This window comes from Gossypium hirsutum, chromosome A12 (assembly GCF_007990345.1).
Source record: "Gossypium hirsutum isolate 1008001.06 chromosome A12, Gossypium_hirsutum_v2.1, whole genome shotgun sequence".
NCBI lineage: Eukaryota > Viridiplantae > Streptophyta > Magnoliopsida > Malvales > Malvaceae > Gossypium > Gossypium hirsutum.
In genome coordinates this window covers 85,760,624-85,821,004 of record NC_053435.1, presented here as the reverse complement: position 1 = coordinate 85,821,004, position 60,381 = coordinate 85,760,624, and the positions used below count along the sequence as shown (strand labels likewise).

Below are 60,381 nucleotides of genomic sequence, written 5' to 3'. Positions count from 1 at the left end.
TGAAATATCATTAAATAATTAAAAAATGACCATGAATAATATGGTAGGAGAGTCTATAAAATAATTTCTAAGAAAATGTCTAATAACTCAAATATTCTTTTCATAACTTAATAAAATATTTTCAAAGTTTATATTAAAAATATGATCTTAATTTCCATTTTATTGGGAAATGAATATTATTTTAATAGATTAATGCTAAAGTTTTAATTAAAAAATAAAATGAATTTTTTTAAGTATTTTTCCATATCCGTATTATGGTCCATGTTCAAGATTTGTGATTTTACTTCCCAACAACGTATTTTTCAAGATTCGAATCTTTGTTTTTTTTAGGAGTGTAATGTATTTTATCACTACACCTAACACTTGTTGGTATGAAAATACTTTATATGATAAAGCTCAAACAAAATTTGGCACATACTTTATCTGTACTATGTGTAAAATAGATGACCGAATTAATGTCACGAGTCATCTTGACATTAACTTAACTATGAAATTACTAAAATACTCTTATTTTAAGGTGTAATTAATATTATTGTAAGAGTATTTTCATATTTTCATACTTTTACTGAAAACCATTATTTAAGAATTAAACACAAGACCAACAAATTTCATATAAAAAACTATTCTCATTCCATTAATAATCATTTATTAATATATTTTTATGATTTTTAATATAAAATATTTTTGTTTACCATGATATAAAATTAGTAAAAATAATATATTTGAAAAAATTGAGGATTTTTTTTCAAAAAAATATTTAACATATTTCTTTTTCAAAATATATAATTTAAAAGAAAAACATAAAACATAAAATTTACAAACGCTACAGAGAGAAAAGAAAACATAAACATAAACATTATTTTATTTTATTTTTGAATAAGGACACTATCGGAAACATAAAACTTAGAAAGGAAATAAAAACCCTAAACCGAATAACTCTAATAATTATAATTAATTTACTTGATTAAATCCCAAACAATTATTATTTTAATTTTTTTATATTTAGTTTAGATTTTATAATATTTTTAAATTTCTATAACTTTTTAAAATTATAAAATTTTTAAATACTTTGAATTTTAAAAATTATTTTAATTTTTTTTATAATTTTTTTTGTTAAAAAACCAATTCACTCATTTTCAAAATTAACAAAAACCAAATGTATGTTTACACTAATATGTTATTTGAGTTATTTGAATTATTTAAATTGTAAAATTTAACTTGACTTAAACTCGAAAAACCAAATAATTCGATTCGATTAATTTAAAATTCGAAATTTTTTCAAAGTAAAAAAGTTTCGCTCACTCCAATTTAACTTTGCTCCCACAGCCACAGGCAGAAAACAACAATGTCCATTCCAACGAAAGGGAAACCAAAAGGTAATTTAGCAAAGAGTTAAAATACCAATCCCAACATAAATACAACAATCTCCACGCATTATTATTATTGGCAAATTAAAGGATCACAAATTATGACTATGCATGATGATGAACACCATTTTCGCCTTCCTTGTCTTTTCGTGCGGCAGCTCTTAATTTACGTTGCTCCTCCTTATAAATTCGATTCCTTCGTTGAAACTGCCATTGTTATCAAGATTGGCCACAATGAATGTCAGTATATGAAATGGATCCCAGCACCAATTACATAAAACATCCATATGGATCATGGGATTAAAACAAAATATCTACATTCAAATTATAATGCTAAGTAATATGAAATTTTCCTTGCCATGGACCTAAGTTAACATCTAACTTGGTTTTTGGAGTAGAGAATGATAAAATGTAAGATAAACTAAATAACCACAAGCTCATTTATCCTTCGTGATTATGCATTCAGACTAGTTGCTCCAGCAAAAACCATTAAAATACCATTTGATGGAGAATGTATTAGAGTTTTCCACAATAAATCACACACTTGAAATCGTTTTCATCTCGTGACTGTTTCGTAGGTTACAGAAAATTCCAGTAAACTCCTAAAATTTACGAATAAAAAGTTCCATTAAATTCCCTAAAACTGCCTCAATGTCACAGCTATATTGATTCAGATGCTTGGCACTGTAGCTTTAATACCTTTTGAATGACACTCTATGTTTCTTGGATACCAGCGGCAGTATGAGTGGAAAAACGTGCATTTATCAATTTACAACAACATTCATACGTTAGCAATTCAACAATCCATAATTTATCATTCTACCATGTGCCACATCTTTGTATTAATCAAATTTTATTGAATGAAACAGTAATAAATAAGAATTCATTTATATAGAAAATTATGAAGTACGAACCAAATCTTGATGAGTACAATTCAAAATGGTTATCAACATGTTGACATTTAAATATCACATAAGTTTTCTTGCATAAAACAATTAAAATGGAATATTTGCTTATAAACAATAAAACTTTAGCCAGAAACATATCTGGTGGGTAAATGTTTCCTAAATTTCAAAGACCATAACCTCAGTGCAGTGGCTAGGAGATGATAAATTTCCCACTGCTTTCAATGGGATTCAGATCAACCATAAAGCATTGATCTTATCATCTTTGTGACATAAAGCTATCGTCATATAAGATCCTTAAGTTACTAACAAACACAGTGAATAGGTCAACCTTAACTTCAAAGAGATAGCATGATACCAAACAGCACCTAGAGGTAAAAGACTTCACAAACTAATGAAGCTATCTATAACTGGATGATCTGGTCCCAGCAGCAGAACAAAGGGTGTGCTTGGTTGGATGGAAAAGTGGAGGGATGGGAGGAGGAAGTGGAAAAGTGAGGAAAAAAATGAATTTTGCATGTGCTTGATTGGAAAGGAAAGTGAGAGGAAAGAAAATAGAAGAGAGAATGAGAGAGAAAATGAGGAGAAGTGTATGCTAATTCAAAATTATGTATTTTTTAAATGTTTTATTTTCTTTCCTTTTATTTTTTAATTCTACCAAGCAATTGTTGACATTTCTTCCCATTTTTCCATCTTTCCTAACCTATGAAAAGAAAAAGAGGTGGAAAAGTGCCGTGGAAAAAAAGCTTCGTAACAGTACTTTAATGAGGCTAAGAAAGTAATTTCAGTCAAAAAGCACTTTTGCAAAAGCGAAAAGCTAAAATTCTTGACTTTTTAGCTTGACTGAACCAATTCCAACCACTTACGAGCTTGAGGACGACCGTCAAGTCGTGAAATTCAGTGAAGCTTAAGAACAAAGCACGAAATTCAATAAACAAAAAAAGAGAGTTAATCTATCTCGTAAAAACGCGTCAACTCCAGAGTAATTATAGCTAAATGGATCAAGAAACGACCTAAGAAAACTAATTAGACACTTCATTGGTGAGAATACAAAAAGAATTAGGGTTTGGGGAACATTTAAATGGGAAAAATAAAATAAAATCCATAAATCTGGAATCTAATCTAAAGGAAATAAAATTAAAACTTAAAGAATGGGTAATAATTACCTCTTTAGAATGGTGGAGGCACTCGAGATAATCTTCACGGAGAAGACCACAGTCCTTGGGTTCTCTGCAACGGGACATGCACTCGCTGAAGTCGACCCAGAAATCGTAGCACCTGCCTTTGTTACCGTTGATTCCCCACCCGGATGCCATCACACTATTTCTCTACCTCTCTTGTCCCCTCTCTTGTCCGCTCGATCAAAATGGATTGTATACTGTAAAATTTCCAATTTAATTGTGCATAGAAGTGATGAGAAGACTCTTTCGGCAGTTTCAATCTGGTAGCCTGAAATTACCAAAACACCAGACGATTGGGCTTAGGGGGCCACGCATGGACAACCGGGCCTCATCCAGTTTTGCTCGGTCACTATCGATCCAGTTACTCAATGTTGGGTTCGCTCTAATTGGAGATTAAAAATATAATAATTATTTGGGATAAATAGAAAATTTATGCGTGAAATTTGATTTAATGTATAATTTGATATATAAATTTTGTTTTGGTGTCATTATATATAAAAAATTGTGGTTTTGGTTCAAAATGTATGTTTGAAATTTTAATTTCAATTCAATTGTATATGTTTAAAGAAATATATACATCAATTTATTTTTATTTCAGATAAATATAATTATTTGTGTATGTAATATGTAAAATTAAAATGATGATACACCGATAATTCTGTTAATAATTTTTTTGGATTAAATCAAATTCCATGTATAAAATTACATAAAATCAAGGTTCATGTGTAACATTGCATATTAGACAAAAAATTATGTATAGTTTTGAGATTTGTAGCACCCCAAACCTAACCTGGTTGTAGGGTCTGAATGAAAAACACTACATTCGTTGTCGAAGCAACTAAGATTAACCTTTCTTTTAAATTCAACTCAAACATCGGGCATTTTCCATATCATACAAAATAATTATTTCAAATATAGACAAGTTAAAACATTCAAATGTTTTATAATTTCATGAAAACAAGTTCCTAGATATTAATTAAAACAAATAAAACCATTCAATGTCAACATAGTGTGTACTTTTATCATAATTTACAAAACATTCATATAGATTAAATTAAGTTCAAGTCAAATTAAACACCTTTAAAAGATTTTTAATCGAATTCTAGGTGTTCGGAAATGATCGAGATTGAGTTTAGGTCTTTCGAGGTCAAAATAAGGGAGGGACCCCAATTTGGACCAGTTGTATTGGTACATAGGGTACCTGCAATGATACTTTTGGGTGTTACTATTCATTTTTTTGCTACTAATTTACTTGTATTGATACATTTGACCACTTGTATCGGTAGAAGTTTGCTAAGACCCTAAAATGACCCCAAAATTCACTTAGTTTGATCCAAAACAACACCAATTCATTTCAACATACTATAGAACACTGTAAGCTAGTTTAAAACACCATTTCAAGCATATCAAACACTTAAAAATCACGTATTCACAAACATGTACTCATTATTACTAAATTCATGCATCAAATCCATTTAATTGGCATGCAAACAACTTCTCAAACATGTATAAACATGGCAAATTAAACATGCAGATCATCATATCCCTAATTATAACATATATTCACATCACCATACATGTATGATCACATTCAATATACAAGCCCTTAACATGGTAAGTACCCAAAACATCAAAATAAGTTCAAAGACTAATTATGTTGTTAGGTACATACCATTTTGCTACAAGACATATTAAAAGCGATACAAATTTTGTTGAGTCGAGAATTGAGTTCTAAACGTTGTTGTACTTCTCAGGTCCTCGAGATCTAACATTACCTGTGCACATAAATAAGCAAACCGTACACTAAGCAATAAAGCTCAGTGATGCTATCATGATTCAAACAAGTAATCAATTATAACCAAAATAAACATGTACATTTAATATGAAACTCAACAATAGCTTAAACCATATTTACATTTCTTGTCTCATGCTTTCATGCTTAGTTTCATGTTACATATCAACATTTGAAGTTAACTATAATGCTATCTCAGCTACATATGAATTAAAGCATATCATATGAACAATTTCATTTTCTCATTTCATACTCAAATATATTAATTCGTTTTATGTCTGTGTAACATCCTAAAAACCTTTTTGGTCATACACAACATAACTTCAAAAATCATATGTGTTAAAATTTTCAAAATGAATAAAATATGAATTACCAGTGATAGTAGAGAAGGTGGAGGGATACCGGATAAAATTTAAAAAGACTTGTGTATTAAGAGAAATAAATCCAAATTATTAACTAAATCGCAAGAATGCGAAAAGTATTGGGGAAAAAGTGAGAATTTAAAAGTATAAAAGGATTAAATTGAAATAAGTGGGAAAAAGTCTGCTCATTAATAACACGATTGGTTGATCAAAGTTACTTATGGATCCTTGAAGGAGTGACAGGTACCACTGTTGAGCGGTGTTAAAGAGGATCATGGAAAAAGCTCTGCATTTTATTGCATCGAAGGCTCCAAAGATGTTCATATGGTTGTTGTAGTGGGCAAGGTGGTCTTCTGGTTCACTCACACCTTTGTAGGACGACTTAGGGAACTTAAAAGAGGTAGAAAGATTGTGAGTTAAGACAAATGAGGCTAAGGGTTCATAGGCATAGCTCCAAGAAACTTTATTGGATTTAGAATCCTTGGTCTCTTGCAGCAACTCTAGCCTAAGGTTGCAATTTGCTCCTCAATGAAAGCAACTTTGCTTTAAACCCCTTGATCTAGACAGTAACAAGGTAAGGCTCGTGCATAACTTCGTCATTATGCTCCTTTCAATTTCTATGAACAGTGGATTGAGCTGAGCCTTCTAGATGTAGTGAAAGGGGTAAGTCGGCATCTTTAGTTATACGCAATTCTTCAATCAGCTGTGCATTATGAGTATTTTGCAGGTCCAATAGATGTTGGTGCTCCTGTTATTCCTAGAACTGGTGCTGCTGAGCTAGGAGTTGCTCTTCCATGAGATGCATTTTCTTTTACATCTTGGTGACTTAGGGCCTGTTTAGTAGTGCTTAAAAAAAAGCACTTCTGACTCCAAAAGCACTTTTGAAAGAAAAGCTGTGCTACATAAGCTATCTTTGGATGAAATTTTTGGCTTTTTAGAAGGGCTTCTGAAAAGCACTTCTAAAAAGAATAAGCTAAAATTTTTAGTCTTTCCTCCCCCAAAAGCACTTTTGGTACTTTATTACTTTTTCACCCTTCTAATAACATAGTACTTTCACTTTTTTTTCTTGGTGCTTAATTACAAATGTGTTAAAACCATTAATTAAAAATAAAAAAATATTTATTAAAATACTAATTACAAATATTTAATTGTTATATTTAAATATTTAAAATATATTTTATATATTCTAATTAAATTTTATAAATAATTAATATTTATTGTTTAAAAATATTTAAAATTTATATTTCATATATTAAATATTAACAACAAGTTATAATAATTTTTTATATTCTTACTAAATATAATAATATTAACTAATTTAAATATTATTTAAATGCATATTTGTTACTTGATAATAACATGTCTAAAATGGACATTTTATTTTTCAAAAGCACTTTTTGACAGTAATGCTAAACACTCAAATTTTAAACCAAACTTTTCAAAAGTACTTTTTCACGACACTTTTTAAAAGCATTGCTAAATTAGCCCTTAGTGCTGGGCCAGTGTCACGGGCCAATATGAAAAGCCCGTGACCATCACGCACAATGTATCCCATGGAAGTTTATCATTGAGATGGGGACCATTTAACCCATAAGAACTAGCCCAATTCCAAGAACTAATAGAGAAGCCTAGGTGCCCCAAAAAAACTGGCTTGTTGCTTGGAAAGATTGAAGGCTCATCTACAAAGTATGACTAATTCAAAGATATGCAATCTTAGAGATAACTTGTAATCTTAGAGGTTTGATTTGTAGATAGCTTTTAATCTTAGTCGTTAATGTAACTTAATCTTGACCGTTGGTTTTGGGTGAGCTCAACTATAAATAGAGAACTTCCCCCTTACTTGTAAATCATCCATTATATCTTGAATTCTTAAGAGAAATAGAATTCATGAGAGCATTCTCTCAAACTTTCTCTTGTGTTCTTAGTTTTTTTGTGGTTTTGTTCTTATATTTCTTATTCATTCACATTTGTTATTCGTTGGTACCTTAGAAAATTTCTATTGAATTCTTAATTATTGGGAGTTAGGTTGACTTAGGCGTTTTTTGAGCGAAGAAATTGCCTAAGGCTGTATGGATTGCGTGGGAAAAATCTAAGTCCGAGACACCAGAAGCTTCTTGTTGTTGAGAGGCTTGGTCTGATAGCACAACAACGATAGTTGGCTTAGATGGAGAAACCAAAAAAGAAAAAAATTGCCTGAGAAGGTTATCTCTAGGATCTTGTGGAATGGCTGGAGGAGGTTGGGTACCTGGGACAGCTGGTGGGGAATGACAACAGATTTGGCCAAAGAAGTAGAAAGGGAAATATTGAGCGCAACCATGAACTTAGAAAAAGCCTCAATAGGAGTAATAGTTGTGCAAGTTGGTGTTTGAGTGCTATGATTCAGGGTTTGGTTTTAAGAGAGTTCAATGTTGGTAGTGGTGTTTTTGGTCACCAGAGTAGATGAGTTGGCAGAATTGGTATTGTTGATTGTTTTAGGGGGTTGTTGGTAGCATCATTTTGAATCTGAGACATTGTTGAGTTTACATTCACCACACCAATTATTAATACGATGTCAAACAAAGGAGAAAGGCAGAGAGGAGGTTGCGGTGGGGGTATAAAGGCCGATTCACCTAACGAGGTGGAGAGATGGGATAAGGACAAGAGGACGAGCTATCTATATGAGGAAGCAATTGCCTAAAGTAACTTTAGGTGTTGCAAGACGATCCATTCTTCTTTGTTAATAAGGGTATTTATAAAAGAGATCTTCTTGTCCATTTGTGTGACATAGCAAATCATCATAAAGGAAGCTATCCTCATTTGATACGTGAAAGGCGTGCATTGTAGGGCCCATTCTGTTATGCATTCGATCAGTAGAAGGTTGTTATACTCAAATGGGTCTCATATGAATTCAAAGACGTGTTCAAACATAAGGAATGTTCACACCTGAAAAGGAGGTTCTTGGCTATTCTTAGGAAAACAGAGGGTTGAAAGCCTTCTTAGTATAGTGGGCGATTAAGAACGTGAGGGGACCAATGTGTCATTGTTTCGAGCGGGTGGTCGAGCAAGGTACCTTTTCAAGTGAGGTTAATAGGAGATTAATATTGTCTAATTCTCTAACACGTGTCTAAGAGGCGAAAGGGTATAACCAGGGGTAGATCCAATGGGGTTAGCTAGAGCCCCGACCCCCTTAAAATGGAAAATTTTCTATTTAGGCCATTTATAATTTATAAAATTTTAAATTAGTAATGGTAAAACTGCACTCTACCCTCCAAAATTATAAAATTTTGATTTAATCATCTAAAAATTATAAAGATATAAGCTATTAAAATGATGAAATTACATATTTGCTATCATAAAAATATACAATTTTATCCTATCCCTCCCCCTAAAAAAATTCCTAACTTTACCTTGACAATACTAATATAAATTTACCCCTTAAGTCTTATTTCTAAATCTGCACTGCATATAATAATCTTGGAGTGTATTAGATTTATACAATAATCACAATTACAATCATGAACTTTTTTTCTCCATGAAAATGACAGCACAAATAGTACCATTCACATGAGTTCACTTAAAGAGCTTCGCAAGTTTGTTTCGCAACCTTTAATTAAAATTATATAAGAAATGTCAAACACAAAAAAAAATATGATGGTTACTAGGATTTTAAATTGCATTTTTAGACAATTTCTAATCCAACAATGTAATGAAAAATCATACATACATGACATAAAGTATCTGACATGCTACAAATGGTATCTGAAATAAATCTTCGATTTTCATGTAAGATGTTATATGAAATTGGTCCACTTTTGAGAGGTGTGATTAGAGGTGATCTTGGTGGGGTTAGATTCGGGCTGGGTCTCAATAGAATTTTAGGTTCGTTATCTAGGTTTGGGTTTAACCCGACTTAAAAAATAGGTCTAAAATCTTGTTCAAATTCAGTCTGAATAAAAATGCTAAAACTCAAGTTTGGCCTAACTCGCTCGTATTAAATTTTTTATATTATTTTTTTATACAAAAATAAATTTAAAAAATATAATACATCAAATAAAGTAAAAATATTAAAATAAATGTTTCCCATCAAATTGAAAATAGATTTAAAAAAATATTTATACTTAAATAACACTAGGTGCAACTTGTCAAGCAAATGCATCTAAAATAGTAGCAAAATTAACAATAAAACAAGAATTATAAAAATCTAAACAATAGCAACAAAATAGTAGCAATACAATAGCAAAACGATATCAAAATAGTGACAAATCAACAACAAAAATAGTGAAAGCAACAGCAAAAAGCAACAAATTTTTTTTCAATTTCAGGTTGGGCTGGGTTCGATCCAAAAAAGCTTACCCAAGACCCGAGCTATTTAAAAAAGAGCCTAGTTTTTTATCCAAATTTATTTTTTGAATCTAAAGTTTTGCCTAAACCCTCTCAAACTTTGAGCGAACCTTCAAGCTAGGCAACCATGACCACACCGGTGTGATGTATTCCGCATCTTCATGGTTATAATCAAGGGAAATGCTTTGGGTGTTATTTGTAAAGCAACTAGGCAGGGGCATAAAGACATTAATTATTTGTTAACGCCATTTCTTATTAATTATCACTATTATTAAGAGTAAAGTTTGATATGGGAGCGAAATAAAATAATTGCATTGATGGATGATTATATACTTTGTTCACTCTTATATTTAAGTTAACAATATTTTTTAATTGGTTAAAATAATGTCACATTAGTTGTTGTAATAAAAAAACAAACTACATAAATAGCCATTTAATTATAAAAAAAAATTCATTTTAAGCAGCCAAAAAAATTTCAATTTAAACACCCATGTTATATAATTCGGTCATTTTGGTCACTCCTGTTAAAATCACAAACAATGAGCTGACATGGTAGTTAAAAATTGCTATAATAACAAATTTGACCCTTAACTTTTACATATTATATTGATTTAGTCATAATTTTGAAAAATTAACTTCCAAAATTTACAAATATTCTTAATTTGATCCCAACTTTAAAAAATTCAAAGAAACAAATTAAAATACATAAATATTTTATCTTTAATTCAAACATATATTATTTTTAAATTTTTTATTGAAAACCGATGAATTAAAATAATCTAGTGAATTTGATTCAGGTCGATTTGATTATCTTCAATATAAATTTGAATTTTTAAAAATCATAATATTCTCCTACTTTACAATATGAATTCTAACTAAAGTCTTCACTTACCCAATTACGAAAAATGAGAAACCATCCAAATGCCAAGTATGGATGACATCTAAATCACTCTTCAACACTAGCTCTATCCACCCATCATGGATGGATCCATGATGCTATGAATACTCCATTCACTACTCCAACTTTTGAAGAATTTGAGGGGAATTCGTCCAGCACGTAAACATCATTCCCTCCATTGGCGAAGGCATCAACCAACTTTAATGGAGTTTCCGGTGTAACATAAGATACATTGTTGACGGTATAACGTGGTTCGCTATTAATCTCTGCAACCAAGCTTCGAAGAATAAAGGATTGTGATAATAATTTTGGTAGGGGGGAAAGGGAGAGGGATAGAGTGAGGGTAAAGACGAAGGTGGGGGGGAGGAGGGAGAGAAAAGGATAGGTTGGGAGAGAATTTTTTTTATATTATTTAATATTAATAATACAAAATTTAAATTTATTATTATTATTTTAAAAATATTTATGTAGTTTTATATAGTTCTTTGAATTTTCTAGAATTAGGATCATATTAAGAATATTTGTAACACCCCATACTTGACTCGATTACTAGGTCCAAGCTATGGGATGCCACATTCGTTGTTTGGGCAACTACAATCAAATACAGTTCATTTTAACAGTAAAGACATATTATTATGTTTAGTACATAATGTAACACCCCTAACCCGTATCCGCTGCCAGAACAGGGTTTCGGAGCATTACTACCATTTGCAGATCACTTAAAAAAAATTAAATACTTACCGATTCAATGCATCATATAAATAAATATATTACCATTCAATCAACAGTTTGACACTTGTATAAGTATCAAACAGCAACATTGTTAGTATACTTGCACATATCTCATATAAATTCAACATTGATATATCTATTTTCTCGACATATCGCACTTGAGTTTAATAATAGTCTCAACTTACATAATTTCCTTGTATCAGCATATCAAAGATAATCAAATATGTACATGTCATGAAACATATCATGCTCTTACCGTTTCTTCATAAGCATATATCATTCATTTCATTATATCAATATTTCATGCTCCATCATTTCCATATATTTTATGTATATTTATTCCGGTAATAGCTTATATCTTAACATAAATTATATTCCATGTACTTATACTTATTTCGTTTATCTATCTTCATAATTATTTCATACAACTATTTTGTACATATATTTCCATATGACCAGTTCTTGTAAACATTTCACACAACCATTTCATATAATCATTCGTCATCTAATACATATTACCTGAATATCAATTGTTCAATAGATGTCATAGCGTCTCTCATCCACGGCCTTATTTATCTTTGACATGATGCCATAGTGTCTTTCAACTATGGTCTTACTCATTTTCTGTCATGTTGCCATGGTATCTTTCAACCATGGTCTTGTTCATTTCATATCAGGTTGCCATGGTATCTTTCAACCATGGTCTTACATGTTTCATATCAGGTTGCCATGGTATCTTTCAACCACGGTCTTACACATTTCATATCAGAGAGCACACTCCCGTGAACCTCATCCTTACAGTGGGATTACCAGTCCAGGCTAAATCCCCTGTAATATAAACTCATAGAGTATTGTCGGGATTACAAGTCAAGGCTAAATCCCTCGCAACGACAATTACTCTAATGAGCTTGGATCTGAATTACCAATCTAGGCTAAATTCAGACTCTAATTCGGATTACCTGTTCGGGCTAAATCCATTTTACACATATTCATTGGGAGGGCTATATCAAGATAGGATCACCCGTCCGAGCTAGATCCTTTTTACCGTCAATTCCTTTTCAGATATCCATCGAAATTTCCTTTCATTCAACCGGGATTTCTTCCCCTTTTTATCAAATATATCAATGTTTCATTAATTTTCATACAATGAACATTCAAATCATATTCACGTCAATAACATGCAATCTCAAGCATTTAAGAATATAATTCAAGTTACACAAACTTACCTCATTGCTTGTTTGTGTTTATAATTTCATTAATCCGATATCTTTTCTTTTCCACGATCAAGTCTCATATTTGAGTCGTCCGGATCTTTATAAATAAATTTGATCATCATTTTCATTCATTTCATATTCTAGTGCATTTAATTAATGCTCTAGGCAAAATTACCATTTTGCCCCTAAACTTTTAATTAATGACGATTTCATCCTTAGGGTCAGGAAAATAAAATTCTTGCAATTTAATCCTTATTTCCAGCTATTATTCTCATATATATTGATAATAGTCCATGAATTCTATAAAATATCAGAATTTTCCATATTCAACACTTTTCAATTTAATCCCTAAAACATGTTTTCCCCCGATCTTGAACTAAATTAATAATTTCATTTAAATTTTGTAATTTAAATAATAAAATAACCCATTTCATGGAATTTGGTCATTTCTAACATTCTTACAAAATTTCCCATAAAGTTTTACTTTTATTCAATTTAGTCCCTGAGCCTAAAATATACAAATTAGCCATGCTAGATGAATATTCATACATATTTTTCCTCCTCCTCCTCTCCATTCCACATCCTTAATGTAGATAACACACTTGTAAGTAACATTATCCATAATTTTTATTATTTACTTTTATGAATATTCAAGCTATCTATCTGCGTCATAGTCACTAAATTATTTATATCTAGAGCTATAGAACTCTAAATTAAGATCTGCTAATTTTTCCTGAAACTAGACTTATATATATTTTACCATAAAATTTTCAGAATTTTTGGTTTAGCTAATAAGTACAGTTTATTCTTTAAATTCACCCCTATTCTGCTGTCTGACAGTTCCGACCCTTCTTCACTAAAAATTAATTATCTCACAGTACAGAACTCGGATAATATTCCCGTTGATTTCTCCTGAAAATAGACTCATTAGGGACTCTAAACATGTAAATTTAAGTCTCTAATTATTTTTCTCCAATGTTTGGTGATTTTCCAAAATCAAAACAGGGGAACCCAAATTCATTCTGACCTTGTCTCACAAAATTCATTATATCTCATAATTTACAATTCAATTTCTTACATCGTTTCTTCTATAAGAAACTGGGCTCAATAATCTTTAATTAAATATTTTATTCATCCTCTAATTCAATTTCTATAATTTTTGGTGATTTTTCAAACTTAGACTACTGCTGCTGTCCAAAATAGTCTTAGTGCAAAATGTTGATTTTCTACTTTTAATTTCAATTTAATCCTAACTAAATTCACTTACTTTTCTGTCTTAATTCATACTTTATTTCTACTCAATTTTTAACTAAACTTAGACATAATTATCTGTTTTTCATCATAAAACCATAATTTTGAAATTCTTTCAATTCAGTCCTTAAAGCATAAAACTTATGAATCACTTTACAATTCAATCCTTATTTCATTTCTAACTTGAATTTCTATCAATTTAGCCCTTAATTCATCTTTTTGTTCAACTTAATCAACACATAAAAATTCATTAACTTCCTAACTTTTGATATAATTCATGTAGTACTCTTCTCTAGAATTCCATAAACATCAAAATTTCAAGAAAAGGGATCAAATTGACTTACCTAGTAAAGCTTAAGGCTTCAAAAACCCCAATTTTCCTTTTTTGTTTTACTTTATATATATATATATAATATAATAACAATAATAATGATGACTTTATTAAATATCTATTTAATATCAAATATTTATTTTACACTTGGGCACACATATATTATTACATTTGTATTTCATCCTCACCATACACTTGTCATTTTACATTTATTTATCATATAAATATATTATAATATAATTATTTATTTAATAAATATCTTTCACTAAATAATAAATATCCATTTAATATCAAATACATATATTACAAATGTATGTATTTTTTTATTAATACATTTGTACCAAATCATTACCATACACTTGTCTTTATTTAATCTATTTATCATATAATATCAACTTAGTAATAATAAATACATTAATTATTTACTTAAATAATAAGTAAATACATTCAAGTATTACAAATGTATGTATGATACTTATTACACATGTATTTTATTTTTGCCATACACTTGGCACTCCTTTGGCTTATTTATTTATTTAGTCCTTTCAATTTCTTTATCCTATAATTAAACTTTCACACTTCTTTCAATTTAATCCTTTTATCTAATTATCCTTTATTTAAGCTAAATTGCTTCATTAAACTTTCATTAATCACTCTCTTAACTTCGTAAATATTTTTAATAAATATTTACGAATCTATTTTTCAAAAACGGAGACCCGAAAATACACTTTTTCGATAACTGTAAAAATTTTCAAGGTATTACACATAATTACAACATGATATACAAACATTCTCGAGTCTTTGTACAAGCTACAAAAGCTCTTAAGATGAATCAAGGTTGAATAAGGACCAAAATGTAAAATTTGGAAACTATCGGGTTGACATCGCGACATTATCGTTTGTTTCCAAAAAGGTCTAAATGGTATCAAGTTGTATGACCTAAACACATAAACCAATTCCTCAATTCACAGATACCATTTTTATATGTTCATTTCTAACCTTTAACATCGAATATACATATACATTACACAATATATCATTTCTACTTTCCTACTGCCAATGATAATTTCCACATTTTCAATCATTTGGTACCAATTCATTACATCCAACCTAATATCACATATGCATATCAAGTTCATTTCAACTTCAACAATCTCAAAACATAACATATGCAATACCATTTGGTCATAAAGTTAAACCATCACTAACCTAAATATCAACATGATCATATAATATACAAAACCGACTCAAAACCTAGGTATATGCCTTATATCAAAATGTAAAAGAAACTATAAAACATTGCTAAGTTGAGGGCTACGAATTGGATGCTGAGTTGCTTTTCGAGATTTCGAGATCCATCTAAACCTGCACATGGAATAAACAAACCATACATTGAACGATAAAGCTTACTGATACTTTCATGGTTTAAGCCAATTAAAGATATCTACCATAATTTATAACACTTTCCATGAAACATATAGTTTCAACCAAAACCAATAATATTCATTTATCATATACCGAGATTATGTATAATTACACTTAACCAATCCTATATATTATCACCATTAACCGTCAATATATATATAATACATTATTTTCTATTTGACTTTAATACATTCTATTTCATTTCAATTCAAACCATTTATATGTATCATTTTCCCATTCCCTTATTGAATCTATTGATTTGCTATGTTTCCATATCGACCTTCCGAGCTCGTATAAACCAACTCACATGGTCTTTCACATGTTATCATTATTTGCATTTCACATATAAGCTTCTATAATATCAATTCATATCATCAATTCAATTCAAACATCAAATTTCCAATTTATCCATTATGTTCCTTATTAACTGGGCTTGGACTCGGGACAGATACACAGATTATCCAACCAACATACCAACACGACACCCAGTGCCTCATTAGAAGTCTGAAGTAAATATTGTGCTCCATCCTTATCGATATAACAGAAGTAAAATGTGCTTCGCACCTCATCACATGTCCGAAATAATAATGCGTTTCGCGGCTCATCAGTAAAACCGAAGTATAAACTCGGACACAAATCTAATCCTATTCTGCTCGAACAATTAATAGGGAATAAACAATCCAATTTCATTTTACAAGCAATTCACATATCAATTCATATTCGAATTCATAATCTCATTTCAAATTCATCTTCGCTTCATATATGTTTTATATCACATAACATTGTTCCTACCATATGCATATCACATATCATATATCGATTACGTCACGCTATTTTATATTATATTCAATTCAGTCCTAATTCTCAATATTCAACATCATTCAATATGAATCCATTCATATGACAATATAAGTTTACCTTGATAGTAAATCATGCAATTAACATATATAGATACGTATATATTCAATGATCTCGAATCATAAAGTACAAACCGAAATTGTGTTTACTCATATAGGACTCTCGTCTTTTCTTTCTCTCGCGATGGTCTTTAGGTACATTTGATAATTCAATAGATAAAACAATATTAGATTTCATTCAACTCACATTCAAATATAAAGTCAAATATAATTTTCATTTTATTCAATTTAGTCACTATACTTGGGATGTTCGTATTTTTTTATATAAATCTAATTCTACATTATTTTGTTAGGGACCCTATACTCTCTATTCATAGCATAATTTAGTGACATGTTTTCCATTTATTCAATTTATTCCCTAATATTACAAAGTTATATAACAAGCTTAATTAATTTTACAATTCAATCCTTATCATGATCTAAGCTTAATATTTATCAAATTCAAGCCTAATTCATCAATTTCTCTATAATGACAACTTGTTAAAAACTTAACAATGGAATAAATTGATATATGGGCCAACTAAATCGTGCTCCTATGATAAAAAAATCTATAAAAATTACATGAAAATGTTTTGTTACCTTACAATTTTGCTTGGCCGAATGTATAAAGAAGTTTAAAAGCTTTCTTCTTTTCTAAACAATGGTGGATGGTGAGAAAATGAAGAAGATGATGATATTCTCATTTTTTCCACTTAGTTTGATATTTATACCATGATTAACATTATTCAATCTTGTTTAATTAACTTAATTATGGTTTAGTTATGATATTTTAACTATTAATTAAACAAAACAGGAACATCATCATTATCCACTAACTATAAGAAAATAATGGTTTAATAAATATTTTAGTTCTTTGGATAATTGCTATCTAGGTCCCCAAGCATTTTCTAAATTAAAATTCAATAGCGATTGAACTTTTGTAATTTAGTCCCTAAGTTTTACTTATCTACTTTTTCAGCTAATTTACTTAATCGATCTTTATTATATTTTCATATTAAATCCATATATATTATTATTTTAATTTGCGGGCTCAGTTTATGGAAATGAGGTTCCAAAAATGAATTTCCCGACACTACTGAAATTCGGGTCGATACAATATTTGTAAATTTTGAGAGTTATTTTTTTTAAATTATGACTAAATAAATATAATATGTAAAATTTGAGGATAAATTTCTTATTATATTGATTTTTAACTGCCATGTCAACTTGCCGTTTGTGATTTTAACGGGAGTGAACAAAATGACCGAACTATGTAACATGAGTGCTTAAATTGCAAACTTTCTATTTAGAGTGCCTAAAATGGAAACTTTTGATAGTTGAGTGACTATCTATGTATTTACCCTAACAAAAACAACAACAATCAAGCTAATACTTATTAAATTTATTATTTTATATAAATAAGTTCATAATATTTATTTCAGCTAAACTAATGTCTTGACAACTACTTTGCATTTAAATAAATCCAATTGAAGACTCTATAAATATCAAAATTTTTTTGAACAATCTCATTATAGTTCTAATTATATTTGATCCTTTTTATACAATGCTTAAAATTACCCATAGCACCTCCCCAACCTATAAATAGGAGTACGCTTCAACACACTCGAATCCATGTTCTCTTGAATTAGTAACAATGCCCATACCAATCGAGCTAAAACTTAATCAACAGACCCTGTGAATATCAATTTAAATACATGTTCTATGTATTATAATGGTTTTCAACAAATACCTTTAATAAAAGGTAAAGGTAGAGATTATCCAAATATCAAATTTAATAATATTATTAATTGAAAATTTAAAATAAATCTTTTACTATTCTTGTAATAGTCTTCAACATTTCCAAAAACTTATTCTTATCTAAACATTGCATCAAAATTTACAAATTCATTAGCATTTTCTTTCATAATCCTTATCATTTAATGGTTGATATGTGATATACATGTTTACATTATATGCATTATTAATTAACTTTACATACCATCTTATACAAATTGTTGAATTAAAATAGTAATATATTTATAAATCACTTTAAAATAAATTTAATGGCTCTAGTAATATAATACCAATTGTAAAAGGTATTAAAAGAATTAAATAATTTCTACCAAAAAAATCAAATAATTATATAATAATATTTTAAATTATTTCTTCACTCACATGTAAAATTGTAGTATATAGTCAATTGAGTCTATATTTAATCTGTATGGGCATTGTTGTCAATGTAGGAAGACGTTGGTTCAAATGCGCTGAAATGCATTATACTCCTATTTATGGGTTAGGGAGGGGTTGTGGGTAGTTCTAGGCATTGTGTGAAAAAAAAACATATATGAAAAAAATTGTAGTATATGTGCTGATTGAGTCTTAGTTCAATTGACATAGGCATTATTGCCAATACAGGAGGACGTGAGTTCGAGTGCATTGAATTACATTATCCTCTTATATGATTAGAACCTGTAATGAGGTTCTTAAAAAAATTTAGAAAATTTTCAATTTAGTCTTTAAAATTTTGGATCAAATTGGAAAATATTTTCAAGTTTAGAGATTAAATCTTGCATTATCCCTAACAAATTTTAAAGTCATCAGCTTTAGGTCATCGGTTCGGTCCCACAACCCGTATTTTTTACAAAACCGCGCGACCCCACTTCCATCCTAACTTGAGCGCCAAGGAGTCGAACTTCCTTCCACAACATTTCCCCGCACACTTCTGAACCCTCCAGTGGTCAGATCAAGAACCCCTCAACGATCCAAGGGACAAAACGTTGACTTATAGTCAATGTCCGTACACACGCTCACGATCTCATCTACATACAACCGTCTCTGATCCCCATTCCCGCTTGAAAACAAAGTGGACTGATTTCGCCACAGGGCGGGAGGGAGAGTCGGACTTCGGCCCGAAGGCAAGCTGAGAATCTCTATATATTTTCCACTTTCTATCTTCGTTTAAAAAAAAAAAATAATAACAGGCAAAATAGAAAAAAAAGAAGAAGCAGTAGTACGAGCAGAAGAAGAAGATACAAAACAGAAAAGGAGAGAGGGATTTTCAAAAGCTTGAAACAATGGCGTTACCATCGTCTCCGTCGGCGTATTCTTCATCATTTCCGCCTTCCGAGTTCTCGTCTCTACCTGTAATGGCGCTCAGGGAGAGAATCGTTGGGAAAATTTTCGAGAATCGCGTCACTCTCATCGTCGGCGAGACCGGCTGTGGTATTACCTCCGTTTACTAAGTTTTTACTCTGATTTCGAAGTTTTAGTTACTTAATAGGGTCGCGTTTGGTTGTTGCTGGCCAAGTTGATGGAAAGAGTGAAGTTCTTTCATGTTTATGCAGTGATTGAATAAATTTTTTTATAGCCTTCTTACTTTCTTCATACTGGTTTTATCATGTTTGTGCTTTGATCGGTTTGGGTGTGGTAAAAAACGATTAATCCGAATGCCTTTTTCCTGCTTTGTTTAATGCTTTGTTTGGTCGATGGTGAGTTTAAGATAACTGTCTGTATTAGATTATCATTCTTCATGGCGATCATAAGTAGAAATAGGAAAGTGAAATTCAAGCTCTATTTGGATGTCAATGTTACAGTATTACTCAAAGCAGCGCATGATGATGATAATAAAATGAAAATTGTAAGGGAGCAAGTTACTTCAACTAAGTCAAAGCCCTATCTGTTTGGTTCAGTCTAATGGAGGTTTTAATAGTCTACAATCTTGATTAATTACAATTCTGACTATTTTGTTTAGGCTATCTTTCACTTAGTTTTACTACAGATACAGTTAGGAGTGTCTACAAAATGGAATTACAAGAACTCTGAATGTAACGTACTTGATTTTTAAACTTATACCTCATTATATTGTTTAGTGGTTGATCTGTAATTTACTAATACTAAAGAAAGTAAAGATAGCTTGTCCTTTCCCCAATTGTACTAGTCTATCTCTACAAACTATAATTATAAATGCCTTATGTTTTACTAGGATTTAACTATATTCCTTTTAGTTGCTATTTGCTGATGGCCTTTTTGCTTTTTTCATTTTCTTCTACTATAAGGGAAGAGCTCTCAAGTTCCGCAATTCCTGTTGGAGGAAAACATGGCTCCCATTTTATGCACACAGCCAAGGAGATTTGCTGTTGTAGCAGTGGCCAAAATGGTTGCAAAAGCTCGGGATTGTGAGCTGGGTGATGAGGTTGGATACCATATAGGTCATTCAAAACATCTATCATCTAGGTAATTTGTAATCTGTGAACTGATTATGTGTGCTAACAAACATATTGTGACCATTCATCTAGCAAGAGAACCTTTATTGGTCTTCTTTTTTCTCTAAAGCACACATAGGACTTATTTTTTAACCTTAATCTGCCAAGATGTCATATAAATATGAGAAAGCATTTGCAATGTTGAAAGATATTATCTCCTTTAATGTTACTTCAATGATTTTCATTCTCATCAATGGAAGTAATGGCTTTCAGAGTTAGCATCTGCCAACTTCACTTTATTGTTCTGATAGCATCTATCAACTTCACTTTATCGTTCTGACTAGTATTGATATGAACGTCATGCATTCTCTTGTACCATCCTGTTTACTTTTTTCTTGCTGCATGAAAGCACTAAAGGTTTTTGCCGTACAAGCAACCTGCTTCAATTTCTGCGGCTAATTCTCGGCAATTTCTTTTACTTCTATTAGGATCTATTTTAGATTTTATGTTAAATTTTTTTTTGCAGAACAAAGATTGTTTTCAAAACCGCTGGAGTTTTATTGGATGAAATGCGAGATAAGGGGTTCCAGGCACTTAAATACAAGGTTATTATTCTTGATGAAGTGCATGAAAGATCTATTGAGTCTGATCTTGTTCTTGTTTGTGTGAAGCAATTTCTGCTGAAGAACAAAGACCTGAGGTTAACAATTAACATATCCTTTTAGTTTCATGTGTTATTTCATGTTTTCAAATTCATTTAATTTGTTATTTTTTAAAGCCAGCATGGGGTTGGCGAATGCTTTTCTGTCATTCAACAGCTATCTCAATGATAAATCTGTAAATTCGCCAGGGTAGTATTGATGTCTGCAACTGCTGATATTGGGAGGTACAGGGATTACTTCAGGGACCTTGGTAGAGGTGAAAGAGTTGAGGTTCTGGGAATTCCCAGCTCTAACCGGAAAGAAAATTTCCAGCGACAAGTTTCATACCTTGAACAGGTAAGCTGAACTTTTAAGATTTTTGGGGTACAATAAATCTGTTTATTGAGAGACACATGGCTCATGATGCATCTTTGAGAATCCTACGAAGGAAATTTACTTTTCACGAAGAATTAGAGACAATATGATGTTAATCACGTGTTTAAGGAAAACAACTTTACTGTTAAATAGCTTTAATTTAATCATGAAAAGTTAAGTTTATTGTTATCTTTATTTGGTCTATGATACTACTTGGCCATGTCAAATGTGTGAGTGAGATTTGGAATGTTTAGATAGGTTACAGAGGCATTCAAGGGGTTTCAAGTACATATGAACTTACGAATCATGATATTGGAGCCATAGGCCATTCTTTTCATAGATATCTTGATTGTGCTACCTTTTTTACCAGGTGACTGGTTTTCTTGGAATCAGTTCAGAATTAATAACTTCAAGATATTGTTCTGGTCCATGCCCTTCCATGGCAGATGCTGAAATCAAGCCTGAAGTGCACAAACTTATTCATGAATTAGTGTTGTACATCCATGAAAATGAGCCTGATATTGAGAAGAGCATTTTGGTTTTTCTTCCCACATACTACGCCCTCGAGCAGCAATGGTACCTTTTGAAGCCATTTAGTTCATCCTTTAAGGTTCACATTTTACATCGTAGTGTTGACACCGAACAAGCACTTATGGCTATGAAAATCTGGAAATCTCATCGTAAGGTATACCTTTTAACCCTAATTAAGAGTTTTGACTGCCTGAGTATTATTAAGGTTGAACCTGCAAGACATTATGCATATGCATCTTTTAGCATGACTTTCTGATTAAACTGAGCAGGTTGTCCAAATAATATGATCATTTGCAGTTATATAGCATTGTTAGTTTGATGTAAATTATGCATGAAGTTTTTATGAATTTTTACTTCCATCAATAGCAACCATCATGGTGATTTTCTTCTTCAAGTTTTATATCTTGTGAACAAGTTTAGGAAGAAGAATTATTCTTATTTTTTCTAATCTGACTATAGTCTTTTAAAGAATAGCAGGAAAAATAAAAAGGAAATAATCTCTAGAAATTAGCCTATCCCTAAAAATTAGTAATTTGATTATGGCTAATAGTACAAGGAAATTCCTAGAACTAAGGTAGAAAATCTGTTTAATTTAAGGAATTCCAACACTCCCCCTCAAGTTGGAGTGTAGATGTTAATCAAACCCAGCTTGCCCATAATTTCTTCGAACATTTTTCTGCTTAAGCTTTTGGTTAACACGTCTGCTACTTGTTGTCTTGTAGGTAGATATGAAACACAAACTTCCCCTTTGTTAATTTTCTCCGTAATAAAGTGGCGATCAATTTCCACGTGCTTGGTACGGTCATGGTGTACAGGGTTATGAGCTATGCTAACTGCTGTCTGGTTGTCACAGTATAATGTTATAGGTTTTGTATAGGATAATTTTAGTTCTCCCATTAGCCGTTGTAACCACATTCCTTCACATATACTGTGGGACAAAGCTCGATATTCAAATTCAGCACTGCTGCGTGCCACAACAGATTGCTTTTTACTCCTCCATGTCACGAGATTACCCCAAACATAGCTGCAGTAACCGCTTGTGGAGCGCCTGTCATTAACTGCCCCTGCCCAGTCTGCATTAGTGTAGACTTCTATGCTTCGATTTACATCTTTCTTGAAATGCAACCCCTTACCAGGAGTCCCTTTTAAGTATCTCAATATCCTGTAGGCAGCTTCCAAATGTTTCTCCCTAGGAGCATGCATAAATTGACTTATAACACTTACTCCAAAAGCTATGTCCGGACGATTGTGAGAAAGATAGATAAGTTTTCCCACTAACCGTTGATGTCTCCCCTTGTCTACCTCTTCTCCATCCTTATCAGTTCCTAATTTAAGGTTGGGTTCCATAGGAGTCTCGGCTGGTTTGCAACCCAACAGTCCGACTTCAGAAAGTAGATCAAGAACATACTTTCTTTGGGAGATTGAAATACCTGCCTTTGACCTTGCTATCTCCATTCGTAGAAAATATCGAAGATTCCCCAAATCTTTAAGTCGAAACTCAAGACTTAAGAACTCTTTTAGTCTTTCAATTTCAATAGAATCATCCCCTGTCAATATTATGTCATCTACATAGACAATGAGAATACAGCAGTTCCCATTATCCGAGTGTTTGTAGAGTAAGGTGTGATCAGCTTGACCTTGAGTATAATGTCTACTAGTCATGGCTTTGGCAAAACGATTAAACCAAGCCCTAGGGGATTGCTTTAGTCCATACAAGGACTTCTTCAACTTGCATACTTGGCCCTTGCTTCCTTCGAATCCAGGCGGAAAATCCATGTAGACTTCTTCGTTTAATTCTCCATTAAGAAAAGCGTTCTTTACATCCAATTGGATCAAAGGCCATTCTAAGTTGACAACAATTGAGAGAAGCACTCGAATAGTATTCAATTTGGCCACCGGTGCAAATGTTTCCTCATAGTCCAACCCATATGTTTGAGTGAAACCCCTGGCCACAAGTCTAGCCTTGTATTGATCAATGCTCCCATCTGGTTTAAATTTTGTGGTGAAAATCCACTTACAACCCACGGTCTTCTTCCCAGTAGGTAGTTTAGATATTTCCCAAGTTCCATTGTCTTCAAGAGCCTTTATTTCTTCCAACACAGCTTGCCTCCATTTGGTTGACTTAAGAGCCTCTTCTATGTTTTTTGGAGTTTCTATAGAGTCAACATTAGAATCAAAGGCATTGTAGGATTTAGACAAGTTTCCATAGAATACGAACCGAGAAATGGGATGTTGAGTGCAGCTCCTAGTGCCCTTTCTTACTGCAATTGGAAGATAGATGGAAGATGAAGGAGGTGAAACTTTTTCCTCAAGACAGTCCTCGGGTAAAGATGGCATTGGCACTGCTGTTTCTGTTTCAGGTAGCTGATGTCTCCGAGAGTATACACGAAGCCCCTGAGTTTTTTCTTGTTGTTTTTCAGAATGAGTGGGCTGTTTTTCTTCATTAGTATGGTTAATCACCCTTGTTTCTTGTTGCTGAACAGTGGAGATAGGAAAAATAGGTTCCAAAACAGGAAAAACAGTGGCTGTAGGATTTTCAGCAGGTTTTGTAGTGGTGGTAGGGCTGATAGAGTCTTGAGGTATAATGAGAAGATTGCTCAAGGTCTCATCTTCACTAAGTATCTTCTTCCCTTGAAGATGAGAGGCTGAAAAATATGGCTCGTTTTCGAAGAAAGTAACATTAAGGGACACAAACATCCGGTGTAAGGTTGGAGAGTAGCACTTGTACCTTTTTTGTGTAGGTGAGTAACCAATAAAGACACAAGTGTGGGCTCTAGGATCAAGTTTAGATCGGTTAGGTTTATGGTTGTGGACAAATGCTTTGCAACCAAATGTTTTGGTTGGGAGATTAGGAACACGAAAGAAGAGAATTTTTTTGAAGAGTATGTAAAGGTGTTTGAAAGTTTAATACCTTAGATGGGAGTCGGTTTATAAGATAACAAGCAGTGAGGACAGCTTTTCCCCATAAATACTTTGGTACACCCATAGTAAACATAAGAGCATGAGCCACGGCTACAAGGTGTCTATTTTTCCTCTCGGAAACCCCGTTTTGTTGAGGGGTGTCAGGACAAGAACTTTGATGTATGATTCCTTGCTCAGAAAGATAAGGACTTAGGATAGAATTAAAGTACTCTCTCCCATTATCAGTTCTAAGGGTGTGAATATTTGAATTGAGCTGGGTTCAAATCATTGAATGAAAATTTTTGAAGACTCTAGAGACTTCGGATTTTTCTTTAAGGAGATAGATCCAACAAACTCTAGTGTGGTCATCAATGAAAGTTATGAACCACCTAGCCCCTGTGATGTTTTTTACTCGACTGGCTCCCCATAGATCACTGTGGATTAAAGAGAAAGGTTGAGATTGAACATAAGGTTTCAAAGGATAAGGGACACGAGTGTGTTTAGACAGTTGGCAAACTTCACAGTTCAATGAACTTATTTTCTTATTTAGAAATAGTAGAGGAAACAATTTCTTCAAGTACATGAAATTTGGGTGTCCTAGTCTACGTTGCCATAGCATGATAGAATCTTCTTTTGATGTAGATAAGGCCATCCCTTCTTGTGAACTGTTTTTGTTCCAAACATATAAGCCATCATCAACTTTAACAGTGCCAATCATCTTCCCCGATTCCTGTTCCTGAACCACACAACCTAAAGCAGAAAATTCAACAAGTACTTTTTCATCCTTGGTAAGCTTGCAAATTGAGAGTAATTATAGGAAAGATTTGGAACATGTAAAACTTTATCAAGGGAAAAATTTTCAGTAAGTCTAACTGTCCCAATTCCAGCCACCAGCGAGTAAGATCCATCAGCTATGCGAATCCGAGAGTGATCATGACAAGGTAAATAGGTGTGAAACAAACTTAGATTACCTGTCATGTGGTCGGATGCACCCGAGTCTAGTATCCAGGAAGTTGTGATAGGTTCGTGTGTAGTATTTAAAGCAGTACCTTGAATAGCTAGTGACCCACTAGCTGTAGAAGTCTTGAGTAGTTTATGAAGAGCCTCAAGTTGAATTTTGGTTAGCCGAAGTTTATGAAGAGTCTCAGAGGAATTTTTGAAAGATTTCAAGAGAGCTTTGAATAAAATTGTACTTCTCTTATTAACTAAAGAATTGAACTTAAATAGAGAAAAAAAAATCTTAATCCTAATTGGGAAAATAGTTCCCTTATTCTAATAAACTATTAAAACATAAAAAGAAAATAGTTCCCTTATTCTAGTAAACTACTAAAAGATAAAATAAAAATATTTCTAGAATATGAATAAAACTTATCTATCTAAATAAGATTTATCTACCTAAATAAATTTAAAATATATACATATTTCAACACCCTCCCTCAAGTTGGTGCATATATATCAATCATGCCCAACTTGCTTACAAGAAAATCAAAGCTTGTCTTAGAGAGTCCTTTGGTGAGTATGTCAGCAATCTGTTGTTTTGAAGGAACAAACGACATGCACACTTGGCTTTCTTCAATCTTTTCCTTGATAAAGTGTCTATCAATCTCAACATGTTTAGTTCTGTCATGTTGGACTGGGTTGTGAGCAATGCTAATGGCAGCTTTGCTATCACAGTACAACTTCATTGGTGAAGTTATTGGTTTCCTCAGCTCTTCCATAATTCTTTTTAACCAAATCATTTCACAAATTCCTTGAGCCATTGATCTAAACTCAGTGTCTGCACTACTTGCTACAACAGTTTGTTTTTTGCTTCGCCAAGTCACAAGGTTTTCCCAAACAAATGTACAGTATCCTGATGTAGATATTCTGTCTGTTATTGAGCATGCCCAATCTGCATCTGTATAAGCTTCAATTCCTCTTTGTTCGGATTTCTTGAAGAATAAGCCCTTTCCCGGTGAACTCTTCAAGTATCTTAGAATTTGAAACACTACGTCTTCATGTTCCTCCATTGGGGAGTGCATAAATTGACTCACTAAGCTTACTGCAAAAGCTATGTCTGGCCTTGTATATGATAAGTAAATTAACTTACCAACTAATCTTTGGTACTGCCCTTTATCAACTAATCGACCTTCTTTATTTTCAAATTTTACATTTGGATCAATTGGTGTGTCAGCTGGGCGGCAACCACTCATCCCAGCCTCTTTTAAAAGATCAATCACATATTTTTTCTGAGAGACCACAAGACTCTTTTTTGATCGAACAACTTCCATTCCAAGAAAGTATTTCAAAGGACCCAAGTCTTTGATCTCAAACTCCAATGCTAGATGCTCCTTGAGACGTCTTATTTCATCCACATCATCTCCTGTAAGAATGATATCATCGACATAAACTATAATAACAGCTATTCTACCTTTTTGTGAATGTCGATAGAACATTGTGTGATCAGCTTGCCCTTGTGAGTAACCTTATTTTTTAACAACTTGAGTAATCGTTCAAACCAAGCTCGAGGAGACTGCTTCAGACCGTATAAAGATTTCTTGAGTTTACATACTCAAGTTCCAAATTTTTCTTCAAAACCTGGAGGAGGATCCATGTAAACTTCTTTAAGTTTTCCATTTAGGAAAGCATTCTTCACATCTAGTTGCTGTAAAGACCAATCAAGATTAATAGCAATTGATAAAAGAACTCTGACGAAATTTAATTTGGCCACTGGAGCAAATGTTTCAAGATAATCTATCCCGTATGTTTGAGTGTACCCTTTTGCTACCAACCGGGCTTTGTATCTATCTAAAGATCCATCTGGTTTGAATTTGGTTGTGAACCCCATTTACAGCCCACTGTTTTTTTCCTTACAGATAATTCCATTGTTTCCCATGTACCTGTTTTTTCAAGAGCACGCATCTCCTCTAAAATAGCCTCCTTCCACTCAGGAACCTGTAAAGCATCTTTCACATTTTTTGGTATTTGGACAGTATCGAGACACGAAACAAAGGTTGAGAATGTCGAAGATAAGGCTTTGTAGGATACAAAGTTAGACATGGGATATTTGACAATATTTCTAACACCTTTTCTTTTGGCAATTGGAATATCTAAATCAGAAAATTCATTGGCTGGATTATGAGCTTTACCTGGGCTTTTGACAGGATCTTGCGGGTCGGATTCTTGGTGATGAATCTGGTGGATTCCACTTTCTTAATTTCGATTTCTTCTTGAGTAAACAATTAACTCATTTGTTTGTTCTTTATTTTCATGATCAGACTCTACACTTTCATCCTCCTTTTCATTAGCATTAACATCATTAATTTTTGTGTTAATTATAAATTCGCCTTCCCCATTATTAGAATCCCTATGTTGTATATTCCTAGTCTCTTCTTGATCAATTATAGAATCTTCTTAGTATAATTCTCTCCCTGAAGATTAGAATAAAAATAAGATTTTGTTTCAACAAATGTGACATCCATGGTAACTATAATCTTCCTATCAATTGGATCATAACATTTGTAACCCTTTTTATTAGAAGCATAATGAACAAAGACACATTTTTTTGCTCTAGGATCTAGTTTACCTTGGTTGTGAAGATGAATAAAAACATTACACCCAAAAACTCGGAGGGATAAATCTGTAATCAATTTAGAGTTAGGAAAGTTATCTTTAAAGAGACTAAAAGGAGTTCTATAATTTAGAATTTTACTGGGCATTCTATTAATAAGATATGTAGCTGTTAACAAGGCTTCTCCCCAAAGATAACGTGGTACTTGACTAGTGAACATCAAGGTTCTAGTTACTTCCAAAAGATGTCGATTTTTTCTTTCTGCAATCCCATTTTGTTGTGGTGTATTTGTACAAGAACTTTGGTGGACTATTCCATGTTTGGTTAAGAAAATACCTAATTGGTCGCTAAAAAATTCCCCACCATTGTCAGTTCAAAATACTTCTATTTTCACACCAAATTGTGTTTTCACCATAGCATAAAAAGACTGAAACACATTTTTAACTTCGGACTTATCTTTTAATAAAAGCACCCAACAAAGTCGAGTATGATCATCAATAAATGTGACAAACCAACGTTTTCCTGAAAAAGTCGAGACTCTTGAAGGTCCCCAAACATCACTATGAATTAACGAAAAAGGTTTGGAGGCTTTATATTTTTGAGGTGGAAAGAATGACCGATGATGTTTAGCCAATTCACAAAATTCACAATGATATGAAGGACTTTTATTTTTAAATAGATTAGGTAACAAATATCTTAAATAATAAAAATTAGGATGTCCAAGCCTATAATGCCAAATCATAACCTTATCAAAATCAGAAACAGAATTTAAACATAAAGTAGTTGTTGGTTGACTTAGATGGTCGTCTTCAAGAAAGTAAATTCCACCAAATTCTTTAGCATTGCCAATCATCCTCCCCGAGACCATGTTCTGAAACTTACACATAGAGGAGTCAAATATAACATGACAATTTGAGGACTGGGATAATTTACTGACCGATATGAGATTACAAGCTAGATTTGGCACATGTAAAACATCATGTAAAACCAAGGAAGATGAAATTTTAACAGTGCCTTTCCCGGCTATTGCCGAGAAGGACCCATCTGCTACTTTGATCTTTTTGTTTCCTGCGCAAGGTGTGTAAGTTGAAAAAAGAAAATGACTGCTAGTCATGTGATCACTAGCTCCAGAATCAACGATCCATGTGTTTGTTTTACAAGGCTTGACACTGAAAAAAACAGAAAAATCAGTACCTGATTGGGCAAAAGAGGAAGAAGGATTATTGGATGAGTTAGGAATAGAAGAATTCATCCGAAATTGTGGTGATTGAAAAAACTTGTGTAGATGCTCTAATTGTTCCTTAGTGAATGGAGACCCTTCCAGAGAACTTTGGCTCTCATAATTTCCATTAGTTGTTTGGAAAGCTCTGCTATCCCCTGATTGTGAACCACGACCATTGCCATTCTTTTTCCTTCCATTTGTCGGTTTCCCATGGAGCTTCCAACACTTTTCACGAGTGTGCCAACATTTTTTGCAGTGATCGCACCAAGGTTTTTTCTTTTTTTCACTATCATCATTATTTTTAATAGTTACAAGAGCAGAATTATCATCATTAGCTTCAAACCCTGGCTTTAACATTACTTTTCTCCTTGTCTCCTCTCTTCTAACCTCAGAAAAAAATCTCACGAAGTTTTGGAAGCGGTTTTTTCCCTAGGATCCGAGATCTCACTTCATCAAATTCTTTATTTAAACCAGCCAGAAACAAATAAGCTCTTTCATTCTCTTCTTTTTTCATAGCTTTTACACCATCTCCGGGACACTCTCATTCATCATTATAACACTGATCCAGTTTTTACCAAAGAGACATCATCTCATTATAATAAAGAGTAACTTCTTTTTCCCCTTGCCTAGCTTTCCACAGTTTTATTTTTAACTCAAAAATCTGTGAAGCGTTTTCTAAATCTGAATAGGTGTCTTTCACAGCGTCCCAAACATCTTTAGCAGTTGGGAGAAAAAGAAAAGGTTTACCTATGGAAGCTTCCATGGAATTAATAAGCCACGTAATTACCATAGAATTTTCTGACCTCCACTTGCTTATCTTTGGATCACCCACCTATGGTTGCTCAACTTCTCCATTTAAATGACCTAGCTTGCTGCGCCCATCAATTGCTAATTTTACGGACTGTGACCGTTCCAGATAATTCTTGCCATTCAACTTGTGAGATGTCAGTTGAAAAGAAAGGTGAGACGCCTCTGTTCCCTTGAGTCATTGTACTCTCGGTAGTTGTTTCAACTGTAGAACTTTTTTCCTCAGTTTGATTGCTGGATCTCTTATCTCCAGTGAAGGCTGTTTTAACCATGATGTTACTAGAGATTTTAACCTAGCTCAGATGCCATGAAAGATTTCAAGAGAGCTTTGAATAAAATTGTACTTCTCTTATTAACTAAAGAATTGAACTTAAATAGAGAAAAAAAAAGTCCTAATCTTAATTGGGAAAATAGTTCCCTTATTCTAATAAACTACTAAAACATAAAAAGAAAATAGTTCCCTTATTCTAGTAAACTACTAAAAGATAAAATAAAATTATTTCTAGAATATGAATAAAACTTATCTATCCAAATAAGATTTATCTACCTAAATAAATTTAAAATATATACATATTTCAACAATTTTCGGTGTCACCCATGGGAGTAGGCTTTCTAACAGAAAAAACAGAACAAGAAAAGAGAAGAAAGAGTAGGATCAACTGAATTCCTGATGCTCTTGATACCATGAACAAGTTTAGGAAGAAGAATTATTCTTATTTTTTCTAATCTGACTATAGCCTTTTAAAGAATAGCAGGAAAAATAAAAAGGAAATAATCTCTAGAAATTAGCCTATCCCTAAAAATTAGTAATTTGATTATGGCTAATAGTACAAGGAAATTCCTAGAACTAAGGTAGAAAATCTGCTTAATTTAAGGAATTCCAACATCTTGTGTTGTGGTTATTAATGTTCCGAAGATATATATATTTTACACAGGTAATATTGGCGACAAATATTGCAGAATCATCTGTGACAATACCCAAAGTGGCATTCGTTATTGATTCATGCCGGTCTTTACAAGTCTTTTGGGATTCTGCTCGAAGAAAGGATTCAACAGAGCTTGTTTGGGTTTCTAAGTCTCAGGTATTGAAGGAATCTTTTATGGTTAATGTTTTTTTGTTTATTTAGTTCCTCCTTTTCACCTAAATGTTATAGGCTGAGCAACGGAGAGGTAGAACTGGTCGTACTTGTGATGGTCATGTATATCGGTTGGTTACACAATCATTTTTTAGCAATCTTGAGGATTTCGAGTGTCCAGCTATACTGAAGTTGTCATTGAGGCAGCAAGTGCTTCAGATATGTTGTGCTGAATCCAGAGCCATTAATGATCCCAAAGGTGTGGTTTATGTTTCAGTTGTAAATGAAAGGTTCTTCTATTAATTATGATGTAGGTATAGAAGTCCTTTTGTGATTTTGAATGGTCAAGAGACACATTATATATATTTTAAGTCATAGAGAATGACTTGAGTCTCATAGTTTGGAGACTGCATTGTGAATATTTGTAGCATCGATGTCAACTTCAGTCTACCTAGAAAGTTGAAATGGGATATGCAACGTAACTTGCTTGCAAAAGGCCTATGCTTATGCATGCACTGATTCATATTGCTCATTTACATTTTAAAAGGTCAAATGGGCTCTAATTTCTGGTATATTGGGGGTTAGCTTTGTTGCAGAAGGCTTTGGACCCTCCAGATGCAGAAGTTGTTGAAGATGCATTGAATTTGCTACTTCATGTGAAGGCACTTGAAAAACCATCTTCAAGGGGCCGGTATGAGCCTACATTTTATGGAAGGCTTCTTGCCAGTTTCGCACTTTCTTTTGATGCATCTGTACTTGTTGTCAAATTTGGAGAGGCTGGGATGTTGCGTGAAGGCATTCTTCTGGGCATATTGATGGATACTCAACCCCTGCCTATTCTTCATCCTTTTGGGGATGATCATTTGGTACTGCCCATTAAGTCATAAACTTTTGTGTGTGTTGGGTACCCTTATTTGAAATTTCTCTTTCTGATAATGATTTTCTGATAATGATTTTTCTACTTCAGTTTACAGAATACCTGAACTGCTATTTTTCCACTGATAGTGATAAAATTGTCCTAACTGGTCGAAAGGAAGTTACATTCTTAGGAAATTTATGTGCATTTCAGTTCTGGCAACGTGTTTTTAAGGTACTCTATCTTCTAAATTGGCTGAGGCTTCATCCTTCGGAATTGGTTTTGAAATTATGATGCATATGTGTTGCCTTGAACTGAAGGATAAGCACCGTCTTGAACATTTGAAACAAGTGCTGGAGTTTGAAGAAATGGAACCTGCAACATTATTGTTGCCAAAGCTTGAAGAAGAATGGTGCTTTTTCCATCATCTTCTGCAGTCATCACTGCACCATGTCTCTGAAATGTGTATGAACTGATAAAATATTATTTTTTTTCCAAAACAATCCTGTGTTATTGCGTAATATTATCTTTAGAAGTTTCTTCTCTAACTTGAACATCTTTCTTTTTCAGATGAAGATATATTAAATTCCATGCACCGCTTCCGGCCCAATTTTCTTCCTGCATCTAATGGCATTCCAACTTACTATTCTCCTTATGAGTTTGGACATACTTGCCTTCTTGAATGTCAGCAACAGGGAGAAATAGATGCACTTTCTTCAAGTGATGAACAGCTTGAGCAATCGAATGAGACAAGGAAATGTGTTGCTGTACCATTTGTTGCTTCTGGTCACTTTCAGACCAATGATGTGGCTGAAAATTTTGTGAATACTATTAAGGAGGTACTATTTTTTGCATATCATGTTTGCATCGGCTTTGTTCTTTGGGCACATTAATTATGTGTTGTTGTTTTCAACAGATAAGAGTTCAGTGTGCGGGAGACACTTCTAGTAATTACCCGGCAATTATTAATGACTATGATATTAATGGGGGGGCTCCTCAGTGTGTCTATTTTGTAAATGGATGTTGCAACAGGGGTAGTCTGTGCAGATTTTCTCATTCACTCCAAGCAAAAAAACCAGCCTGCAAGTTCTTTTTCTCTCTGCAGGTATCTTTTGCTCTAGTTCTTGAACATGATAATTTGGGTTCCATACATGTCCAAATATTTTGTTACTTTTTTACCACCACTCCGGCAAAGCTCAAACCTAGTGGATTCCTTTTACCTTGTGGTGCTATGTGTGATTATGTACATCATATTGTGAGGTCATTATGGAACATCAAATATTACAAATTTTAACCCATTTACAACATGGTTACATTTAAATGATTTTAGTCTGATCACTGAATACATGGGATGCAGTAGGGAAGAATTAATCCTTGTCCCATTTCTCAACTGTTTTTGTATTTTCTTATCTTGATAGATGCAGCATCATTAGCTCTTTGATAATTTCTCTAGCTTTGTTTGTTAATGCTGTGTAAATGGGCTTGCAGGGTTGTAGGAATGGAGATTTATGTTCCTTCTCTCATGATTCGTATCAGCCAATCTCATCATATGGCTCAAATGTATGTCAGCCAGAAGCTGATCATGCTGATGCCTCATCACTTCTACGACTATTTGGAACCTCGTCTGTTGGATACATCCTTTTGTTGGATGATGCTAATATGCATTTCACCTCAAATCTTGCTAACCACTGCAAGCCATCTAGGATCATCTCTACAACAAGTTTGACGGAAACATCCATATGTGACCCATTATTGACAGATGTAAGAATCATATGGGGTCTCCATCATCCCTACCAGACCATCATTTCAAACAAAGGGGAGAACCCAATACCATGGAATGAAGTCAAAATCGTGCTGTGGTTTCCTTATCTTGATAGTCATAGTGATAATTTGGACGCGCAGAAAATTCTTGTGCAGAACTTTTTTGAGTATCTGGCCATCCGAATATTAGGTGATACCCTGTTTGAGGTTAAAATAATTCTTGCCATGAACAACATCAAATTTTCACAACTAGAGGTAAATCATCAAAGCCATACCAACCTTATGCTCTTAACATTGGCCTTAGTGATTATGAAGTTAAAAATATCTGAAGATTCTTTATAAAGGTAGCTTTGCACAGTTGTGTATTATCAACTTAAGTTTTTATTCTCTGAGATGTTTAAAGGCGTGGTATTGTTTCAGGTGGAAAAGTTGGCAAGAGAGAGCTTCTTCTTCCTTACAGAGTCATTTCCATTTGATGAAGCAAGCTTTGGGGAGCTACTCGATACGGTAACAGTTAACAAGCCAATGTTGATGCCAAGGTCTGTATCATATGTGTTTGACATGCACCCACCTAGTGATATCCAGTTCGGTGACTACGCTTCTGTGTTTCAGAAACATCTGCATGACCGGAAAATGGCTTGAAAATTCATTAGTTATGTCTGCATTAAGTTAACTAAGCCTTTTTTTTTTTTAAATGCTTGTACATATTGCTAATTGTATATGCTTTTCAAATTGCCTTCATCCTAGAACTAGCATAATATATATATATATGTATTGGCAATTGGTTATTTTCAGATTATTTTTGCAACAGCTACAAGATGCAGCAATGCACCCGCAATTTGCCCTCAAAATACCAGAACTGGAGGTATCACCGAATAAAGGTAAATGCCTTAGCAGACATGATCATCACATTCATGTGAATTGCACCATTGATTTGATAGAATCATGTGAATCGAACTAAATAGGATATTGATCCTCTCCCCTCCTTTTAGGTAAAACAATCAAGTTTTAAATACCCCAAAAGCTTCAATGGCTGCTAAAAAGTAACTGCAATTAACTGAAAACCGCCCTTATTTGGCACGCCATTAACTTTCATTCACACACTGTGCTCAAGTCTTTACCATTATACAACTCAATGATAAGTAATATCTGAAACCTATATATGTGATTAATTTCATGCTGATTTGAACTCTAGAGACCTATTGAATGTGACCTTTTTACAATACCAGAATTTGGTTGAAACCCTAAAAATTAATTGTGATAAAAGGAGTGATGGTTTACAAATGCTGTTATGTTAATTACTTTTGCTGTATGCGCAACGATTTGATCCTCTACAGACATGAACATTTTTCATCATCATCATAAAAAAAATGAAGAAGATAACCTAACAGATCTAATCTGAATCTAAATTCATGAGCAACTCACCTGTCCTTTCACATGTTCTTCACCCTTTATCTTTGACAACCCTATTCTAATCCTTTCTTAAATTTATTGCATTCACCACTCTCTTGCCTTTCCCTTTTCCCTTTTCAAAAGGAGTACCATCAGTCAGTATAAAAAATGCCCTTTATAAACCTATTCTCTGTATATCGAAGTTCATAAAACAAAGGGCTCTCCCAGCCTTTCCATGAAATCTGTTCAGCTTCATTTTTAACCTTCTGCTCTGTTTCTTTTCTTTTCCCGTAAGTAATCCCTAGGTTACTTTAATGCTAATGGCAAACACCAATATTTACCTTACACTTCTGCTTCTCTTAAGCGTCCTAAAATGGGTTCAATCAACACCACACTCATCAACCAACTACGTTCAAGATGCATGCAGTGTAACCCGATACCGTGCCCTTTGCATCAACACACTAGCACCCTTTTCCACCACTGCTAAAACAAGTCCAAGCAAATGGGCACGGGCTGGGGTTTCAATCACCATTGGAGAAACCAAGAAAGTCACTCAATACTTAATGAAAGTGAAGAATTACAGAACGATGAAAGGGAGTTACAAAATCCCACTCTCGGATTGCATCGAGTGTTTACAAGATGCTATCGACCAACTACACGGCTCACTTGGGGTTCTCAGGAAGCTTAATGCCAGAAATTTTTACGCACAAATGGGGGACATAACCACATGGTTGAGTGCAGTTCTTACTGATCAGGAAACTTGCTTGGATGGTTTCGAGAATCCGAGAGGAAAACAAGCCAAAATGGTGCGGAATCGGGTTTTGAGGTCCTCGTATTTTACTAGTAATGCATTGGCTTTGGTTAATAAACTTGCAGCCTCTGGGTTGGACAACACGGTAGCATGATATGTATTCAGTATAGTAATAAGAGCCACCAGGCATCAACTAGTATTTTGTTTCCATGCAGCCATGTATGAATTGAATATTAATAGCTTGTTCATGTGATTCGTAAAGCTCTTGCTTTTAAAGCTTTGTTTTGTTTTAGGGTCACTCTTTGTTTCAGCTAAAATGGCTAAAACGGGGTTTAGTTGAAATCTACCATTTCAAAGCACAAGCAATCTTGTAGGAAATGTAAGTTAGAATTCGAGGGAAATTAGTCACCTTAAGCTTTGTCAGTATTTGTCTGTTTTCTTCTTATTCAGCTGGCTAACTAAAGTACAAATTATTCTTTTATTTAGTGCTTGAAACAATTTGGTTAACTTGCTGTTTTGGTCCTTTTATTATGCATGAATTTGGACTTTAGTTCTTGCACTTAAATTTGGCATAATTTTTATTTTATTTTATTTTATTTTTATGTCAGCCCAAACAGTTACAATTAAGATATTTGACGTGGGTTGTTTAAAAACAAAACAGAAATTCCAACTCATCATGTTGGTATGGATTTTTTAATAATGGAAGTGTTCTTAAGCAAAAGCCACATCAGAATTTTAACAAGAATAATTAGCAATGTTGTCTATTTGGACTAGTCATATAAAGTAAAACATGACTACTTAAAATCACAAATTTTAGTATAATAGATGGCCAAAATCATAAATTAACCAAACAATTCACTTAAAAAGTTGAAATGTAACGTCCCAATTTTCGGGAATTCTGTGAATGTTGGCATAAGTTTAATTATGTTAGTGGGCCTTTAGAAAGCCAAGCTTGAGATAGAACCCGACAATTTTAGTTAATTTTTGTTCCATAAAAAAAAGGAGTGAAATTATGAAATAGAACCTATGTGAAAATGTTTAAAAATGCTATAGGCTAAATTGAAGTGGCCAAATAAATAGGAGTGCAAAATAGGAGGATTTGCATGACAAACCTCCCATTTTACATGAAGTGGCCAGCCATCATGTTGTTGTAGACAATATGAGCACTTGATATCCATAATTTATGGTACAAATTGATACAAATTGATAATGGGTTAGGTAAATGTTCCATGATAATGGATTAGGTAAATATTTCATGATAATGGGTTAGGTAAATGTTCCATGATGGGTATTTCATGTCTTTTGTATTAAAGAATTAAATGGATGAAATATGAAATTTTATTAAAAGAAAAAGGGGTGAAAAGAACAAAGTTTTGTCCATCTTTGTTCATAATAGCCTAAAGTTAGAGAAGAGAAAGGAGAGGAGAAAGCTCTTGAATGTTCGGTCACTTGGGGAAGAAAATTGAAGGTAAGTTCATGGAAGTTTGCTTCTATCTTGATGTTCATGAGTTATTCTTGATTCTACCTTAACTCTTGAAGCATATTTTGGTTTTTGGTTGTGTTGTGAGCATTTGGTCATGAATTAAAATGAAGGAAATGGTTGTTGTTTCATGTTCTTTTGATGAAAAATGGAAGATAGGTGAAGTTGAGCCAAACAAATGAGCATGCATGTGCCTTAGATGCTAAGGGGGAAAATCGGCTAACATGTTGTGCTTTAAAATGATGAAATGGAGACTATACTTAAGTAAACTCATAGATATGTGATGATTGATTGGTGATATACATGTTTAAATAACATGCATGCAAGTTATGTGTGAAAGAGTGATTTGGTAATAAATCTGCTTGGGACAGCAGCAGTAATATGACTTTGGAAAATCACCATAAATTGTGAGAGATGAGTTAGAAGGTGAATAAATTATGCAATTAAAGCGTAATGAGTCTAGTTTCAAATGAAATAAACTAGAACATATTTTGAATTCTGTACAATGAGAAATTTGATTCGTAATGAAGAGTGGTCAGATTAGTCAAACAGTGAAACATGGGAAACTTTAAGAAAATCTGGTATTGATTGGCCAAACCAAAAATTTTGAAAATTTTATGGATAGAAGATATATGAGTCTATTTTCAGGGAAAATTAACAGCACTTGATTTGGAGTTTCGTAGCTCCAATTATAAATGATTTAGTGACTGTTGCTCAGGAAGACAGCTTGCAGTGAAATTATGATTATGTGGTAAACATTGACAAAAATTTGTTAATGAGTTGCTTATTGATTTCTTATAAGCTTACTATGATCTGTAGGTGTGGTTGGCCGAATATTGTAAGGGGTTAATACGTAGTTTGTATTTGAATAGTTAGATTAACGTGTTAGTAATCCAATTGTAGGCGGTTCGTGTGTGGATCTCGTCAGCATATCGTCGCAAACAGGTGTGTAACTAACACCTTCTTTCTTAGTCTAGATCGGCAAAAGTCGAAAAGCCGAAATGCCGAAAACCGATATTTTGTAAATTTGCGAGTGTGCGAATGCTCGTGAGGTAAATCGATTAATGTTTTTGGTAAGCTGCAATGTTTGGACTGCAAAGTGCATGATTTCTGTGCCCTCGATATTTTTGGGCTTAATGGGTCAAAATTGGAATGATGGGCCAACGGGCCCAATTCAGTAAGAACCCTCGGTAGTGATTCTGTTAGTACGTGAAAGGTAGGAATATGCATGAAAAACCTTAAAATAGATAAACTACTGAAATACCTTTAAAAGTGAAAAATTTACAGTTTTACCCCTAGGAGATAAATTACCGAAATACCCATAGGGTTAAATTGACCTAAATGCATGTTTGACTGTTGTTATTTACTGCATGCCATGTTGTTATTATCTGATGCATGGGACTGGGATATTGACGGAGGAAGTACTGAAAGTGGCTTGTCCACGTACTGGAGGCTTTGCCTCAATTTACTGTTAACTGAGCAGCAAGGCTGCAACTGTGGAGTGTTGGGCTGGGTGGGTTGAGCTATTCCCCACATGGAGTGTATGGCTGGTACGGGTGGAGTGTAGTGGTTGGTGGGTTGAGTAGTCTCCCCAAATGGGCTTGCATATGTTTACTGATGTTGCATGTATTTTGAAATGGGCCTATGGGCCATACTGTTATCTGAATAAGGGGCTAAGGCCCAGTTTATTGTAATATTAAAAGGGCTCTGGCCCAGTACCACTGTTACCTAAATGGGCTTAGGCCTAATGGGCTTGAGCTGACTTGGGCTTTGAATGGGTTTTCCTTACACACTGAGTTTCCCCAAACGCACCCCTTCTTTAACCTTGCAGGTGAGCCTTGATGTGGGTGACTTGGAGCCGGAGGGGATTCAGAGTGGCCATGGTGAATACTTTTGGGTTTGAAAAAGAGACTGGTTTTCTTAAGTTATTTTTAATTGCTATTTAATTTTTGGGTTGTAATAAGGCCATTTTAACTTTATTTTCTTCTTTGATTTTTCTGGGATTATATTATTAAAAACAACTTTAAATTGATGGATAATAATTCAAATGGGCTAGACTTAGGGTGTGATTTCAAAACGATATTTTTTTTTAAAATAACACGACGTCACGAATATTCGGTTTACCAAAGATAATCACTCAAAGAAATTTCAACTTGTTATAACCAAGTGTGGCAATGGATGTGGGCATGTCTAGGATTGGATCCAATCGGAGAGCTTGGTACTTAAGCAGCCTTCATGGTTCACCTCCTCTATTATGGATACCTACCTGGTGCCCAGCTTCCATTCACTTGGTTAGTTTGACAAAAGTCGGCTTTTTTTTTAAAACACTAAAAAGGGAACACGGGTTTTTGACTTCAAAGTGGCACGTCGGATTCGGCCTTAACGACTGGGCCGGGTTTAGGGTGCTACATTTAGTGGTATCAGAGCCTAGGTTGCAACAACTCGGCTGTGGATTGGGTCCAAAAAGGGTTTTCGAAACTTTATGCCAAAAAAAAATATTTTTGGAAAAACCCGACTTTTGAAAATTTCCTGTTTAAAGGAGATAATCTCCGAACTTGTTTTTTTTAACACAAATATTTGGAAAATGGATTTGATAAAGTCTAAATCTTTTGAGTTTATCTGAAAATTGATGAGGTGGCACACTGAATCCCTGGCACCAAGGCTGTAAGTACTATTCTGTTTTATATACTAAACTATACTGTAGTTAGTACTAAACCTTAGAGATAGTACTATAGATAATATAGCGTAAAGGCTACGAAACTGAGACTGTAGGGTAAATTAAGCCCTAGGAAACTGAGACAGTAGCTAAACTGTGGTTACGCGAGAACAACTCTGAAACCTTATCTGTTCATAAGATATTCTGTAATAAACAGTGGAAACAGTAAACTAACTGCATAAAATTCGTAATCAGATAAATCGATATGAGTACGAGAGCTACTCGGGGAAGAGGCCGTGGTCGAGGCCGTGGTCGAGGCCGAGGTAGTACTCAAGCTGGATCTTCGTCTTCTGAACACATACCCACTGGAGTAGCACGACCACCACCGGTGAATGAGAATGGGCCGTATGATCGGGCCGCGAGGGATGACGCTCTGTCCCAGGCCATGTTAAGAGTTTTGGAAATGGTGGCCAGAGCTAATATCGGGCCCATAAATAGGGGGTCCATTTCTGAGCGACTCCGGGCCAATGGAACGGAAGTTTTTAGTGGTGTATCTGGAGTAGCCCCAAATGTGGCTGAGTACTGGCTGGAAGCCACGGAGCAGATTATGGATGACTTGGACTGCTCAGTAGAGCAAAAGTTAAAAGGAGCAGTATCCTTACTACGGGACGAGGCGTATCAGTGGTGGATCACTGTGAGAGAGGGTACCCCAGCTGAGAGGGTAACTTGTGAGTTGTTTAAGCAGTCCTTCAAGGCAAAATATGTCGGAGCTAGCTATGTGGATGCACGAAGGAAAGAATTCCTGAACCTGACCCAAGGTGGTAAGACCGTTGCTGAATATGAGGCAGAGTTTCTGCGATTGAGCCGGTATGCTAATGGTATTGTTTCTACCGAATATAAGCGCAGTGTTCACTTTGAGGATGGCCTCAGGATGAGCTAAGGGTGCTCATAGCTCCACAGAGAGCGCGATTTTGCTGCACTGGTAGAAAAGGCTAAGATAGCCGAAGAGGTGAAGCAAGCTGAACGAAAGAACCGCGACAGGGATCAAAATCAGTTCAGGAGAGATGTTGGACCAACTGGTGCTGCAAACCGAAATGTTAAGAGAGCTAGGATGGAGGAACCAGTTCGAGCAGTTGCGGTGAATACTGTTAGACCACAAGCTTGTGGAGATTGTGGTAGAATGCATCTGGGGGAATGTTGGAAACACTTTGGGGCTTGTCTTCATTGTGGATCAAAGAAACATAAGATTAGGGATTGTCCTAAGAGGCTAGCTCAGGCTCAAGTGGTTGAACAAAGGGCTGTGCAACCCGTGCAAACAGCACAAGGTGGACCGTCGCTGTCGAGAGGTCATGGCCGAGGTCGCGGTGGCAATAGCCATGGACGTGGGGCACCTGGCAAGGGTACTGTTAACACTGAGGCTCGTCAGCCAGCTTTGGTATATGCTGCTCGTCACCGCGAGGAGGGTGACGCACCTGACGTCATAACTGGTACGTTTTTTATTTCTAGCATGCCGTATACTGCCTTGGTGGATGTTGGATCTACTCATTCCTATGTTGCATGTGCCATATCTGGGTCGTTGGGTGTGCACTCTGAGGAGATTGTGAGTGGGTTATCTGTACTAAGTCTTTTGGGTCACTCGGTTAGGGTAGACAAACTGTATAGGGATGTACCCTTGGAAACTCAAGGTAAGATTTTCCCTGGAGATCTGATGGAGTTACCGTTCAGAGAGTTTGATCTCATTTTGGGAATGGACTACCTTGTTAAGCATAAAGCGACTCTGGATTGTGCTGCTAAACGAATGGTGTTAAGGACCACAAAGGATGAGGAGGTTCTGGTGATAGGTGAGCGAAGGGATTATTTGTCCAATGTGGTGTGGGTATTAAGAGCCGAAAAGTAGATTCGGAAAAGTTGTGAGGTCTATTTGGCATTTGTAAGTCAGTCAGAAGAGGAGGGACTGACAGTGGATAAGGTTATGACCGTAAAAGAGTTCCAAGATGTTTTTTTGGAGGAGCTTCCAGGATTGCCTCCAAACCGAGAAGTTGAGTTTGGAATAGATTTGTTGCCTGGAACGGCACCTGTGTCCATCGCACCGTATAGGATGGTACCGAAGGAGTTAGTGGAGTTAAAGGTTCAAATTCAAGAGTGATTGGATAGGGGCTTTATTAGGCCAAGCGTGTCTCCATGGGGAGCACCGGTGCTATTTGTGAAGAAAAAGGACGGGACAATGCGCATGTGCATCGATTACCGCCAGTTGAACAAACTGACGATAAAGAACAAATACCCTCTGCCAAGGATTGATGATTTATTTGACCAACTTAGAGAAGCTTCAGTATTTTTCAAGATTGAACTTCGATCTGGATACCATCAGTTAAGGGTAAAGGAAGTGGATATTCATAAGACAGTATTCAGGACTCGATATGGTCATTACGAGTTCCTAGTTATGCCGTTTGGGTTGACGAACGCACCTGCCACTTTCATGGATCTGATGAATCGAGTGTTCCAACCTTACTTGGACCGATTCGTGGTAGTTTTCATCGATGATATTCTGGTATACTCGGAAACCGAGGAGAAACATGAGGAGCATCTACGTATTGTGCTGCAAGTGTTGAGAGAGAAGGAACTGTATGCAAAGTTTAGTAAGTGTGAATTTTGGTTGCGAGAAATGGCTTTTCTAGGTCATGTGGTTTCTGCTGAAGGAATTAAAGTGGATCCTCGAAAAGTTGAGGCAGTTTTGGGATGGAAGCCACCAAAATCAGTATCGAAAATTCAGAGTTTTCTGGGTTTGGCAGGCTATTACCAAAGGTTCGTAGAAGGATTTTCTCTGATTGCTGCACCATTAACGAAACTGTTAAGGAAAGGGGTAGCATTTGTCTGGACTGAGAGTCAGCAAAAAGCTTTTACCATTTGAAAAAGGTATTGACTGAAGCACCAGTGTTGATTCAACCGGAGTCTGGAAAGGACTTCACTGTGTACAGCGATGCATCACATGTGGGGTTAGGATGTGTACTGATGCAAGAGGGTAAGGTGGTCGCTTATGCTTCACGGCAGCTTAAGTCTCATGAAGCGAACTACCCTACGCACGACTTAGAGCTAGCAGCAGTGATCTTCGCGTTGAAAATCTGGAGACATTACTTATATGGAGAAAAGTGTATCATATAAATGGACCATAAGAGCCTAAAGTATCTGTTAACTCAGAAGGAGTTAAACCTTAGGCAACGAAGATGGGTAGAGTTGGTTAAGGATTACGACTGTTCGATTGAGTACCACCTAGGTAAGGCTAACGTGGTGGCTGATGCGTTGAGTCAAAGGGTTGTTTCTGGTTTGAGAGCCTTGTTTGCACGTTTGAGTCTGTTTGATGATGGAAGTCTGTTAGCAGAATTGCAAGTGAGGCCTATTTGGACTGAGCAGATTAAAGAAAAATAGTTGAAGGATAACTCGTTGGTTTTTCGGTTTCAGCAAGTTGAGAAGGGTGAGAATGAGGATTTTAGACTGAATACTGAAGGAGTTTTATGCTTCCGAGGAAGAATTTGTATTCCGAAGGATTCTGACTTGAGACAGTCAATATTGAAGGAAACTCATGGGGGACTTTGTGCCATGCATCCTGGAGGGAATAAGTTGTATCACGACTTGCGAGAACTGTATTGGTGGCCTGGGCTTAAACGAGAAGTAACGGAGTTCGTGGGGAAATGTCTGACATGCTAGCAAGTGAAAGCTGAACATCAATTTCCTTCTGGATTACTGCAACCGGTAAAAATTCCATTGTGGAAGTGGGAGAGAGTCACTATGGACTTTGTGAGTGGGCTACCTTTGACACCCACCAAGAAAGATTCTGTGTGGGTAGTGGTGGATAGGTTAACAAAATCTGCCCATTTCATACCAGTTCGTACTGATTACTCCCTGCAAAAGTTGGCTAGGTTGTATGTGGCAGAGATAGTGCGACTACATGGAGTGTCAGTGTCGATTATTTCCGACCAAGACCCTAGGTTTACATCTCGGTTCTGGAAGAAGTTGCAGGAGGCATTGGGTACACGTTTGGATTTTAGTACTGCATTTCACCCACAGGCAGATGGACAGTCGAAGAGGGTTATTCAGATTTTGGAAGATATGTTAAGGGGTTGTATCATCGATTATCGTAGGAGTTGGGAGGACTACTTGCCTTTGGCGGAGTTTGCATACAATAACAGCTACCAAGCAAGTATTCAGGTCGCTCCATATGAGGCACTTTATGGGCGGAGATGTCGTACGCCTACGTGTTGGATAGAGTTGGGTGAACGACAAGTGCTTGGACCGGAGACGGTGGCAGATACTGAAAGTAAGGTTAAGTTGATAAGAGATCGATTAAAGGAGGCATCTGATAGACAGAAGTCGTATGCGGACCTAAAGCGCAAAGAGATAGAGTTCGCTGTTGGGGATATGGTTTTCTTAAAGGTTTCACCTTGGAAGAAGATCTTGAGATTAGGCAAGAAAGGCAAATTGAGTCCGCGGTTTATAGGGCCTTATCGAGTTCTTAAGCGGGTAGGGCCAGTAGCGTATCAGTTAGAATTACCACCAGAGTTAGACAGAATCCATGACGTTTTTCATGTGTCTATGTTAAGACGATATCGATCGGATCCCTTACATGTTGTGCCAGTGGAGGAGATTGAAGTAAGGACTGATTTGACCTTTGAGGAAGAACCCATACAAATTTTAGATCGAGAGGTTAAAGTTTTAAGAAGGAACTCGGTTCCGTTGGTAAAAGTACTGTGGCTTAATCATGTAAGGGAAGAAGCTACTTGGGAATCAGAAGAGACTATGCGTCAACAATACTCTCAACTATTTGGATCAGGTAAATTTCGAGGCCGAAATTTCTTTAAGGGGGGTAGAGTTGTAACGCCCCAATTTTTGGGAATTCTGTGAATGTTGGCATAAGTTTAATTCTGTTAGTGGGCCTCTAGAAAGCCAAGCTTAAGATAGAACCCGACAATTTTAGTTAATTTTTGTTCCATAAGAAAAAGGGGTGAAATTATGAAATAGAACTTATATGAAAATGTTTGAAAATGCTATAGGCTAAATTGAAGTGGCCAAATAAATAAGAGTGCAAAATAGGAGGATTTGCATGACAAACCTCCCATTTTACATGAAGTGGCCAGCCATCATGTTGTTGTAGACAATATGAGCACTTGATATCCATAATTTATGGTACAAATTGATACAAATTGATAATGGGTTAGGTAAATGTTCCATGATAATGGATTAGGTAAATATTCCATAATAATGGGTTAGGTAAATGTTCCATGATAATGGTTTAGGTAAATGTTCCATGATGGGCATTTCATGTCTTTTGTATTAAAGAATTAAATGGATGAAATATGAAATTTTATTAAAAGAAAAAGGGGTGAAAAGAACAAAGTTTTGTCCATCTTTGTTCATCATAGCCTAAAGTTAGAGAAGAGAAAGGAGAGGAGAAAACTCTTGAATGTTCGGTCACTTGGGGAAGAAAATTGAAGGTAAGTTCATGGTAGTTTGCTTCTATCTTGATGTTCATGGGTTATTCTTGATTCTACCTTAACTCTTGAAGCATATTTTGGTTTTTGGTTGTGTTGTGAGCATTTGGTCATGAATTAAAATGAAGGAAATGATTGTTGTTTCATGTTCTTTTGGTGAAAAATGGAAGATAGGTGAAGTTGAGCCAAACAAATGAGCATGCATGTGCCTTAGATGCTAAGGGGAAAAATTGGCTAACATGTTGTGCTTTAAAATGATGAAATGGAGACTATACTTAAGTAAACTCATAGATATGTGATGATTGATTGGTGATATACATGTTTAAATAACATGCATGCAAGTTATGTGTGAAAGAGTGATTTGGTAATAAATCTGCTTGGGACAGCAGCAGTAATGTGACTTTGGAAAATCACCATAAATTGTGAGAGATGAGTTAGAAGGTGAATAAATTATGTAATTAAAGCTTAATGAGTCTAGTTTCAAATGAAATAAATGAGAACATATTTTGAATTCTGTACAATGAGAAATTTGATTCGTAATGAAGAGTGGTCAGATTAGTCAAACAGTGAAACATGAGAAACTTTAAGAAAAATCTGGTATTGATTGGCCAAACCAAAAATTCTGAAATTTTATGGATAGAAGATATATGAGTCTATTTTCAGGGAAAATTAATGGCACTTGATTTGGAGTTTCGTAGCTCCAGTTATAAATGATTTAGTGACTGTTGCTCAGGAAGACAGCTTGCAGTGAAATTATGATTATGTGGTAAACATTGACAAAAATTTGTTAATGAGTTGCTTATTGATTTCTTATAAGCTTATTATGATCTGTAAGTGTGGTTGGCCGAATATTGTAAGGGGTTAATATGTAGTTTGTATTTGAATAGTTAGATTAACGTGTTAGTAATCCAATTGTAGGCGGTTCGTGTGTGGATCTCGTCAGCATATCGTCGCAAACAGGTGTGTAACTAACACCCTCTTTCTTAGTTTATATCGACAAAAGTCGAAAAGCCGAAATGCCGAAAACTGGTATTTTGTAGATTTGTGAGTGTGCGAATGCTCGTGAGGTAAATCGATTAATGTTTTTGGTAAGCTGCAATGTTTGGACTGCAAAGTGCATGATTTCTGTGCCCTCGATATTTTTGGGCATAATGGGCCAAAATTGGAATGATGGGCCAACGGGCCCAATTCGGTAAGAACCCTCGGTAGTGATTCTGTTAGTACGTGAAAGGTAGGAATATGCATGAAAAACTTTAAAATAGATAAATTACTGAAATACCTTTAAAAGTAAAAAATTTACAGTTTTACCCCTAGAAGATAAATTACCGAAATACCCATAGGGTTAAATTGACCTAAATGCATGTTTGACTGTTGTTATTTACTACATGCCATGTTGTTATTATCTGATGCATGGGACTGGGATATTGACGGAGGAAGTACTGAAAGTGGCTTGTCCACGTACTGGAGGCTTTGCCTCAATTTACTGTTAACTGAGCAGCAAGGCTGCAACTGTGGAGTGTTGGGCTGGGTGGGTTGAGCTATTCCCCACATGGAGTGTATGGCTGGTACGGGTGGAGTGTAGTGGTTGGTGGGTTGAGTAGTCTCCCCAAATGGGCTTGCATATGTTTACTGATGTTGCATGTATTTTGAAATGGGCCTATGGGCCATACTGTTATTTGAATAAGGGGCTAAGGCCCAGTTTATTGTAATATGAAAAGGGCTCTGGCCCAGTACCACTGTTACCTAAATGGGCTTAGGCCTAATGGGCTTGAGCTGACTTGGGCTTTGAATGGGTTTTCCTTACACACTGAGTTTCCCCAAACTCACCCCTTCTTTAACCTTGCAGGTGAGCCTTGATGTGGGTGACTTGGAGCCGGAGGGGATTCATAGTGGCCATGGTGAATACTTTTGGGTTTGAAACAGAGACTGATTTTCTTAAATTATTTTTAATTGCTATTTAATTTTTGGGTTGTAATAAGGCCATTTTAACTTTATTTTCTTCTTTGATTTTTCTGGGATTATATTATTAAAAACAACTTTAAATTGATGGATACTAATTCAAATGGGCTAGACTTAGGGTGTGATTTCAAAACGATACTTGTTTTTTTTTAAAAATAACACGACGTCACGAATATTCGGTTTACCAAAGATAATCACTCAAAGAAATTTCAACTTGTTATAACCAAGTGTGGCAATGGATGTGGGCATGTCTAGGACTGGATCCAATCGGAGAGCTTGCTACTTAAGCAGCCTTCATGGCTCACCTCCTCTATTATGGATACCTACCTGGTGCCCAGCTTCCATTCACTTGGTTAGTTTGACAAAAGTCAGCTTTTTTTAAAACACTAAAAAGGAAACACGGGTTTTTGACTTCAAAGTGGCACGTCGGATTCAGCCTTAACGACTGGGCCGGGTTTGGGGTGCTACATGAAATTTCATAGTAAAATAATAGAAAAAAAACATTGCCAAGAAAGGATATTCAGAAAGATGGCCTATTTTATCAAGATAGGGTAGGTAGCGGTAAAGCTACCAGATAAGCCCTTGTACCTAGGGGTGAATTGCATTTGGTCCCTCTATTGAAAAAATAAGCAAATAAACTCTTATACATTTCAACACATGCAAATTAGGTCATTCTTTAAATTTTATCTGCTAAATGGTGTAAAACGATAAATCAATGCTAAAAATGATTTTTTTATGGGTAAACTATTATGATCACCCAATTATTAATCTTTTTTATTCAATCACTAAATTTTTTAATCAACGTGGGCTTTTTTTTATTAGTCTAGTAAAAAAATTAGTGCTATAATGTTTACCCATTCTATCAATGTGATCCTAAATATAAAAAAATCAACAAAATTAGCCCTCAATATTTACAAAATTTGTCATTTTAGCTCTAATTATAAAAATGCAATAAATTTGGTCCTCAATATTTACAAAATCTGTCAATTTAGTCCTAACTCTAAAAATTAAAAAAAAATTAAAAAAATCATTTTTAGCCCTTTATAACCTATTAGCTAATCCATGTGAGATTTTGAAATAAAAAAAATAGCACCCTCTTTCAAGTCAATTGTAACAAAATTTTTTTACTATAATTTAGGCTTCACATTGGACCAAACTAATTTATTTGGAACTTATCAAGAATAATTGATTGCCTTACTACTCCAATAGATAACATTTTTAATGCATTTATTTTCTTTTGAATTTTAATTTTTTTTGTGTTTTATCTCAATTTTTTAGAGTTCTTTTGCAAGTAACTTGAAAGAGAGTGTTCTTTTTTCTTATTTAAATATTTCACATGGGTTAGCCAATGGGTTATAAAGGGCAGAAAATGATTTTTTTTAATTTATTTATTTATTAGAGTTAGGACTAAATTGATAGATTTTCTAAATATTGAGGGCCAGATTTATTAAATTTTTTAGAATTAGAACTAAAATGATGAATTTTGTATACACTGAGAGCTAAATTTGTTGAATTATTTATATATAGGATCAAATTGATAGAATGTGTAAACATTAGAAGGCTAATTTTGTTACTGGACCAATAAAAAAAGCCCACATCAAATATTTAATTTCAAAAAATTTAATGGTTAAATCAAAAAAAATAATAGTTGAGTGACCATTTTTATAGTTTACCCATAAAAACAATTTTTATAGTTCCACGTCATCATTTAACAAATAAAATTTAACGGATAAGCTAATTTGTACGCTTCGAAATATAGAAAGATTAATTTACCTATTTTTCAATAAAAGGGACGAAATATAATTCATCCCTAAATACAGGAGCTTTTGTGATACTTTTACCGGTAGGTATCCTATCGTGATTTTATGGTTTCATGTAATAGTTAAATGCTATTGTTTCAAGAAGCCCAAGCCTGTCAATGTGGGACATACTAGTCCATATAAACTAATCCAACCAACACTCCCTTTCAAGTGATTTTAGCCCATTGCCGTCTCCACCGCGACCGCCACCATTGGCCTGTGTTTGTTTTTGGCACAGCACCAAACCTTGCCTTGCCTACAACTCGGATCACAACTCACAAACTCAACCCACTCAACACAGACAAACATTAGTTATGTGTGTCTTGTTATATTTTTGGTATTATTTAATTTTCGCTTAAATTCGGTTCTTAATTTTTGTATTATATGAGTTTTCATATTTTAATTTTGATTATTTTTAATGCTTGTATTTTTTAAATATTAAAATTTTAGTTGCAGTGTTAAATTTATTAATTAAGATTCGTTATTTTTAAAATTTAATACAAGAAATGTTTTAATTAATTTTTGTATTATATGAAGGTGTTTAAAATTTATTTTTATATAAAAAATAATATAAAATATTTTAATACGTAGGCAGGCTCAAGTTTTAGTATTTTTATCCGGGTCGAGTTTGGGCAACATTTTAAGTCTATTTTTTTGGGTTGGATTGAGCTTAATCATAGGAAACGAGCCTACATTTTAGTTGGCCCGACCCGGCCCATAGACAACTCTAGTGCAAGACTAATAGTAAAATTTAAGCAAATAAAGTTAACTATTATTATTTGAATTAGAATTGAAATTCCAAAATTAAACATATATATAAGCTAAAATTCATCAACTCAAAATGTATAAAAATTAAAATTGAGCAAATTAAAAGTAGATAATTTAATAACATAATTTTACCCTTTTTATTTTTGGTTTATTGGAGGAAAAGTATACACTTTTTGTTTTCAAGAGAACCACCTATTTTTCAAGAGAAATTGCTAGTAGTTCGTGGAGTTTCAGCAACGACAGACACCGTCATTATTTGTCCATCATAACTTATGAGGATAGTAAAGATACCCACAAAATAGATCTGCAAGCTGAAAAAAGAAAGACACATGAAGTGAACGAAAAAGAAAGAAAGAAAGAAAAAAACGGACGATAATCAACTCGAAAACTAACACCGAAATTAAAAAAAGTAAATTAGAGAAAAAGTTTTAAAATTTCTTTAAAATATTACCAAGCCAACACAGGTTCACATTACTATGGTTGACTTAAACCTCTTGTTTTTCAAGATATAATACATTTCCTTTAGAATTTTAATCACTAGATGTCTCTCTTACTCTAAGCTTATTATAATTAAAAGTTCATAAATCTAATTAATTAAATTATTAAACACAATAAAGTCTTCAAAGGGTAAAATGAATATGCTCAATTAATAAGATTAAGTACAATATTTTCCACAATTCATTTATTCCCATTAACAAACCAACCCATCTTTCTCACTCACCTTCCCCTTTTAGCTCCTTCCTACTTATATCAATTTTAAAAATAAAAATTCTCTAAGTTGTAGTTAGTTAATCCGAAATCAGAATGATTTAAACATGCAATAGTATAAACAAATAATTGAAATGATCCGAACACATAATGATTAAATAAAAAACAATCAAAATCTAAATGATTCAAACCCCAAACCTTAAACTGATCAAAATTGAAATGAAGGTGACTAGGTTAAAAGTATTATAACCTCAAATTTTGTGGATCAAATTTAGCTGGAGTGAATTTATGTGCAAGACTAATAGTAAAATTTAACCAAATAAATTTATCTATTATTGAAATTTCAAAATTAAACATATACATAAGTTAAAATTCATCAATTCAAAATGTATAAGAATTAAAATTGAACAAATTAAAAGTAGATAATCTAATAACAAATTTCAACTTTTTAACTTTTGGTTGATTGGAGGAAAAATATACACTTTTTTTTTTTTAGGTTTATAATCTATATACACATTAGCCAATCATTTAAATATTTAGTCTTTTTATTTATTTATTTAGAAGCATGAGAAAAAAACAAAGGTTAAAATGATTAGGAGGTCCCTATATCATAGGGATTACATCAAATTAATCCATCTATTATTAAATGAATCAATTTAGTCTTTATATTATTAAAAAGAATCAAATAAATCTAAATTGTAACCAAGTTAATATTTTTTTTAAATTCCAAACAAAATATTTCATTTACAGAACCATAAAAACTTTAAAAATATTAACTCTGTAAAACAGTAAATATTAGTCATATTCTAATTTCACCTTATTTAAATTTTTAATAATACATAAACAAAATTTATTCATTTAATAATAAAAAAACTAATTTAATCTAATCTCTATAATAAAAATACCTCTACATTCGCTCAAAAATAAATGTTATGTGAAGTAATAGAAAGTAAAATATAATACCTCGATCGAGTTTTTCTAGATAAAAAAAAATGTTGAAAGACTTCAACAATAATAAAAGGCTATTAGCTCCCACATGACTAATATTAGAGTAATAATTAACAATTTATATATTTTTTAAAAATATTATAGTATGAACTAAACTTGATTATGAGTTAAGCAAGTGTAAAATTTTAAATATGTTTCCTAAGTCCGGGCTCAACGTGGCTTAAAATGGATCTAAAATTGTATTCAAGCTCTACCCAAATTAAAAATGTTAAACTTGAGCTCAACTCTATCTGTTCATATTATTATTTTTAGAATATTTTTATATAAAAATAAATTTAAAAAATATAACATATTAAATACACTAAAAACAACAGTATCTAACCCACAATAAAATAAAAGTTATACAATATCCAATCCATAATAATAAAATAGTAATAATATAATAGCAAAATGACAATAAAATAATAGTGAAATGACTGCAAAATAACAATGAAACAACTGATTTAGACCAGGTCAAGTCCGGATAAAAATCCTGTCTGAGGTCCGACCCATTTAAAAATACAGGCCTTACCTTTTGTCTAAATTCAATTTTTAAGTTTATTTTTTTACTCAAATCCTTCTACGAATAACCTAAACTATGCTCAAAATAATCATTTGCAAAAATAAATATACCAACAAAATTACAGATAAGAGTTTAGAATTTGATTGAAAGATGTAAAATTGAAATAACACCTACTCTCGTATTATTTTATGTGTATCCCACCCACCATGAATTTCTAACAACTACTACTGTGTGTGTGGGTGGGTGCTTGATTGAAGCTGCAATTTATTTTATTTCATAAAACTACTTAAATTAAATTTTAAGTTGTTAATATTTATAAAATTAATCATAAACATGTGATTCGTGTATGAATATATTAAAAATAATTTATAAAAGAAACCACTAAAGAGAGCTCAACACAGGTAGTGCAAACTTGGGGGTCATTTTGGGTGGTGAAGGATCATCTTCAATTTCTAACATATATCAACTCCTACAAATGTTAATATAACCTGATAAAACTATATACCAACCTCATTTGTAAATTAGTATTTTAGTATTATTTTTATCAGTTTGGTCCTTATTAGTCTTTCAGTTAATCTCGACTCAATTTTTAAAAAAAATCAAATTGTTGTTTTACTAATAGAAATATTAACTAAAATGTAAAATTTTTAAATATAGATATCAGCATGATAATCCACATGACATATAAGATTAATAATATTATGTCAGCATAAAGTATATGGAAACTAACACATGAATTATCATTCTAATATTATTAAAAAATTTTAATGTTTTAATTAGTTTTTTCATAAAAAAAATATGCCAAAGAAACAAAGTTGTTAATAATACGCTATTAATTAGCTAAATCATTTTCAATCATTGATGCCTGCCGACAGGAAACTAAAAAAAAAAAACCATTTTTCTAAGTTATAATTTAGTATTATTGTTAACCAACAATTATATAGAATGATAAGGTGGTTACATTGACAGCCATTTATAAGGGCTTTGAGTATATATATGCTAATGGTGAAGGTAAATGTGGGTGAATGAGTTGAGATTCCCGAGTCACAGTGAGTGATTGAGTGGATAAAACGTGGAATGCTTGGGAGAGTCAACATTGCTTATTGCTTAAGATCTGAATGCATGCCTCCAACCACGTGCCATGCAAGTGTTGTGTTTTAACCCCTATACACATGTTATGACCAACAATAATAATCATTTAAAATGTTGATGGAAAGTCTTGTATATAATCTGGTCATCGTCTATTTGAATTAAGGAGTAGATTGCTTGTATAAGAGTATGTTTTTTCATGTGGACCGCTGGATCACATTTATTCTAAATTTCTTAAATCGAATTGTTTATAACTATCACAAACTTTATTAAGTAACACGGTTCACATTTTATCATATATTAATAAAAATTATTATGAATTAAACTTAATTATGAGTCAGATCGAGTCATTATAAAAATTTTATACCTATTTTTTAAGTTTGCGCTCTGCTTAAAAAATAAACTCAAAATTTTGTCCAAACTTGCTCTATATAAAAAATGTTAAATTCGAGCTCGACTCAACCTGTATTAAAAAATTGTTTATATTTTTTTATATAAAAATAAATTTAAAAAATATAATACATCAAATAGCAAGTAAATGCCTCCAAAATAGTAACAAAATTAATAAAATAAAAGTTATATAATATCAAAATAAAAATAATAAAATAGTAACAATATAATAACAAAATGACAACAAACATAACAAAATAATAGCAAAACAGCAGTAAAAAATTTTTTAGACAAATTTAGATTAGACCAAACCCAAATAAAAAAATATTATCCCAAGCCTATCTCATTTAAAAAGTAAGTTATATTTTTTGTCCAACCTCTAAACCTTTCCACTTTTCAGATAACTTTCCAAAATCTACTACCGATCCAGCAGAGATAGTAAGAGATCTCTCAAGCTACCCTTTATACAAGCTCACTCCACTGCCAGAAAGATGCCAAACTTTCTACTCTAGTAAACTCTGACCAAACACTTAGGACGATAGGTAGCATAACTAAACTATAAATATTTAAAGAGAGTTAAAATGTAAATTTATCATTATATTAATTTATAATTAAAAAAATAAATGCAATTTTATGATTTTTGGGACTAAAATCATAACCTGCCTTCATGAAAAGGAATTACAAAATTATCATATACAATGGAAGTTATATAATCTAACTTTTTTTAACATGAAAATATAAAAGATAAGTTGATTCAATTTATTATAATAGGCCCTTCGGAATTGGTATCAAAAGCCGATGCTGGAAATCAGTAGATTAAAGTCAATATTATGATCCCATATGAAATTGGAATGAGTCTTAATTGTAATTAACGACCCTTAATTAGAAATTAAATAATGTGAAAGAATTGTTCCAACCTCCATTTTTTTTAAGAGTAATGATAATTTAATTAAATTCATGCAATTCCAAGTTGCCACATGTTGTTCATACAATATATGTATTAGGGTCTATCTTACGTTAATTACTGGTCGAGGGTTTGATCCTCGTTTTAGGTATGAAATATTTTAAAATTCATGACCAACATTTACTCAAAATTAATTACTGGGTTCGCTCCGATAGATATCTTAAGAAATCAAACTAAAAAAGTTTAGGTATTACATATATTAATTAAGATTATATGAAGGTGGTATTTAAAGAATACGTGATTAAGAAGGTTGTTTAGATGCCTTAATTATGGAGATAAGAGGGACAAAGCAATTTGCTAATGAAGACCAAAACCTAACTGCCTTATTATATATATATATATATTATTGTTTTCAATTTAGTTAAAATGTGCTTTTAAGTCTTTACACTTTTCATATATTTGGAATTTAATCTTTTTATTTTTATTTATTAGAAATTAGTTCCTATATTTTTTAAATTTCAAATTTCAAGTATAATTGTTAATACCGTTAAATTTATTGGTGTGACATTTTAAAATTAAAAAAAAATTGATAGCCATTTAATGAAAAAAATGGCTTTATAATGTTTTGCATATCATTAAGTTGAATAAGTAAGACTAAATTAAAATTAATAAAGATAATGAGATAATTTTTTTTCTACTAATTTTTTTGTGGTAATTCATGGTACAACTAAACCCATACTAAATGGGGACGAAGTCAAGGGCAAGCAGGGCTTTATATTTTCTTTGGTTTAATGGAAAAATTTTACTTTTAATCCCTCCTAAAAATTGATAATATAATTTAAGCCCCTTTAGTCTCATAATTATATAAAAAATTGTATTCTTGACTCTTAAAAATTAATAATTTAACTTTATAACTTTTTTTCAAACCCTAACAAAAACATTTCTTGATTTAGTCCCGAAAAAAAACACCTATAAAAAAAACGCAAGTTAGTTTGCAAGCTGATTGAGTCTTCGTTTGTTGATATCATTGTTATTGCAACAATTAAGAGAACGTGAATTCGAGTACATCTAAACATGTAATTTCTTTAAATTTAAGGGTTTAAAGAGATTATAGATAATATTCGATACAAGCTTTGATTAGAAAGAAAATGTATGTGCTTTTTATGTCACACTTTTTGATCTAAAAGAACGTGAAGATCCCTTGTGGTTTAAGGTATTAAAAGAAATTGAGATCCTAAATTAACGTTTCTAAATATTAGCCCAACAATAGAAGTTAGAAGGAAGAATGTGAAGATGCCCAATTTCATTAAAGTTTGGTTCACATTACATAAAGTGAGTTTTGCTTCAAAACAACGATCATATTAAAGAAACCAATCCAAAAATAATAATAAACAATGCAAAAAAAAGAGGGACTACAAATGTAATAACTTGTTCTATTAAATTACTTATATGTCATGTAAAGTTAACCTAAAAAAAAAAACAAATAAAAATGGAGACCGTCCAAATCACTCTAATTAACTTTGATCCACCAAATTTGAGTTATTATACTTTTAATTTAGTTACTTTCATTTTAGGTTTTGATCAGTTTAAGATTTGGGGTTTAAATCGTTTAGATTTTAATTGTTTTTGATTTAATCATTACGTGTTCGAATCATTTCAATTATTTATTTATACTATTTCATGTTTAAATCATTCTGAATTCAGATTAATTAACTGCTAACTTAAAGAATTTTTATTTTTAAAATTGGTATAAGTAGGAAGGAGCTAAAAGGGGAAGGTGAGTGAGAAAGATGGGTTGGTTGTTAATGGAAATAAATGAATTGTGGAAAATATTGTACTTAATCTTATTAATTGAGCATATTCATTTTACCCTTTGAAGACTTTATTGTGTTTAATAATTTAATTAATTAGATTTATGAACTTTTAATTATAATAAGCTTAGAGTAAGAGAGACATCTAGTGATTAAAATTCTAAAGGAAATATATTATATCTTGAAAAACAAGAGGTTTAAGTCAACCATAGTAATGTGAACCTGTGTTGGCTTGATAATATTTTATAGAAATCTTAAACTTTTTTCTCTTTTTTTTTTTAAGCAATTTACTTTTTTAAGTGGCGGTATTAGTTTTAGACCTTTTTGTTTTTTTTTATCATCGTTCATTCCACGTGTTTTTTTTTTCAGCTTATAAATTTATTTTGTAAGTATTTTTACTGTTTTCATAAATTATGATAGGCAAATGAGGGTGTCTATCATTGCTGAAATTCCACCGACTACCAATAATTTCTTTTGAAATGTGGATGGTTATTCATCAATTTCTTAATCCGTTTCTATTTTTAGAGCATTTTAGAATAAAAAATCATTTCATGAGTCGGTCTGGTCCTGTATTGTCTTAAGTTTTATATGATTTTTTTGTTTGTTTTCTATTGTTTAATAAGTCTTCATTTTTTGAAGTTTTGTCTGCTCTTGCAACACATATTTTAGATTGCTTTTGCAAGTGATTTTAGGGATGGTTTTTGTTGTCATTCTCTTCAATTTGGTGATGCTTGGTTCTCTTTTCGGTTTCTGTCTGCCGCTTTGGACCATTCGGATTGATTTTCTTATGGTATTAAGTGTTTGCATTCACTCCAAATATGTTGTGCTTGAGTTGTGACAGAGCCAATTCTCAACGTGTCATAATGTTCTATTGATACTAAGCCAATTCACTCCAAATAGGCCTAGGGAATTGTTCTCACTTTGGGGCTTGAATTTTTTTTGTCCAAGCTAGTCATGAAATTTGACAATTGTTCTCACATTGAGATTTTAATTTTAGGGTTTTCTATGAAATATTAATGACTAACTTATACAAAAAAAAGTTCAAGATAGGGGAACAATTGCCAAGTTTAAAGGCTTAAATTGTACAAAAAAAAGTTCAAGCCCCAAATAGTGGTTTAACCCTAAAATAAATGTTCAATATGATTAGTAGGAAAGTAAAGTGAGAGGAAAGAAAAAAAAAAGAGAAATGATATTTTCCATGTTAAAGCATAAAAAAATATAAATTAAAATGATAAGAGGAGAGAAAACGAGAGGAAAATGCAAGTTAGTTCAAAATTATATATTTTTCAAAAGTTTCAATTTATTTTCTTTTACTTTTCAATTTTTCCCAACAATGGATGGAAAAAAATATATTTTTCTCTCAATTTCTTTGTCCTTCTTACCAAGTACACCAATAAAATGAAAAAAAAAATTGTTAAAAAATGTTATAAGTTCCTATACTCTTTGTAAATTTGGACTTTAGTCCTTGCACATTCATTTCCATGAGTTTAGTTAACATTGTTAATTTTTTTGGATAAATTTGTTGGTATGACATGTTTTCTCACTTAATAGCTATATAACTAAAAAAATTGTTATAATAAACTTAAATTTAACAAAAAAAAATTTATTGGTGTTAACTATTGAACTTGCATTTTTAAATTTAAAAAGCAAAAGAATTAAATTCCAAATGTAAAAAAAGGTATAGTGACTTAGGGCATATTTTAACATCTTATTTTTCATCTTTCATTTTTTTTTTCATTCTACCAATCAAAACCTAATTTTTCTTTAAAGTTTATAATTATAAATATAATATAACCACAAGTATAACACAATTATAAATACACATTCGATTAATTACAAAGTAAAATAAAATCAATAAAAATCATAAACAGACAAGGAATCCGAGCATAATCAAATTAAACCCATCAATGACATCTTATGATAAAACTCAAATTTAAACACTCAAAGTCAACCTTGAATATATAGTAACAATACCAAAACCTCATTCATTAATTTCAATGGGTGGCTAATCAAATAATATGATATATATTTGAATAAATAATCTATTCAATTCTATTATTTAAATATATAATTGATATTAATTTAATACTTAAACAATCCTCACTCTTACTTTTATCCAAAAAAAAAATAAATGTAATTAAATAATTTTTTTTTTAAAAAACATCAAAGTAAAATAAAAACTTATTTATTTTGCTATGTTATAGAGTTAGGAGTTTCAGCCACCACAATATCATAAACCGCGCAATAAAATTCGTCAAAGACTTTTTATTTAGTAGTCATTCTCTGGTAAGGTTAGTCACACTGTACATTATTCTATTCTTCTATCATGATACATGTACTACTAAAATTCTTCCATACATTCCAATAAATCCTTTACTCTTTTAATTTGATTTAACAATTTTCTTTTTCTGTTTATTTTACCTGTGATTACGCAAGTAGATATTTAAGGTCTTGTGGTACAAAGTAAAACGCTTCACTACAACTAAAAAGTTGTGGCTGTCCGAAATAACTGCTTATGTACTGTTTTAACTAACAAACAAAACACCCAAACATCTTTTCAAACACTTTCATACGTCACATGGTTCTTCATAATTTTATTTTATTTAATCTTAACAAACTTTTTAATAATAACCATTACATTCCTAATCATAATTAGTTTCAGCATTTGTCTTGTTTTCATGGTTAGGTTTATATATATATATAAACGAAACCGTAAATTGGAAATAATAAAAATGATGTTACGGTTATGATTGAATTTTGTATTCACATAAAAATATTATGAATTTTTTTAATGTATTGATAATATATAATTTTAGGTATTATCAATAAATAAAACAATAACATGTGATTTAAAATGAAATTAATTGTGGATTAAATTTTAACTTGATTGACATCGATATTGTTGTTAGTGCAAGAGGACGGGGGTTCGAGTGCATTAAAACATATTACACTCCTATTTAAGAGTTGGAGAGGGGCTACGAATAGTTTTGGATATTTTATAAAAAAATAATATATATGATAAGAACTTATAATGAGGTCAATATTGAAAAAAATGAAATCAACTAACCAAAAAAAATCGAACAAA

The 60,381-nt window shown here is 33.0% G+C and overlaps 3 protein-coding genes across 4 annotated transcripts; 2 read left to right on the top strand and 1 right to left on the bottom strand.

Annotated features, from left to right (window-relative positions):
• Positions 1-1,331: 1,331 nt before the first annotated feature.
• On the bottom strand, positions 1,332-3,885 carry LOC107931204 (NADH dehydrogenase [ubiquinone] iron-sulfur protein 5-B). The gene is made up of 2 exons (XM_016863008.2): positions 3,439-3,885; positions 1,332-1,574 (listed from the first exon to the last, which is right to left on the bottom strand). The coding sequence occupies exons 1-2, from the start codon at positions 3,586-3,588 to the stop codon at positions 1,473-1,475; spliced, it is 252 nt and encodes an 83-aa protein (XP_016718497.1). The 5' UTR covers positions 3,589-3,885; the 3' UTR covers positions 1,332-1,472.
• Positions 3,886-19,348: 15,463 nt separating this feature from the next.
• On the top strand, positions 19,349-35,390 carry LOC107931228 (DExH-box ATP-dependent RNA helicase DExH8). Of its 2 annotated transcripts, none has more exons than XM_016863044.2 (14): positions 19,349-19,896; positions 20,730-20,907; positions 21,403-21,576; positions 21,727-21,874; positions 22,263-22,577; positions 31,839-31,985; positions 32,058-32,238; positions 32,565-32,845; positions 32,947-33,069; positions 33,156-33,300; positions 33,406-33,674; positions 33,752-33,940; positions 34,324-34,851; positions 35,017-35,390. In XM_016863044.2, the coding sequence occupies exons 1-14, from the start codon at positions 19,749-19,751 to the stop codon at positions 35,236-35,238; spliced, it is 3,048 nt and encodes a 1,015-aa protein (XP_016718533.1). In that variant the 5' UTR covers positions 19,349-19,748; the 3' UTR covers positions 35,239-35,390. The 2 variants fall into 2 exon arrangements, with proteins under 2 accessions (XP_016718533.1, XP_016718534.1); XM_016863045.2 differs by having other exon boundaries at positions 19,728-19,896; positions 20,735-20,907.
• A 147-nt stretch (positions 35,391-35,537) lies between these two features.
• On the top strand, positions 35,538-37,220 carry LOC107931229 (pectinesterase inhibitor 6). Its single transcript, XM_016863046.2, has one exon. The coding sequence runs from the start codon at positions 36,303-36,305 to the stop codon at positions 36,891-36,893; it is 591 nt and encodes a 196-aa protein (XP_016718535.1). The 5' UTR covers positions 35,538-36,302; the 3' UTR covers positions 36,894-37,220.
• Positions 37,221-60,381: the final 23,161 nt, after the last annotated feature.

Excerpts from the sequence above, each read along its gene's own strand:
- LOC107931204 (XM_016863008.2), bottom strand. The coding sequence starts at position 3,588 with ATGGCATCCGGGTGGGGAATCAACGGTAACAAAGGCAGGTGCTACGAT. Across the intron at positions 1,575-3,438 it reads GCCTCCACCATTCTAAAGAG|TTTCAACGAAGGAATCGAAT; the intron begins GTAATTATTACC and ends TAACAATGGCAG.
- LOC107931228 (XM_016863044.2), top strand. The coding sequence starts at position 19,749 with ATGGCGTTACCATCGTCTCCGTCGGCGTATTCTTCATCATTTCCGCCT. Across the intron at positions 32,846-32,946 it reads CTTTTGGGGATGATCATTTG|TTTACAGAATACCTGAACTG; the intron begins GTACTGCCCATT and ends TTTCTACTTCAG. Across the intron at positions 33,675-33,751 it reads TTGTGAATACTATTAAGGAG|ATAAGAGTTCAGTGTGCGGG; the intron begins GTACTATTTTTT and ends TGTTTTCAACAG.
- LOC107931229 (XM_016863046.2), top strand. The coding sequence starts at position 36,303 with ATGCTAATGGCAAACACCAATATTTACCTTACACTTCTGCTTCTCTTA.